Source organism: Lithobates pipiens, unplaced genomic scaffold (genome assembly GCF_037356315.1).
Source record: "Lithobates pipiens isolate NorthernLeopardFrog02 unplaced genomic scaffold, aLitPip1_a1.2 Scaffold_8, whole genome shotgun sequence".
Lineage (NCBI taxonomy): Eukaryota > Metazoa > Chordata > Amphibia > Anura > Ranidae > Lithobates > Lithobates pipiens.
Window position 1 is genome coordinate 497,895,312 of NW_027507903.1, and position 60,948 is coordinate 497,956,259.

The 60,948-nt window shown below is 43.6% G+C and overlaps 1 protein-coding gene across 1 annotated transcript; it reads left to right on the forward strand.

Annotated features, from left to right (window-relative positions):
• The first annotated feature begins 17,198 nt into the window (after positions 1-17,198).
• ISX (intestine specific homeobox) lies at positions 17,199-60,737 on the forward strand. The gene is made up of 5 exons (XM_077469174.1): positions 17,199-18,506; positions 25,035-25,244; positions 32,552-32,703; positions 55,374-55,490; positions 57,665-60,737. The coding sequence occupies exons 1-5, from the start codon at positions 18,314-18,316 to the stop codon at positions 57,902-57,904; spliced, it is 912 nt and encodes a 303-aa protein (XP_077325300.1). The 5' UTR covers positions 17,199-18,313; the 3' UTR covers positions 57,905-60,737.
• Positions 60,738-60,948: the final 211 nt, after the last annotated feature.

Consider the following 60,948-nt stretch of genomic DNA (forward strand, 5'->3'; position numbering starts at 1 on the left):
TTCGAAATTAAGATGGAAACTCCCTTAGACTTCGATATTTGATTGTGTACATGGTATGCACAGGGGAAGAATCTATTCTGGAGATACGGAAGGTCGCTCTTTTTAAAGTGTGTTTCTTGTATGAACGCCACGTCCGTACTGGATCGTTTTAATTCATTAAGGAGTATTTTCCGTTTCTCCGGTATATTCAATCCTTTTGCATTTATGGAGGTTACCCTTATCCCCTCCATCTTTCAGAGGGCTATAAAAAGGCAGTAGTGGGCAGAAAAAAAAGAGAGAAGAAGAAAAAAAAAAAACACCCCAATCTTTTCTAATCTAAATCTAACCCCCCTCCTATCCTATCAACCCCTAAGAGAGGCACCCCGCTCTGAACCTCCAACTATACGGTTCACGTGGGTGCAGACCTATTTAGGGGGTTGGCTTGAATCGGCTAGAGTGCTCTACTCTGCTCTACTATACCCTCCCTCCAGTCTCCCCCTTTCTCAATCTTTACTTTCTTCAACTACACAACACATTTTATTTCCATATTGGGGGTAAATCCCATAATTTACTATCGTAGTCCCCCTCTCTCTCTTCTCCATCTTTCCTCCTCCTCTCTCTTCTATTCCGCTAATCTTTTTCCCCCTTTTTTCCCCCCCTCCCTTCCCCTTCCTTCCCCCTCCTTCTCATTCCCGGGCCTCCCTCTATCCTCTCATACTCTTTTATCTTTTATCCTTTCCCCTGTCCCTTCTATATCTTCTCTTCCCTTGGCTTCCATCTCCTCTCTCTCTACCGCCCCTCCTTCCCCCCCCCCAAAACCCCCCTCCAACCTTTCCTTCTTCTTTTTTTCTTCTTTCCTTTCCCTTTCCCTCCCTCCTTTTTTTTCCCCTAGGATTTTACTTCTTTCTTACTGCATCCCTTTCTTTAACTTCACTCCTCTTATTACCTCTGACTTTTATTCCTTCTATTCAATTACTCCGCAGGTCCTCCCCCTCGTGTGAACCTACCAAACCTACCAAACCCACCCTTACAGTGACAACGTGAATTAGAGTGCCCTTACCCCCCCCCCCTTCCCCCCTTCACTATCTTCTACATTACTTCTCCCCCCCCCCTCCTCTTTACCCCACCTCCCACTATTTCTCTTACTCACCGCGATCCTCCTACTTTACTAAGTGCCCGTGTTATTTCTTTTTTTTCCTTTTCCTCTTCCCTCCCCCCTCTTTCCCCTTACTTCTTCCCTTCCCCCTCCCTCCTTCTCCTATCCTATTTGTGTTGTTACCTTATCCTTTCTTGTGTTTCATTTTCACTTTCATAATTTCATAGACAATAGAGTGACTAAATACCCAAACCCCCGGAAAAAAAAAAAAAAAAAAGGGGAGGGAGTTTTTAGATCCCTCTGCGGTATGATGGAATTTAGTGGTGAAGTTTTCTGAAGGGGTTTATCTCATTCATCAATCAACTTATTGCCTATTTCCAGTTTTTGAAGTCTATTGAAGAAGAGCTTTTTTCTCTTTTTTTTTTTCCTTTTTTTTCTTTTTTGGGGCCAACTGGGGAGGGGAAGGACCCTCATTCCCTACTTCACTAATTTACCAAGGGATTTAAACCCTTTTCCCTATTTCCTTATTACCTTACACATATTAATATTATATTTCCTTCCCCCCTTTTCTTCCCTTTCCCTCCCCCCCTTATAAACTTTTATACATTTAGTTAGTGCCAATATTCCCATTGTTACCCCCAAAACTACCCAGATGTACTCTCGTGTATTCTCATAAAAAAACCGTGACAGAAAAAAGAGAAAAAAAAAAGTAAATAATTAAGTGAGATTATATATTATATATTTTCCCCCCTCCTATTGACTCCCTTAGAGAGGAGTGGGCGGAGAGCACCCCAAATTTTCTTTTTTTTTTTTTGGGGCGTTCCCGCCGAACTTCTCTTTCTTCTCTACACACCAAAAAAAAAAAAAAAAAAAAAATTTTTTAAGTTAATCAAATAGAAAAACATTTTCCCTTTCTTTACCCCTGCGTACCAAAATCAAAACCAAATGTGCAACTACACCACACAATAATCTCCGTGTTTCTAAAAAAAAAAAAAAAAAAGATTAAATCTCAACCACTATCTTCCCATCATCCCCCAACCCTCCCCCCTCCCCCCCCTCCCCCCTCCCCCCCTGGGAAGGGAAAAAAAAAACCCAGGAAAAAAAAAAAAAAACCCTCTACTGGTTTTCATTTAAGGGACAAGGGGGCGACCCGAAAAAAAAAAGGGAGGGGTGGAAATCAAAACATTTCTTCAATGGAAACAAAAAAAAAAAAAGGGGGGGGCCAAAACAGGGGTAAATATTTTTCAAGAGAGTCCAGAAAAGATGGTCCCTAACAGAGTCTCACCCCTCCTCCCCCCCATTAATCCACTGGAATTACTGTCTAATTTCTCCTCTTCTCTGGGGTTTTAGTCCATCCCCCCTCGGGAGGTCTTTACTATTCAGGGGTCCTGTTATTGATTGGAGCCAGTTCGGTACCTCTAAGGCTTCTGTTCCTAGAAAGGAAAACAAATCCGGGAGTTCTGTCGGGTGTCGCAGATTAAAAGTCATCGCATCTTTTCTTACAGTCAACGCTATAGGGTATCCCCACTTATAGGCCCCTCCTATATGTTTAATTCTGTCCAAGAGTGGGCGCATCATTGCCCTTCGCCGCAAAGTAGCCCGGGATAAGTCAGGCAGTACTTTCACCTTTACTCCATCATATTCTATGTCACCTGCCTCCCATGCTTTGCGACTTATTAACTCTTTCTGGGAAAAACGATAAAATCTGCATATAACGTCTCTGGGTCTATTTACATTTATTGACGGGGGCCCTAGGGCTCTATGCACTCTCTCAAACTCCCATTCCTGGGGGAGAGCAAGAGCTTGCAATTGTTGGCAGATAGTTTGTACCGTAAGCTGCAATGCGTCCCGTCCTACTGTCTCAGGGATCCCCCTGAATCTCAGATTCTGACGGCGGCTGCGGTCTTCCATTTCTTCTATTTGCAACTGCATATTAGAAACATATAAAGCTTGTAAAGTCTGTACCTGTTCCAGCTGATGAACACGCTTCTCCAGGGATACCCTTTGATCTTCCTCTCTTAGGAGCCTTTCTGATAAATGCTGCACTTCAGTTTGAACCAACTTCATCTCCCGTCTAAGTGTATCCTCAAACCTAGTCACCATTGTGTCAATATCTGCACGTGTGGGGAGCGCTTGGAACAGTGCTCTCAATTCTGGATTTCCCATAGATAGCTGCACATTTCCCTGATATTCCTGGGGATTTTCACTCTCCTCCATTACCTCCTCTCTCTGTAGTCCCCGCATCTTACCCATCTGAAGCTGGGGCGTAGATCTTCTTCGTTCCTGCATCTCACTTGTCTCTCTTCCGGCAGGTTTCGATGCACACTCACTCGGCTTGTCTCCACCTCCCGCTGGGTCACGTGGTCCCGCCGATTGTTTCCTGGATACCGCCGCTCTCGTATGGGGGAAGAAGCGCTCTATCTCCGGCTGTTTCCCCGGTTTTTGTGCCCCCTTCTCCTTCTTCCTCATCCTCAGGTAGGCGCTTACTCTGTATCTCGTTGCTTGGGGAGGGGAGGACAGTAGCCTATGTCCGTAGCATCGCACTACACACTCTGTATCGTGCTGCTTAGAGAGAGTAGAGAGGACTTAACATGCTGTGTCCGTTACATCGCTGAGAGACCGGGTGGAGGGCCGGAGCTTGTTCGAGCGTGTGTCTCCTACTCCGCCATCATCAAGCCACACCCCTCCGGGGACTGTTTACCCGAAAAACCCTCCTTCTATCAAGATGGCCACTTCCATACAAAGACACAGCTAAGAACAAGACATGGTAAGTCAGTAATGGGGGAAGATAAGCTGCAAGGAGACCACTGGTGACTTGTCCTTTGCTCTCTGCCTGCCTTTTTTGAGCACAGCTTTCAGAGTCTAGTTACTCTTTAATGTGGAACAGTGGCCTAACATGAAAATTGTGAGCCGAAAGGTATTTTATTACAGAAGAGACATATTATGCCTGATGTAGATTACAGACAATAAACAGACAGGTCATAGAGTTCAGCCAGTGCCTCAAACAGAGAGGAGACACAGGTCAGGGCCTCTTTTCCTGGCTCCATAAGCAGAAAGGCCCAAGCTTGAGCCCCCCTTGTAAAAGAGAAATACTGGTTCCCACTTTAGTCTGCTCATCAGAGTAGGTCCTTGGGTGCAAAGAAAAGTACAGGAGGCAAGCACTACACTAGCACCCTAAACTAGGGGTGCAATGGATCAAAAAACTCACAGATCGTATCGTTCCTCGAATCAGAGTCACGGATCAGATCATATTTCGGATCAGCAAAAAAAAAAAAAAAAGACAAGACAAATCTTGTTACCCCCATCGGAGTTTTAGATTTCACAGTTATTTTCAACACAAAACTGAGCTTATATGCTTAAATACAGTAATTGTAAATCCGACGGACTGTTTAGCGGTTAAATTTTAAAAGCAGCAGCAAACCTGCTGACCTTACATGGTTGCTAATGTGACAGAACACCTCTGATTTTCACATTTAATTAAATGTTAAATGTGAAAATCAGAGGTGTTCTGTCACATTAGCAACCATGTAAGGTCAGCAGGTTTGCTGCTGCTTTTAAAATGTAACATCTAAACAGTCTGTTGGATTTACAAATACTGTATTTAAGCATATAATCTCCGTTTTGTGTTGAAAATAACTGTGAAATCGAAAACTCCGGTGGGTGTAACAAGATGTCCGCTTGCCTCCTTTTCACTATATCATTACTGTGCAGGAGTGTGGGGTGTAGCAAGATGGTGGCGAAGGAAACATCACTTCCTGACGAGACAGTGGCTGCCACTGGGTGTACCAAGATGGCTGCCGCTCCGGAGCTAAGCCAAAGCCGCGGCCTTTTGAAAGCCACGCAATCAGCAGAGCGCTCCGCGGATCACATGGTGGGCCGATCCGAACAGGGTGACCCATTCGGATCACAGATCGGTGACGATCTGTTGCACCCATACCCTAAACTAACTGTGGCCCACTGGGATGTGATTAGAAAGGGGTACCTTGGGTTCTGATGTAGGTGGCATAGGAGCTGCTGTACAACTGATTGCAGAAGCAGGCAGACTGACGAGGGATTGGATACAGGCCTCAAGATAAAAGTAGCTCCACTGAATTTCTTGCACAAAGATTCTCAGTTCAGAAACCTGCGTGCAGAGTTTGTTGCGTGGTGAACTCCAGTAGCATGCATCTTGCCCATGTCTTACTGTTATAGCATCCCCTGATAGGTGACACAGGCACACCCGAGGCTAAGAACCAGACGGTTTTCACCAAAACTTCTGGAGGCGGAGATGGATTTTGTTGCATGCTTGTTCCAGGTAGTGTCTCTAAGGATCGCCCCACAAGGGATAAGCAAGAACAGGAAGACTACCGTCTGGAGACATTAGACTAAGCATTAGGTAAAAGAGTAGTCAGATCCAGGCAGAGGTCATGGGCAGGCAGTAGGAAAAAGAGTGGCCAGGTCCTGGCAAAGGTTGTGGGCAAGCAGCAGGCAAGAGAGTGATAAGGTTCAGGTAGATGTTGTGGTAAGGGGGCAAGAAAATAGTCAGTTCAGTCTGAGTTAGTAACAAAACAAGCAATCAGAAAAATATAGCTCTTTTGCACATTTTGGGTAGTTGGCAAGAAGTCACAGCAGCAGCAGCCCCTTCCAAAGATTATACCTATATAATGTTCTGAATCAGAGGACATACACAGCATTGTTTCTGAAATACTTAAAATCCCTTCAAGGATTCTCGCAAACACCATTGGAAATACTGGTGAAGAAGATGATGATGTGAACACCTTTAGAAATGCTTGCAATAATTCAGTGAGTGCCATTAGAAGTACTGTTAGCCCATGTACACACAGTCGGAGATTCAGACGGAATGTGTCCTATCGGACCGTTTTGTCAGATATTCCGACTGTGTGTGGTCTCCATCGGACTGGTTCCGTCGGAATATCCGACGGACCAACTTTTCCAACTTGCTGGTAAAATTTTCCAACAAAATGCTCCGATCGGACATACTCCGATCATGTGTAGCCTACTCCGACGGACAAAGTGCCACGCATGCTCAGATCAAATTCCTAGACCAAAGCTATTGGCTACTAGCCTGAACGTAGTCCCGTCGTAACAAAATAACGTCATCACGTTATGTACAATCGGATTTTCCGACAACTTTGTCCGACCGTGTGTATGCAACATCACTTCCGGACCTCTTCCGGAATTAATCTGTCGGGAATTACTCCGACGGATTTGGTTGTCGGAATCTGCGACCGTGTGTACAAGGGCTTAGGGGTACTGGAAATCCTAGCAGGGATTCTGCAAGTACCATTGAAAGTAGTGGTAATGATTCTGTAAGCGCCATTGGAAGGACCAGCGGGGATACTAGAAATCCTAGCAGGGATTCTGAAAGTAGGAGTTCTGAAGGTCCTGGCAGAAATCCTGGTGGTCCTGAAGGTACTGTTATAGTGGCAAAGTTGGTTGAGGTCCAGAAAGAAGTGGTAAGGTGAAAAGAACCTGGGGATACAGTAATTCAGACTTGGTGACTTTCTTTGATGGGAATCATTCATTTTTCATCCCATTGAGAACACCAGTAGAGAAGTGATAACCCACAGCCTAATGAAGTCCTGTCCATGACAGCGGAAGCATTCTGAGTTGGATGCACTGTCTGGCATGTGGCCTTGAAATCTGTGATACCCATCAAGACTGAGCTGCTTTTAAAGAATGTTAGTAAGGTGAATCTAGAATATTTTGGCACTAACTTTCTCATTACACTCATTTTGGTGTCTTTACTACTAAAAGGAAAGCTCACTCTCTGGTACCGCCATCTCCTGAGCCCCCTTTCATTTAAATGCTGCTGTGACAATCTGGTCAGTGCAGTTACTGGCAGGGTGCTCTTTTTTTTGATCAGATAGTGTAGTATTATATTTTATTTGCTGTATGTACAGAGTGCTTGCTTCACAGAGATCCAGCTCCTTGCTGTAAAATTTTGTGATGGACATTTATTCTATTGGTGCACATCTCGTTGTTTATTTTATGCATAAACCCTGCAGTGAAAGAGAAACACATCAGCAGCCATTTTAAAGAAGTCTTTTAGAAAGTTTTCCGTCTCTCCTTTTGCTTCTTTTACCATCTTGTGGCACTTGATGATAAAATGTGGTTAATATGAGACAGTCACAGCAAAAAAAGGTTATTTGCTAAGCAACAAAAGGCTGCTTTCTTTTTGAGTCGCAATGTTTTATGAAAGGGACGAGCTTTCAGCCTATGTTCAAAGGGGATCTCTTCTCTAGCAGTCAAAGCATTCAGCGGGACATCTTGAAAAGAAGATACTGAGAGAAAAACAATGGTTGGAAAATGTTTATGATCTAGCCTTATCTTACAAGTCCAAACTTTGCTGAGCAAAATGCATGCTAATCCCAGCTCCCATGAGCCTTTGCTGCATTCTGTAGACCACGCAAGATTGTCTTGATTTCGAAGTAGCCTTGGTCTTCTTCAAACACAATTACAAATCTGAAAAAAAAGACATTCCGTATTAAATCAGCTGATTCAGGGTTGCTTGCTCGGCCAGGCTCTTCCACACGTTATGTTATGTGAAGTGTGATTAATAAGCTCGGTTAATTAAGGAGTTTATATAGTGATTAATTGCGGAATTAAGAAATTACATTGCATGCCAAGCTTCTGCTCTGATATCCGTCTGTTTATTTTGTTCTATGGTGCCCGTGTTAATAGACCGATCAGTAGTTCAAAGCGATGCTTAAAGGAATGTATAGTCTTTTAAGGATTTTCTAAATATTTAAGTACATGTGTTCAGCTAAAGATAACCTTATCAATGTAGGGTTTTTTTCAAATATAGATTTGTGTTTATAGAAAATAAAAAATTAAAGGCCAGTTTTTATGGTGTTATATGGTTTATTTGAAACTGGAGGTTTTATTTTTAATCTAAACTCCAGGAAACCAGATAACTAACAGTTAAAACACATATTTCTCCACTGCATTTAAAGTGTTACTAAACTGACAACAGTAAAATCATATATGGGTCCTCCTATGGTTCCTACATCAGTCCTCCTGGCAACGATGCCATAGGGGTATCCCAGAACAAAAAAAGTTTCCACATAACGTAAAATCCTTATCACTTTATTGTAAAAGTCATTAAAGTTTGCACTTACATTATATCAGTGTTTAAATTGCCTTCAAATAGAAGTGCCGGCCTGCACATACACAGTAACCTGTCCTTCCGAAATTCCATGATCGCAGTGATGTCAGCACTTCCCTCACTCTATGCGTTTTTGGCATACGCTGAAGTCTTCCGGAAGTCGGCACTTTATGATGAAATGTATAGGGTGAGCAACGTGCTGACATCATCGTAATCATGGAATCCCAACACTGGAAGACGTGAACATGTGATTAAAAGTGCAGGGTGAGCGGCATGATGACGTCACCGTGATTGTGGAATTGTCAGGAACCATGAAATCAGACTGAGACAGAAGTACAATTAAATCACACTTGTTTAATAATAAAAATAAAAAGAACAAACGTAGTCAAAACATAGCCAAAATTCAGTAACCAGAACAGATAGTCAGCCAAGCAGAAGTCAGGGATTAAAGTAGTGGAACAGCAAGCAGGGTCTGGAGCCAGAAGGGATGTCAGCAAAGCCAGTGTTTAAACAGGAACGCAGGAGACAGTTTCTTGTGATGTGACCAAGGCGAAGTCAGAGCTCCTCTGGACTGGATGGCTTAAGGGGGCAGGACTGATGAGCAGGATCATCAACAGCTGGGTAACTGTGGAGAGAGAAGGGAGCTGTCAATTAGCCAACAGCTGAGAGCTGCCAGCTCAGAGAAGGAAGAGCTGAGCCTGACCTTGACAGTATCTCCTCCTTAATGACCCCTCCCCCTCGGAGGACCACCAGGCTTGAAGGGAAACCATCTATGGAAATCACGGAGGAGGACAGGGGCATGTACATCCGAGGATGAGACCCAAGAGCGTTCCTCCAGACCGTACCCTTTCCAATGCACCAGGTACTGTATGCGCCCATGGAACCTATGGAAGTCAACAATAGACTGTACTTCATTCTCCTCATGGTTCTCAACCTTTACAGGGTGAGGATGTGGCACGAGGTGGTAAAGCGGTTGCAGACCAAAGGTTTTAATAAGGAGAAATTAAATACATTTGAAATACGCATATTAGAAGGAAGGTTTAATGTGTAAGCCACTGGGTTAATCCTGCAAAGAATACGGAAAGGCTCAATAAACCGAGGTGCGAACCTCAGAGAGGGAACACAAAGTCAGAGGTTGCGTGATGACAGCCAGACCCTGTTCCCAACCTGGTAGGAAGGGGCAGGCAGGCATCTGTAGTCAGCATGGAGTCTCTACCTATCATTACCATGACGCAAAGCCTCCTGGACTTGTGCCCAAGTGGAACGAAGACCACGTAGATGCTCCTCTAAAGCAGGAATACTCTGCGGAACAAACTAGTCAGGTGACATGGAAGGTTGGAAACCATAATTCGCCATAAATGGAGACAATCGGGAAGCAGAATTCAAGGCACTGTTGTGAGCAAGCTCTGCCCACGGTAATAGGTCTGACCAGTTGTTATGATGGTCAGAAATATAGCAACGTATGACTTGCTCCAAGGACTGATTGGCTCGTTCTGCACCCTCATTAGACTGTGGGTGATACGCTGAGGAGAAAGCAAGCTGAAATCCCAACTGTGCACAAAAGGCTCGGGACACACACTGACTACCCCTGTCCGAGACAATCACCTTGGGTAGCCCATGTAAGCGAAACATCTTCCGAGCAAAAATGGAGGCCAGTTCCTTAGAAGTGGGTAACTTCTTAAGTGGAATACAATGACACATCTTTGAGAACCGGTCAACCACCATAAGGATAACAGTGTTGCCTTGGGAGTTGGCTAACTCCACAATTAAATCCATAGACAGTAGACATGTGCGATTAGTTTCGTACGAATCGAAAGTTCGGACGAATTTACGGAAATTCGTACATTCGTATGAGTCTGAAAAAAAGAATGTTTATGCTTACGAATTTCATATGAAATACAAAATTTCGTTAACGAATTTTGGATCCAAATGAACAGAAACATGACTGGTGTTTTGTTCACCAATCAGAGGAAGTCAGCACAGGGATGGTGGGAACCCCTCATAATGGACACACAGCATGTGTACAGAAGTGGGAAGTGGGAACTCAGCACAGGGACGTAATGATAAATTCATCATAACGAACATTCGTAATTGTTACGAAAAGTTAACAAACCTAAAAGTTAAAAATCCAGGAAGTCAGCACAACACAGGGATGGTGGGAACCCCTCATAATGATAAATTCATCATAAAGAACTTCTGTTAATTTAACAACAAGTTTACGAATCTAACAAAAATTTGTATTTCGTACGAATCCGAATTAAATTTTGTACACGAATTAGTTAATACAATTTTCTTTTTCATACGGAACAAAAGGAACAAAACGAAACTTTTTTTGATGGCGCCCATATCTAATAGACAGGTGGGTCCAGGGCCTCTCTCCATTGGGTATGGGTTGTAGGAGGCCCACTGGAAGGTGTCGCGGAGTCTTACTCTGAGCACACATGTAAGCCCTTGTACACACGATCGGAGATTCCGACAACCAAATCCGTCGGATTTTGTCCGTCGGATTTTGTCCGTCGGATTTTGTCCGTCGGATTTTGTCCGACGGAATTTGTCCGAAACTGTTGTATACACACGGTCGGACGAAGTTGACGGAAAATACGATCGTTCAGAACGTGATGACGTTATTTCGTTACGACGGGACTACGTTCAGGCTAGTAGTCAATAGCTTTGATGTAGGAATTTGATCTGAGCATGCGTGGCACTTTGTACGATCGGAATTCTCTACACATGATCGGAGTATGTCCGATCGGAGCATTTTGTCGGAAAATATTTCCGGCAAGTTGGAAAATTTGGTCCGACGGATATTCCGACGGAAACAGTCCGATGCATACCACACACAGGACTGCCGAAAGTTTCTCTGGATCCATCAAAAACCAGCACTGCAAATGACAATGAATTTAACCTGTTCACAATGGAACTCGCACTTCTCCAGTTTACAGTAGAGATTGTTCTCTCTTAGTTTCTGAAACACATGACAGACATCTGTGTGGTGGTTCTCCAGGGACTTGGAAAATATGAGGATATCATTGAGATAAACCACCACATATAACTGCAACAAATCTTGGAGGGCATCGTTAATAAATTCCTGGAAAACTGCCAGGGCATTACAAAGGCCAAAAGGTATTACAAGGTACTCATAATGGCCTGTTCTGGTATTAAATGCAATTTTCCACTTGTCGCCCTCCTTAATCCTCATGAGATTGTATGCCCCTCTCAAATCAAACTTCGTGAAAACCGTTGCTTCTTTGAGGATGTCAAATAACTATGTAATCAACGGAATCGGATAGGCATTCTTAATCGTTGAAATAATTGGGACCAGTATAATGAATTTGAGGTCTCAGTTCACCGCTCTTCTTCTTCACAAAGAAGAAACCAACACCAGCAGGAGACAAGGATTTGCGGCTTAAACCTTAAGAAAATGCATCTGCAACATACTCCTCCATGGCCTTATCCTCCAAGACCAACAAAGGGTAAACCCGGCCACGATGGGGTATGGCACCAAGCTGAAGGTCAATTTCGCAATCATACGGCCGGTGTGGAGGCAAACTACTGGCTTGACCTTTGTCAAAGACATCGCTAAAATCAAGGCACTCCTCCGGCAGGAAGGAGAGTGAAGAGGTGCACTGGACCTTGGCTACCTTCTAGAAGGATGTCTCACTGCATTGTGGTGACCAGGAGACAAACTCAGCAGGGAGCCAATTAAAAGAGGGGTTGTGCCTCTGTAACCAAGGAAAAGCAATAACCAGCGGAAACTTAGGTGAGGAAATACCTTGGAATTGGATTATCTCATGGTGAAGAGCCCTTACAGCCATGGACAATAGAACCGTCTCATGAGTCACATGGGCAGGCTGTAGAGGTCTCCTGTCAAGAGCCTCAATGGCAAGTGGAGTGTTACGCAGCTGCAGAGGAATTGAGTGCTTTAATTTAAAGGCAGCATCAATGAACAGGCCTGCAGCCCGAGAGTCAATTAGAGCCTGTATTTTGATGGACGACTCAGCCCAAGAAAGGGAGACCGAAATCAGGGGCTTATCCTTCTGGATAACTGGGGATGAAACAACACCACCTAAGGTCTGTCCGTGACTGGACCTTAAGGTTTGGGTGTTCCGTGGACAAGAATTCAAAAAGTGACATGCCTGGCCACAATAAAGGCATGATCTCTCCCTCCTCCTAAAGGTTCTCTCATCTGCAGAGAGATGCATGAAGCCCAAGTGCTTGGTTTCATCTTCACTGACCGACTCGGTACCAGGAGGCATGGGAGATGAGGGAGGGAGGGACTGCAAAGCTTGGAGACAAACGTATAGGAGGCTTCCGCAAGCACTCCTTAAAAGAGAGTCTTTCTGTAAATCTGGAGTCAATGATGATGGCAAACATGATCAACTTCTCCAGCTCAATGGGTATATCTCGGGATGCTATCTCATCCATGAGGGCCTCCAAGCGACCTCTGATGCCAGAGTACAGAATTCAATGGCGTAGTCAGCAACAGTTCTCGTACTCTGTTTGATGGACATAAGGCACTTGGCAGCAGAAGTGGAGCATGTGGGAACATCAAATACCCTTTTAAAGGAGGCCACAAACTCAGGTTAACTCAAGACAACATGTTTTTGCTTCCCCATAGATGGTTTGCCCAGGCCAAGGTTCTCTCAGAAAGCAAAGATATCACAAAACCTACTTTGCTTCTGTCTGTGGGAAACACCTGGGGCAACATTTCAAAGTATATTTCAACTTGGGTGAGAAACCCTCTGTGTTGAACTTGATCGCCCCCAAATCGATGGGGAAATAGAGCGGAACCAGACATGGCGCAGCAGCAACTCAGGTTGTACCGGAGCAGCCACAGTGGGAGATTCCAGGTGAGCTGTGCGACTCAGGAGCGTTTGTAATGCTATGGCAAACTGATCCATGCGGTGATCTTGCTCATCCAAAAAATATTACCAACAAGTGGATTGACTGTATCTTCTGAATTCATGGCCTTCGCCTACTGTCAGAAACCATGAAATCAGACCGAGACAGAAATACTGTTTAATCACACTTGTTTAATAATAAAAGTAAAAACAACAAACGTAGTCAAAACATAGCTAAAATTCAGTAACCGGAACAGATAGTCAGCCAAGCAGAAGTCAGGAATCAAAGTAGTGGAACAGCAAGCAGGATCTGGAGCCAGAAGGGATGTCAGCAAAGCCAGTCTTTAAACAGAAACGCAGGCGATAGTTTCTTATGATGTGACCAAGGCGAAGGCAGAGCTCCTCTGGACTGGACGGCTTACGTAGGCAGGACTGACAAGCAGGATCATCAACAGCTGGGTAACTGTGGAGAGAGATGGGACCTGGCAATTAGCCGACAGCTGAGCAGCCAGCTCAGAGAAGGAAGGGCTGAGCCCAGTCCTGACAGGACAGGTTGCTGTGTATGTGCTGGCTGGTGCTTCTGTTTTAAGGTGTTTTAGATACTGATATAATGTAAGTGCTACCTTTAATGACTTTTACAATAAAGTGATAACGATTTTACATTTACATGTAGAGCCTTTTTTGTTCTGGGATACACCATAAAATCATTGCCAGAAGGACTGATGTAGGAACCATATATGATATAAAGGCCCCAACTGGGTATTAAGTAATAGGTAATAGGTGCGTTTGACCTCCTGTAATACAACGTCAATATGACCTAGTAAGCAAGCATTTCTGCTTTTGGTGGTGGTAATATCACAGAGGATTATGATTTTACGGTGGTGGATGTTGATGGCTTTCAATCAAGGACTTTTCTATTTCATCACATGTGGATTTTATTCTATTTTCTTTTGTTTATCTCATTTTTGATATTTTACTTGATTCACTATGGACATTAACTATTGTTAGCTTGACTCAGTAAAAACTACAAGATTTGACCTATGTATATCTTGCAGAAGAGTTGCGTATCTCCACTTTCATTGAGGAAAAAAAAACATCCCCCTCTGGGTGATCTATCTACATTGCAAAGATTATAACAAACTTTGTTACAGATTCCTACCCTTTGTTAATCTGAAAAAAAATCAGTTTGTTCTTCTGTGCCTCATCAGTGAGCCAATCAAACAAGCAGGAAATTATGTTTTTGGGGAGTGGTCAGTACACATTCTCTGTACAAAACAATTTCAGGTAGCCATATTGCATTGCATTTATAGAAAATTACAGCGGCTGCAGATTGAAAAGGAAAGGTAAGTTTTAATAACATTCAATTACAATGTGACTTGTATCGCAATTGTAAACGTGATATTATTTTTTCTTTTTTTTATATTTTTTCTCCCCACACGAAAGTGGAGGTACCCTTTAAGGGAATATTTTTATTGCATTATACATTAGCGCATTTTTTTATTTTCTTTCTAACAGTAAAATCAGTCTGTATATGCAGTAAAGCATGCTTGTTACATTCACGGTGAAACCTAAGTAATTGATCCTCTGCATTGTTCAAAAAATCTGTTTGATCCTGTCTTCTCTGATCCCCCTTTTATTTTACTGTCCCCAATCTATCTGCTGATAGTACAAAGCTTTGGAGGCACTCCGCACATGCTCACTTTGGTGTGTATTGCTATTTGTTTGTGGGGTGGAGGGTACATGTAATCAGCACAGGACCAATCAACACTATCCAGACAGAAAGTCAGGCGTCATGCAGCCTCATAGGACAGCCAGGGGAAAAAGGAAACTCCTCTTACAAGCTGTAACCAGTGCTTGACCAGAAACTGATAGAAGTCACAATACTGCTTCAGCTTGTTCAATTAAACTTTGGCAACAAAACCTGGAAGCTGGTTTCTATGCAGATTTGCACCAGATTTAAATAACCCCCAGTGTGTAAATAACAGTTTAGGGGAAACCTCAAGACTCATGGGTTTCAGTAACATTTCGACTGCTGAAGCCAGATTGAAAAATAAATTACAAGCCTGTATATTTCGCTATAGGCAGGGAGAGCAGCACAATCACAGTACATGTTAATTTAAAAAAAATACTCTGCCTCAGGGGCGGACTGACAACTCATGGGGCCCCCGAGCAATATGAGATTATGGGCCCCCCAGGCAATAGATTATGTGGCGCCACAGTATACACACACACACACATACAGTATAGACACACAGACACACAATATACACACAATATACACATACTCATACACACACTGAAAAGGTACTGGAGAGGCGGGGCAGCTATAATCTTGGGATTCTTAAAAAAACACAGATTTTTACATACTGTCCCTGGTTTTATTGAGGCTGGCAACCCTGAGGGGGCCCTTTAGTAGCAGTGCCCGAGTGCCCGAATGGTCAGTCCGCCCCTGCTCTGCCTAGCTAGGGCCTTGTAATACAATTTATATGTTTTTACCAAAAGGTGGAAACTAGCTAGCTAAAGGTTCTTTGAAGTCAAATCTTGACTGAAATGAAAAATACTTGGTTCACATAGACATGCCACTTTTAGTAGTTCTCTGAGAAAAGGCAGAGATAGCAATCTTTGCAAATGAAGGTGTAAATAGCACTTGAACACAACAGCTGTTACACAATATGACTTGTAACAATTTGCATCAAATATATCTGCTCAATCAAAAATACATGTTTTGATCATGAAAAATAAATGTTTGATAAAACAAATGGCTATTCCATTCACCCTATCAAAAGCTACAAGAAAAAAAGCATGGGTCTGCTGGCTAGATGGCTTTTACAGGAGGTGGGAGGTATATATTTATATAGTCTTAGACCTCCACCAGGTGCTTCCGGTAAAATGAAGCACTTAAGCAGTGGTGGCTAAGGACGCTATGAACAACACTATACTCGCGGGATGGCCTCACCACTGCGACTCCCCCTATACGCGTTACATCAAATGGATGTGACTTCTTCAGTTAAGCCCCATACACACTATCAGATTATCTGCTGAGTTTTTCCTTCAGATTTACCAAAACCATATAATATGAGGACAAACCTTAGGAGTTTCAATGTGTATGCAATCAGGCAGGCCCTTCTACTACATGGTTTTGGTAAATCTGAAGGAAAAACTCAGCAGATAATCTGATAGTGTGTATGGGGCTTAAGGGTACCCCTGTGTTGTCCCCCTGTCACCCAGGCTTCCAAGAAGATTACCACTAGCCATTTCTACACATGTTACACAGGCATGGGCAACTGTTGTCACCATAAGAAAACCCACCCTGAGAAATAACTGTTTTCATTATCTGTTCTAGAAATTAAATTGGCATAAGCGCCCTTTCGCACTGATCAGTTTTTTATGTGCTTTTGGTGTTAAGAAAGCAGAACATCCTAAGGAACTCTTTACACCAGTGCACTGTGGTGTGGGTATGGTACATTTTTAAAAGTTCCTCATGCTGCATTTTTGGTGCATGTTTAAAAATGCACCTGCCTATTGAAATGAATGGAAAACCCATCAAATACGCACCTGTGGTGTGTTTTTTGAGTCACATGTCCAAGCCTCACATGTGCTTGCTAGGAGTCAGGAATCCAGAAAATGCATCCAAAATGGAATAAAAAAGCAACAAAAATGCATGAAACCCACATTTCCATCTTTACTGCATTTTTTTCAGTGGAGTAGTGTGAAAGGGCCCTAACTGCTTGTGTAGACAGGAAGTGGCTGCAAAGAGACTGTAGATCAGGAGCACTACAATGGATAAAAACAAGTATTCCATTAATAGTGTAAAATAATGATTCTTTTTAAATAATTTGTAATCAATTTATGTGTTTTAGCAATGCCACTCGGTTTGCATCTATTGGAAAAAATGTTTTATTTTATTTTATGTTTTAATACATGCATTACTGCTTTCTTTTTTTCCACCTGCCTTTTCAGCTTTAATAATAAAGGACTGCTTCCAAAATGGAGTTTTGCACTGATATCTTTCAAGAGCAGACAGGGTTAATGATATAATGCATATAAACATTCTAGTTACAAGGCAATCTCTACACATTCTAGTTACAAAGTAATCTCTGGCTGTAGTAAGGATTATAACTGCACAAGATAGTCCTAGCAATAAGAAAATAAGGAGGGGTTTGTCAATAAAATTGTAGGAGATAAGGAAACACAAAGCAATACATTGGCACAGCTGGAGGAGACAGAGTATGGAGGAATCAGACAAAGACTAATGAATAAAGGACCAGCTACAGGTACAAGGACTGAAGAAATTAGAAAATTAGGAGTGTAGAGAGGGCAAAAAACAGAATGAAGAAACCCCATATAACTTAACGGAGAAATAGAGACAGGCTGGAGAGAAGAGCCAATAGGCATAGCAGGCATAATCACAGACGCAAGTACAGAAAGAGAAAAAGTAACTGCTAAAGAGAGAATTTAAAATCATTTCACAAAAGGGACCTATCTAGGGCTACAGACAAGAGAAACTGACCTAAAACAACATAAAACACAAGCATATAAATATGATAAAAGTATAAACTTAGCAGCAGAACATAAAACAAAACCATTGCATGAGTGAAGCACAATAAAAATAGGCAACAAGGAGAGAGAAAGGATTGATAAGCCGTATAAATAGATTTAAAAAATAAAATAAAATAAAAGGAAAAAACATTGTTTTTAGGGAACAAGAAAATGATTGGCTACATGAAATATGCATTTCAGCATAAGCAATGAGAAAAAAAGGATTGAAACTTAGGACCAACTAAGAATGTTTTTTTTTTTCATAAAGATTTCAAATCTTTCAAAAACATTACAAAAATATTTGAGTGGCTAGTTTGGAACTGAAAGAAAATCTGCAAGATCCCAAAGAATTGGTCTTCAAAGGCTCATTCAACCCAACTTCCAGACTTTCTCTATTGTTGCTGTGATAGTCATTTCTAGAACAGTAAAGAAGACGACGACTTCTCTTTTATCACCCAGAAATTAAAAAATAATATAAACAAAATATCTGCTAAGACAGATCTTTCACTTGGGCGTTATCTGGAATAAACTTGATTTGATTTGAATCAACAGATTTCTTTTAAAAACTTCCAAATTGGATTTGAAGCTTTTTTGAAAAAAAAGTGTTGTTTGAAGAACATCTTCACCTTACTGCCGAAAATCTTTGGTGCAGATAGACTGGGCTTTTTTGGAGTCTTCTGTATTGGACAACTCTTTACTCAACTTTCTCTCAAGTTTTTGTTTTTTGGTTCTTATTTTTGTGGAACACAAATGATGGATCTTAGTGCCTTCTCAGACTGCAAGAAGAGGTCAAAACCATTTTTGTCTCATTCAATTGAGGAAATACTGAAGCCTTGGTGTCAGCATACGTCTGAAGAAAATGGTAGCATGGAACACAGGAATCACTTTTGTCAAGATTTGCAAGATGTGACCGCAAACTCTTTGCCCTGTATATGGACTGTTGGTAAGTAAGTACGCACAAGTTTATGTAACCGAGGTAAATCATTGCATAGTTATTGACAAAGGTATAACTTTTACTCAGTGGGCAAATTAATTCCTTTATTCCAATGTCCATGAAATCAGAAGGACCAGTTTGCAACAAAACAGCCTCACTTATCAGCTGCATTCAATATGTTGCAAGTTTTCGTTTTCATCTTTAGTTCTGTTACTTTCTGTATGAGATTAAAATTGTCTTTTACCACCATTTACATAATTTCCTTTAAACATAAAGTATTGTCTTTTTTTTCTAGCCCTTAACAGAAAACATCAAAAATGTTTGAATTCGATATAAGACAGCTTCCGAACTGAACTGGCAATAGGGACTGTTATGTTTTTACATAGGAAGGTCTAATTGGCTTCATGCTAGGAATTTCTTAATACTTTGTGGTCATTTAATAAGAGACTGAAGTTCGTATTTTAGTACTAACCACACTTATTGCAGTCTAACTGTACAATTGCTTTACCAACTAATATGTAGTACAATGACCTACCTAACTAGACATAAAGGGGTTGATTTAGCAAAACTGGAGAGTGCAAAAACCTTGTGCAACTCTGCATAGAAATCAGCTTCCATTTTTTTTTTGTCAAAGCTTAACTGAACAAGCTGAAGTTAGAAATCAACCCCACACCAACTGATTGTTTAAGGTAATTAAGTAAAGTGGAAAATACCACTGGCCCCAATAGTTTATCTTATTGGTTTTACTATGCAATCTTAATATAATGCTGTCAATGTAGGTGATCTGTTTCTCAGCCAAACAGCTTCTACACCCAAGAGGATCTCTGCAGTTTTATTGGCTTGCAGTGTAATATTTAAAAAAGTTTTAAACAAAATGCCAACCCAGCTGCTAACAGGGCCTGGGCATAGAATCCATTATTGGTCCAGTTAACATCTAGTCTATATACATTGTCTACTATCTCAAGCACTGAGGGGGGTGTTTTCTTTTAGGACACCTGAAACATGTTTACTGTGTGGATTGCACCCCTGACCCTTACTGGAATAAAGTTGTATCTGGAACTTTTAGCAGTGATACGGAGCTTCAGTTTTCATTTTTTGATTGTATAGGTAGGCAACGGCACTGCACAGTTGTTGGTAAATCTAAACAAGATTGTACATTGGTTGTACAGTTCGATTGTAACATGTGTATCTAGCTTTACAGGTGCTCTCACTGCAATCTGCCCTGCAATTTGACCTATTCCTTAAAAATACAGCTTGATTTTATACAATGTACGTCAGGTAAAAGTTAAAGACAGGCAACCCAGTTATAGCAATTTTCATAATATTCAGGGGAAAACAGTATATTAATTTCATGCAAAATTTGAAATATTTGCACATTATTAGAACTCTTTGCTGGTATAAACGTATCCCCCTGTATGTTAGCTTTCATGAAAATTTGTCAATTTGCAAAGGCCTTTTTTTTTTTTTTTAACAAAACTAAATTTTATGGGCTTGTATACACTGCCTTTACATTGACACCTGAAGCGGTTCGCAGAGAGCAGTGTAAACTGCCTGTGGGTGAGATGCGATGTGGGAGCCCGCACTGGAATGGGGCTGATTGCCGCATCGCACAAGTGTGAACCTGGGATGAAAACTTTGTTAACGTTTTTTTAGGACATACCTCTTGGGTTCAAAATCCATGAGTAGTTAAAGACTATGTAAAGCCAAAGCTTTCTTTTAGCTTTGTATAGGATTTAAGTGTTATACTCACTGTCCGATTTTTTTTATTTTTTTGCTGTCCCCACTAGGGAGATTCCCCCTCTTTACTTGCCCTGGTAACCATTGTCTCCAGTACAGTGAAGGGAATTCCAAAATTTTAGAGTTGTCACAGGAACAGAAGGTGAGGACGATGACAACTCTTCCAAAAGGAACAACTGCTCTATCACCAATTGTCTGAGAGGGAATTTCCTCACTTTGGAGAGATTACCCCTTCCTCCCGCTGTGTCTGTGGGACGAAAAAAAAAGAAGAGAAAGCTTCACAGCAGCAAAAAAAAAACAAAAAAAAAACATAAGCTTAAAATGGAAGTAAACCCTTCCAAACAACTTTGACCTACAGGTAAGCCTAGATTAAGGCTTACCTGTAGGTCCAAGTAATATCTCCTAAACCTATATGGTTTAGGAGATATTTGCCCGAAAATGGGCACCGCTGTCTACGGCGCATGCGCCGTAGACAGCGGCGCGCATGCGCACTAAATGCGGCAAGTCCAAGAATGGATTTGCCAAATTTGTCGACTCCCGTGCGCATGCGCGGGAGTGACGTCATCGCGGCCTCGCCGTATGACAGCGGCGGAGCTGCGAGGCGCGACTCCCGTGCGCATGCGCGGGAGTGACGTCATCGCGGCTTCGCCGCTGTCATTGGTCGGAGCTGCGAGACGCCACCAGCAAGATGGACGCGGCGGACTACAGGGATCAGCGGCGACTTCGCTGGCTCCTGTGTCAGGTAAGTGACACATAATGAGCTACTATGCGATGCATAGTAGTCCATTATGCTTTACCTTTGCAGGGAAAAAAAGAGGAAGTAAACCCATCAGGGTTTACTTCCTCTTTAAAGATCCTTAAAGGTCCTTACAGATGAATTTGGGGTGAAATATATAGTTACATTGGTTCAGCTTGGACCAATGTAATTATGTACCATGTTTCCCCAAAAATAAGACTGGTTCTTATAATAATTTTGGCAACAAAAGACACAGTAGGGCTTATTTTTTGGGTAGGTCTTATTATGTAATGTGTATTTGCCCATTCCTGTGCCCCCTTGTCTTCTCTCCCCCTCTCTCTCCCTGTCTATCAGCTCAGGAGTCATTAGCATTTAGCATTATGCGTTAAAGTGGTTGTAAAATCCTATAATGCACTCTATTACAGTATTACATAATGTACAATGTGTTTGTTTCTGTAATATGATTGTGCCAAATAACTTTGTTACATGACCCGCCGGAGCTCTCTTCCCTGCTCTGAGCACTGCAGATGGAGGGGCCGAGATCCCCCGCTGACAGCCGGGAGAAGAGTAGGAGAGCAGCGGGTGGTCAGTTGAGTGCCAAGTGGCGCTGTAATGAAGGCATTTGACGAAATAATAGGGCTTATATTGCAGCCCTCCTGAAAAATCACAATAGTTCTTATTTTGGGGGAAACACCCAAACGCCCCGTGAAGCTGGAAATGACCTAGTAATATACACCGCTATTCCAGTGATCTCCTCTAGCTTGCAGGTCCCATACTGAGTGGCCGGTGTTCTGTCGAAAACTCCAAATCGACAAAATCTCCAAGCACGTCACTTCTGGTGAATCTCCAGCAGAAATAATTGGAGATTTCGGCAAGTTGGCTGTTTTCACAGAACACTGGCAGTGTATACACTACGGTACACATTATAATGAGTGGACATTGTTAGTCAACTTTATTTCCTCCTTACCCAGTGTTCTGTCAAAACAGCCAACTCATCATGAACCGTAGTGTATACACTGCCAGTGTTCTATTAAAACAGCCAACTCTTCTAAATCTTCAATTATTGCTGCTGGAGAGTCACCGGAAGTTCACACACAGTTCAAACACAGCATGGGTGCCATTCATAGAATGCTGTGCATTTTCTGAATTATTGCAAAATAGTCTCTGACTGGACAAGGTGAAGAGGTAGGACAGTGATGTCATACTCTCAATCCTTGTCCAATCAGAAAACACTTTGTATTTATTCAGAAAATGCAAAGCGTTCTCTAAATTGTGCCAGTGCTCAGTGGCTGACCTTCTGTGTTTAGAATGCATCAGGTGGGCTGCTCAGCACAAGACCCAGATGTAAGTATAGACCACTGTCTGCTACACTGATTTCCATCTATTAGAGGCATCGGACAGGTAAGGTATTTATATAGTTACATTCATTCAAACTGGACCAACGTAACTGTATATAAAATATCCATACCCAGATATCCCTCTTTAACCATTTGGCTGGCCAAAGACTACTTTTTGCAATTCGGCACTGCGTAACTTTAACTGACAATTGCGCGGTTGTGCAACGTGGCTCCGAAACAAAATGACGTCCTTTTTTTCACAAATAGAGCTTTCTTTTGGTGATATTTGATCACCTCTGTGTTTTAATTTTTTTTCTCTATAAACAAAAAAATTGCGTCAATTTTGAAAAAAACGCATTATTTTTTACTTTCTGCTATAATAAATATCCCCAAAAAATATATAGATTTTATTTTTTTCCTCAGTTTAGGCCGATACGTATTCTTCTACATATTTTTGGTAAAAATAAATCTCAATAAGCGTGTATTGATTGGTTTGCTCAAAAGTTATAGCGTTTACAAAATAGGGGATAGTATTTTTATTAATAATTATTTTTTATTAGTAATAGCGGCAATCAGAGATTGTTTTCCTGACTGCAACATTATGGTGGACAGATCGGACGCTTTTGGTGTAATTTTGGGACCATTCACATTTATACAGCGATCAGTGCAATTAAAAATACATTGATTACTGTGTAAATGTGACTGGTAATGAAGGGGTTAACCACTAGGTGGCGCTGTAGGGGTTAAGTGTGTCCTAGGGAGTGATTCTAACTGTGGGGGGGCCTGTGTGTGACACAACACTGATCACCGCTCCCGATTACAGGGAGCTATGATCAGTGACAGTGTCACTAGGCAGAATGGAGAAATGCTTGTTTACATTAGCATTTCCCCGCTCTCCCTCTCCGTGAGACGATCGTGGGTATTCCCACTGACATCGAGTCCACGGTACCCATGGTCACGCTCACGAAGCTCACGGCAGGCGCGTGCATGCCGGCAACCCACCTCTTACAGGGCAACGTACAGGTACCTAATTCTGCCTGTACATGTCCTTCAGCCGTAATATATCTGCGTGAGGCGGTCGGGAAGCGGTTAAACATAACACACATTTTCACCTATGATAACACATTTTAGCAATCTACTACCAGAGGTTCTTCTCTATTTTCTCCCTGGAATCATGTTTCTCTTCTCAAACCGCCAGACAATGCTCTCATCCTCTCCACTTCAAAAAAGAAAATGTCAGCCTTTTGGAATCATTGCAACAACATTTAGCTCCCGGAAGCCTCCAGATTGTATTGTGCAATGTCATTTGTCATACTAGTTGCCCTTTAACAAACTTTTATGCCGACTCCATTTAAAACTTCGGAGGGCAAACATCAGATTTTCATCTCCACTCGGCAAGTCACTTAAACTGGCGTTAAATTCCATCCGTAATGTAGTGTAGTCTTTATTACGTCTTATTAAATGATTCATTTGTCTGGCAATATCCTTATGAATTTTTTCAGGCAAAAAAAAACCTACAAAGCTGTACTTTACATAAGTGCATCCAGTTGCAAATATTAACATTAATGTATAATTCATTAAAGAGTCTGTATTACGGAAAGGGTAATGTTTCCAGGCATAGTACAGAATAATGGTGAGGATGAGAATGGAGAGTTAGTGTCCCTAAAAGTTTGTATTAAAGCCTAACTACAGCCAAAAAGTTTTGAATGGAATAGGGAAAGGTATAAAGATTTATCCAGTTTTTATTTCTTTCTGTGACCCCATTGAGGAGATTTTCCTTCATATCCTGTCCTTGTGCACCCAAATGGAAAATGGTGGGAGCAGCTGTCACCGACAAAACTCTGCCTCTGCTTTGCATTTGTTTTATTTTCTTTGCACGTGATTGGGTACTCTTTGCAAAGTGAAGCCTTACCTAATTTACTAAGCTCTGGAGCAGCTGCACTCACAGAAGAAAATTGCACTTTGCAAAGTGCACAGTCTATTTGCCTTTAGTAAATCAAGCCCATTGTGTTGTCAGCTAAAACAGGAAGTTAGGAGCATGCTGGATTTCTGGGAGATCAATAGTGTTTTCTCTACTTTTGTGCATTTATTTATTGGTTTATTACTTGACTTACATTTCAGGTAGATTTACTAAAGGAAAATAGACTATGCACTTTGCAAAGTGCAGTTGCTCTAGAGCTTGGTAAATAAGCAGAAGCTCTGCTGACTTCCATCATCCAAGCATGTGCAAGCAAAAATTCAGTTTTTTTAATTTTCCTTGCACGTCATTGGTTATTCTTTGCAAAGTGAAGGTTTACCTCATTTAAGTCCTGGAGCAACTGCACTTGCAAAGTCTATTTGCCTTTAGTAAATCAACCCCTTCATGTTAATCAGCTTCAATGTCAACAATGGGAGAGTGTTGGCCAGAATCAAGAGAAGTAACCTGTATCTGTCAGGTCTTATTCCCTACTATAGGCAGTAGAAAGTACATATACAACCTACACCTGATAAACAGACATCTTAGAGGTTTATTTATCAATGTTTTATTCCAAAATTCACACAACTTTTACCTAAGATTCGCCATTTTTTTTCAAATAAGATTCAGTTCGATAAATTGGTGAATCTTTGGTGAAAACAAGGTGAATTCTGGATAAAGACATTAATGAATAGAAGTTATAAGATACTGGACATGTAATTGTTAAGTCCATTTTGACACCAAAAATGCCTGAACGCATTGTCCCATTTTAGGCCGCATTTTAAGTGCGCTACCCCAACAGGATTCAAATGCAGATAACGGCATGGGTCTGAAGAATGAAAATTGCCCAAGGTCATGGTCAAGATGCTTGGAAAGTGATGTAAAGCCTCTGAAGTCAGACTTGGATAAATCAGGCAGTGATTCTGTATCAGACTCACATGAGGAAGGGGAGATCAGCGATACCGAAGGAAACAGCCCCCCCTGTAAGTATTACTACGCTTTCTTTAACTGCAAAAAATACAATAATATTAATTAAATAAAAATAGCATTTTTCAATTTTAGCATTTTCATATTTCATTTGTTATCATAATAAATGCTATAAATATAATAATAATATTTGTTATTATTATAATATAATTTTGCAATGTTTTCTAAAATCACTTTCAAGGCACACAAGTGTTTTAATTTCCGTTTTAATAAATTCAATTTTCCTGATACGTCACCTGTAACAGCTTCTTATACTATTTTGTGTTCACCGGCAAACAGTTTGGTACGGTTTTAATTAGAAACGGCTTAAACTGCAACATTGAGCTTCAGTTGTAGCTTTTTCTGCTTGTGTTACGCATTCCGTCAATACGTTTGAAAAGAACATTTAATTTTTTTGCGAGCCGGGTAAATATTACATCGACGCTTATGCAAGAAGTGGCGTTATTAAAATGTCATATTCGAAGTTTACGCTTACGATTTCCTGCTTGGAAAAATAATGTCTTCAAATTTTCTTTCAATTATTGGCTTCAGTGCACGAATTCCCACTGAGATTTTGCGTGATATGTCTCACGTTCATGCAATGCAACCTGTGTCAATGCAACTTTACAGTAGAGGATAGGACTCTGGATCGTTTATACAATATTCCATACAGCTACTACACAATATAATGTCATTTGGAAAGCTTGGAGTCAGAGATGGCAAATTTTGCTGATGTGAAGAGAGAAGAACTCAGGAGACTTCAGCTTTTAGAAGAAACGTAGAGAGATTTATTAAAAATACACTCTCATATAATTTCAGTAAGTGCTCTGGTGGTTTTCAACCTTTTTAAGTGGCGACACATAAAATTTAAGGTAGATGTAAACCTTAACTGAATGACATTTAGTTTGCTAAAGCACTGTGTATCATTAAGGCCTCATAAACAAGAACATTAGGAGGAGCAGGCAGGGTCTGGCATTAAATCCTAGCATTTTCCTGCAGCCCAGAGAGCTGCAGGTGGTGTATACAGCCACTTAAAAAGAAGATTGGCTGTTCATGCTTGTAAACTGATACTTACCCGCGTGTAGGTGGGTGTAAGTTTATCTCCAACCTATAGGTGTCACTGTGCCATTATCACAGATGGAGAGGAGTCTGATAAGGGATCCTATTATGGATTCCATCAGTGTCTCAAAGAAGATAGCTGTCTGATTGGACGCTGCAGTCTCTCAAGATCTCAGGGACCATCTTGATTAAGGGCCCTATAAATAGGACAGTGATGACGAACCTTGGCACCCCAGATGTTTTGGAACTACATTTCCCATGATGCTCATTGACTCTGCAGTGTAGATGAGCATCATGGGAAATGTAGTTCCAAAACATCTGGGGTGCCAAGGTTGGCCATCACTGAAATAGGGTCTCCTGCGTTATTTGGGCACGCCCATAGTGAGTGGTAGGTCAGGGTCAGATAGCCGCTGGCTATGAAAAGAGATTAGCGCAGGGAAGGGTTCCTGGCAAGAAGGGTCAGGATAGGGACTACGCCTGCAGCAAGGGGACTACCCAGTAAACAAAATAGGAATGTGGGCTCTCCATGACAGCATTTCATTGCCATCCTAATGCAGTTAATCCTCTCCAGTGGAAGCTATCCTCATACAGGCCAAAGCCTGATAACACTTACAGTATATTGCCTTATATCAATGCCTTCAAGAATTGTCAACACTTATTACCACAGACCTGTAAATAATAATACAAGACAATTCAAAATGATCAAACACAGTGTGTGATCGTCCCCTGACTGGGTACTTTGGGCCTAGGGCTCGCCTACAGAAGTTTTGCATTTGGGGAATATGTCATACGCACATGCACAGGTAAACTTTGATGAATAAAAAGCATTGATGTTTATAGAAGTACAAGCTTGTACAATCATTCGCCTCAGTGGGCAGCTGTCCATGCTACCTGAGGATTCCTGGCAATTGGAAAATGTCAAGATTCGTATGCCTGGCTCTGCCTGTGCCTCAAAATGTCCATATGCAAAAGGCCTGGAGAAGAGATCTCACCACACATGTTTTTCTTTCTTCTGCCCCCAAGGCAAAAAGTGCATGTAGCCCCTTGTTTCATTTTATTTGGTGTAGTATTACTGAAGCCAGTGTGGTGGACGATGCACCCCCCAGTATTGTCCTAACATTCTGCTCCGTGTAAGACGAATAATTAATTAGCACTGATTGACAGAGTTGGTCTACGGCAGTAATGGCAAACCTTGGTTACCCAGATGTCCCTGATACAATAAGAAGTCTGTTGTCTGATGTAAAGCTCACAGTCATCCACTCCCTTAAATCACCTCATTATAACAAATAATGATCTGCTTAGCTCAACAGCCACTCTAAGAGCCCTTGTATCCTGCCACTGATCCTCACTATTCTTAAGGATCTTAATTTTCATTATTGTACTTGTCAAGACATTTATAATTCTATGTGAATAATATTAAAATCTTCCCATTATATGTGTATCTCTGGAACATGATCTAATGAAACTGCCGTGTATATCCCAATTTAGCGCAATTCTATTTTTTTCTATTTAAAGCGGAGTTACGGCCACATTTATTTTTTCAGGTATCCGAGCATAATGCATTATTAACATAAAGAACGATATTATATGTTTGCTAGTGGATGTTGATAATATATTTATTTTATACTCACAACTTATTAAATCCTCTTCTGGCAGTTGCCATGATGATTGTGGGCATGTGAAGCCCAATCGCAATCTCTTCCTGGTTTACCGATGGAGAGGTGCATGCTGGTTATCGGTCTTGCGCATGCGCAATGTTTTTGGCAGCTGTAGCGCCAATTGTTTTGAAAGTTGCCATAACAATGGGCCCCGTTGTTATGGTAATCGCCTTAATTAGCGTTATTTCTTGACAGGAAATTGTTTGCTCACAGTACTGCCCACAGACTCCTGGGAAATGATGACTCACATTTCCCAGGAGCACAGACGAGGGAGGAAGTAACGAGGAGCTCCGCTGACCAGGAAGTGGCAGATTAGGAGCAATACATAGCAACAGGGCTCTTCTGGTAAGTATATAAAAAAAAAAATTCCCCCAAATGTTTCTTTATAGGATTAAAAGTCTGTGATTTACAAAAAAAAATAATTCAGGGTGGAACTCAGCTTTAAGAGTTTTCTTGTTTACCAGGCTATTCTTAACAGTGCTCCTGAAAAAATTCTGTTATACCCAGAGGTCAATAGCTGAAGCTGAAATCTTCACACAAATGAATAAGTCAGAGCAGCGACTCCTCTCCCTTCCAACCCTCTGCTCTATTCAGATGACTTCATTCTCTTTCAGAGGTGTGGCAGCTGCTACTAATTGTTAGTTCTGAAAGTGTTGTCTGGTCTCTTTGCTGTGCTTTGTGGTTTTACCTACAGGCTGCTACATCCATACTGTGTCCTATAGTGATGGGTTTCTGGTGGGTGAAAGAACAACTTGCTGTGAGTGATTAGGTGTCCGACACACCCAGAAAATTGTCAGATGCTTAACCCACCTGACGGTATTCCCGAGTCTGGCTCGGGGTGGAATTGTTAGGCCAAAAGCGGTAACCCGGAGCCAGACTCGGGACCGCATCGCTGGATCCAGGAGGACGCTTACTTACCTTCTCCCCTGGATCCAGCGATGTCCCCCCGTGTCTGGCTCGATTCATCACATCGCCGATCTCCGTTCCCTGCGAGCGTTGCGACGCACGGGGATGGAGATCGGCGCCAAATTCAAAAAGTGAAACACACAGTATACATACAGTATAATGTAATCTTACAGATTACATTGCTGTATGTAATTATTTCACATCCTCTTTGTCCCTAGTGGTCTGCCCAGTGTCCTGCATGTAGTTTTATAATATAAAAACTGTTCTTTATGCCTGGAAACTGGAGATTGTCCATAGCAACCAAAAATGATTTTAGACCAGCTAGAAAACAGCGATAATAAATTGGAATCACTCGCAGAATTGATCGATAGCAATTTGTGGGGAGATCCGTCATCAAACACTGAAAAGTAATGACAGTGACAATTCTGCAACTGAGCAAATTTCAGTGTTTTTGTTTTGATTACATTATTGAATATTTTTTATTATTGTTATATTATTATTTGGTACAATTATTTATAATTATTTATTATATTATAATTTATGATTTCCTTTTTCAAACGTTATCATACCCGGGATGTCTACTAGACTCTGGTTTGGACAGATTTAAGTGAGTTATTGCTAAGAATTGCAGGACTACAATATAAAACGCCAAATTTTCATGCAAAATAATGGTACCACTTTCAGCACCTAAAATCCAAAATAATCGTACCGCCAGGGAGGTTAAGAGATGATCCAAAGCACAGTTCTGGGGTAGATAAATGTTACAGTTTTGGTATGTAGCAACAGAGTTGCTCTAAAGCGACCTTGTCAAGTTTTAACAAAGAATGAGAATAAGGTTTCCTGCAAAAGAGCACATATACTGCTAAAAATTAAATTGGCCTATTTGATGCCTCAGGCGCACTGCAGGGGTGAGAGAAGTTGGTCTATTTGATGCCTCAGTCGCGCTGTGGCGGTGAGAGCAGTTGGCCTATTTGATGCCTCAGGTGCTCTGCGGCGGTGAGAGCAGTTGGCCTATTCGAAGCTTCAGGTGCGCTGCGGGGGTGTGAGCAGTTGGTCTATTTGATGCCTCAGGCACGCTGCGGTGGTGAGAGCAGTTGGTCTATTTGATGCCTTAGGCGCGCTGCGGCGGTGAGAGCAGTTGGTCTATTTGATGCCTCAGGCACGCTGCGGCAGTGAGAGCAGTTGGTCTATTTGATGCCTCAGGCGCGTTGCGGCAGTGAGAGCAGTTGGTCTGTTTGATACCTTAGGCGCGTTGCGGTGGTTAGAGCAGTTGGTCTATTTGATGGCTCAGGCACGCTGCGGCGGTGAGAGCAGTTGGTCTATTTGATGCCTCAGGTGCGCTCTGGCGGTGAGAGCAGTTGGTCTATTTGATGCCTTTTACATGACAATTTTACGTTCAGATTGCGCGGAAAGACTCACATCACCTGAAATGGCAAGATAATGTACAGAGCAATGTGTGTATAGTATGTGTGAACATAGTTCTGAAAATACATTTTCCCGTACATTATCTTCCCAGTTCATCATGTTGATTGCTTTGAATCTCGTATGTATTTTTGCTTAACTGTCCATGTATTTCCTTGGATTAATGTGTGAGACGGTCGGGAGCTGTGACAGGGGATGTTAGTGTTATGCGCACTGCTGCCATAACAGTTGGAGAATTTGATGGAATGATTTCCACGTGTTACGCAGGCGCAGTGTGGGGCAAGAGGAGTTGTGTAGTTGATGGCTTTTATGTCGCAATGCGACGTGCAGAAGAAAGCCCTTCTCGTGCCCATGCTTGCGCATGTGCAATACAAGCAGTTGGAGTTTTTGATAGGTTGGAGTTTATGAAAGAACACTAGCATTGGACCAGTGTGACGTTCATCATAGGAGACGGTTCAGGAGGTAGGTCATTGCATGTCACTCAGTCGTGCTGTCAAAATAACCAATTCATCAAGATCTCCAATTACGTCCCTTCCAGTTACAGTAAACCATCAGTAATTGGAGATTTCGAAGACTTGCTGTAACTGTACACAGTATTATGAGTGGATACTGTTAGTCCTCTACGATACTAACCAACAAAATGGCCGCCTCCGCAGCGACAACTTTTTCCTCGTTACCCACTGTTGTGTCAAAATGGCAGATCATTGATGGTTTACAGTAACTGGAAGTGACGTGATTGGAGATCTTGATGAATTGGCTATTTTGACAGAACACCAGGTAAGAGATAGATGACCTACCCCCTTACCTTCAGACTGGTAGCCCGCCCAGCATGCACCCGTCCCGGATCGGCCGAAAGCGTCCCCAGGGCAGGCGGCCAATAGACCCAAGTTCCCTGCCAACCCCAGGCCTTGGGACACAGGGCTAATAACTGTGTCACTGTTACTGAGACCTGGACTTTTGGGAGGCCCACTTGGGACTAAAGCCCCGGTCAGCCCCCTCTCCCCATGCCACTGCTTTTGGGCCACAGTTTTACAGCTTTTTGCCCACCCACCTGATCAAGAGCATTCAAACACTCAGGGCTGTACACATGCCCCAACAAGAATTTAATGATTGTTGCTTTCAGTCAGTGGTGCCGTCAACAAATGCGACCCATTAAATTGTAAATAGCGACGACACAACCGCCCTGGAACTGTATAAATTGCACCCGGTTGTGGCATCATTGTGCGACATTTTGAGGTTTGAAACAAGTTGTTAGGAGGCAACATATCACCTCCTGACTGCCTGTCAAATGCCCTCTGAAAAGCAATTAATTGTGGATCACTTTTTAGAGGAGCAGCTATGTTAGTCACATGTATGAACAAGCTCTAAGCCCTTGTACACACGGTCGGAGATTCCGACAACCAAATCCGTCGGAGTAATTCCGACGGATTAATTCCAGAAGAGGTCCAGAAGTGATGTTGCATACACACGGTCGGACTAAGTTGTCGGAAAATCCGATTGTACGTAACGTGATGACGTTATTTCGTTAGGACGGGACTACGTTCAGGCTAGTAGCCAATAGCTTTGGTCTAGGAATTTGATCTGAGCATGCATGGCACTTTGTCCCTCAGAGTAGGCTACACATGATCGGAGTATGTCCGATAGGAGCATTTTGTTGGAAAATTTTACCGGCAGAGTTGGAAAACTTGGTCCGTCGGATATTCAGACGGAAACAGTCCGATGCAGACCACACACAGTCGGAATATCCGACAAATTGGTCCGATAGGACACATTCCGTCGGAATATCCGACCCTGTGTACAAGGGCTTAGACTTTTCATCATTCAACAATTCGGCAAGTGTTGGGTGGTTGTGTTGACAGGAGATGCAACCATGGCAATTGGTGGAGGACACAGCCACCTGACCCTTCCGGATATGTTGAATACCATATAGCCTCATAGGGGCTGTAACGCTTGAATGGAGGGAAGGTAGACAACACAGGCCACTGGAGAGATGAATATAAACACCCTATTGTAGCAACCTTTGTTCATGATCTTTATAAAATCGAAAGGGTCCCTTTCATCTAAAATAAATTAATACGCACACATTAAGGAGCAAGTAAATGCATGCATTAAAATCAAAACTTACAATTTAGGGTATATATCAACACAATGACAAACAACATAAGATCAAAGCAAAAAATGTGACTGAACACATTATATGAGTAAAAAAAAAAAAAAGTGTCATTATAGGATGTATCAGCAACAATATACATATTAATTATGTGCATCTTTTCTTGCAGATAGCTGTAAGAACAAAAAACGGGTCAGAACCACTTTCAGCATAGAGCAAGTGCAAGAACTGGAGAGGATCTTCCATGTGACACATTATCCTGATGTCCAGATGAGGGACAAGCTGGCTGCAAAGATTAAACTTCCAGAAACCAGAGTGCAGGTACGGTCAAGGGATACAAATACTTTATTTATATTTTTGCAAGCAGTAGATATACTAGGAACTTTGGAGTTAATATGGAGACTCCAATGATAATGTACAAGGCTGTATTTACACCTTAGCACGTTTTTTTTATATGTTCACTTTGAATGTGCACTTAATAAATCGAAATGCACTTGCACTGCGATGCGTGAAGGGCAGGTGCATTTCTTTCCCTGTAAATTTGCATTAGGATGCCATTCAGAATGAACAGCAATGCACCAGAAAGTACATATACCGCACAAGCTCTCCATTTTGCTTTTACAATATAGGCAGTCATTGTATTCTTATTATTATTGATGTGACATGTGAACTAGTGGTGACAGCTAAATGCATACAGTTGAAATACGTACAGATAGGGCCAGCGCTTCGATAATCCAATAGCAATCTTCTTTTTTTCACCAACATGTAATGCCACGAACACACGATCTGAGTTTTCGTCTGAAAAATCTTGGATGCTTTTTCCCATGGAATTCCGCTCAAGCTTGGCTTGCATACACACGGTCACACAAAACTTCTCTGAAATTTCGACCGTCAAGAACGCGGTGACGTACAGCACTACGACGAGCCCAGAAAATGAAGTTCAATGCTTCCGAGCATGCGTTGAATTGTTTCCAAGCATACGTAGGAATTTTGCACGTCAGAATTGGTACAGATAATCGGAATTTCCGATCGAAATTTTTTCCGTTGGAAAAATAGAGAACCTGCTTTCAATCTTTTGCTGGCGGGAATTCCGCCAGCAAAAATCCGATGGAGCATACACATGGTCGGAATTTCCGACCAAAACCTTACATCCAACTTTTGCTGGCGGAATTTCCAATCCTGTGTACGGGGCATTACACTCTTGTAGTTATTTTAGACTCTCACTGGAAGATTTGACCCAGCACCAGTCAGGGTTAAATAAATCTCATATGTTCCAAGGCAAATGTGTATGGTGTGTTCTCTTTAATATGTCCACATACACCATGCAATCAATATCTCTTATAGTAAAGTGCTCACATATATGTGCCAATATCCATTGTACATCACCCAATGTAAAGCACTTCCCAGATCCATATGCCAAAATACCCTTACCAAACTAGTACATTGCAGTATGCATTCATCCATCAATTATTCTCCTTCTTCCCCCTCTCCAGCCAGATGTGCTCTTAATTGCTTCAATCCTTATGAGGTATCAATCAAAAACAAAATATATAATATAGTTTAATCTTGTTTCACAAATGGGCAAATATATAAAATAAATGTGCTCATAAATGCTAAAATATGCTCAAACTTGTTAAATGAAATCACCACGTGCACTGGCGTCTGCATGCATCAATCCACATGCCAATATACATTTACTTGAGTCTATGCCCACGTGTCACCAGACTTGCTCTCATTAATATTAAACTTCTTCTTTGCTTTGGTTTGCTTTGGCTTAATATCCCCAGAAAAGATGTTCTCCTCATTAGAATGCAGAATGACCATGTAAAAAAACATAAACACTAATCATAGCACTATACATACAGCAAAACCTTTTTATTGCGTGCTACCACATACAGCAAAAACACTTTTTGGGAACTAAAGTATCTGTGTTTCTGTTCATCCAATCCTGAGATTCATACAGCTCTGCCACATAGCATAGGACAGGAAACTTTTCTCCACCGCAGTTAAGCATTCACCCAGGCTGTGAATGGAATTTGATTAAAAAAATAGCAATAAATATTCAGTGCAGATATGAAGTGAAAATAAAAATGATAATTGCCAGATGAACACTACAAGGATAAGCCAAAAAAGCATTGAAAGTAATAAATAAGAAAATTAGTGCAGCGCAACATGAACAATAAGTAAAAGTCCAAAAGAAAGCACAGTCCCAATGTGAGAGATGATCCTCATCTGTGTACACAGTGCCCGATGACAGACGAGACAGTGATAAGGGTGAATGAAGCCCGTCCACCACAGACAATCCTAGCCTCTCACCTCAAACATTCGACCTGAAAAGGTCATACAGCATGTATCGACCACCATGGGGCATCAACTTCCAAGCAGTCCAGCAATGATATGGATCGATCATGCCACGGGGTACATATATAAACATAAAAAGAGATCTAGTGGTCTCCTTTTCATACGTTTATTGTGACAAAGAATGGAGTGCAGGTGTAATGGCATTTAGAATGTTTGAAACTAGAGAGATGGCCGCGGGTGACATCATATGTGACTCCTCCCCCTGTATGCGTTACGTTGTGTTGGCAGGACTTCATCAGAGGGTTTAGAGTAGGGATGCACCAATACCATTTTTTTTTTACAATGAGTAGAAGTACCGATACTTTTTTATAAGTACTCGTCTATACCAATTACCGATACCTACCGCAACAGTTTTGTTTTAACTTCATTACAAATTAAATAAATCGATTTTCTTTTTAATTTAGCACTTTTTCAATGTGAAATGTCTAAATATATGTAAAAATATTCACTAATAAAGCAAACAAAAAAAAGTTTTAATTGTTTACCGTTTATAAAATAGGCGTGAAAAAAAGAAAAAAGCAGGAAAACAATAATTAAATGGAGGAGAATAGGGAGTTAATTAAGGCTGATTAGAGTAAATTAAGGGTTATTAAGGGGTTAAACAGAGGAACAGTTGTTCATCCCTTTGATCTGCAGATGAAGAAACAGAAATATACAAAAAAAAACAATGTTTCTTTTTATTTTAGTGTTTCATGGCTGCAGCTTTTTTTTTTTTTTTGACAGCTCCAATTACCAGACTTCTTTAACACAGGGGAGACCCAATGATTGGTTTTGGGTATCAGTGAATTTGCACGAGTACCGATACTTGTGCAAATACTCGGTATCGGTACTGATACCGATACTAGTATTGGTTCAACCCTAGTTTAGAGTGAGGCAGACTACCCGCTCTATTAGAGTAAATGCCATAGTAACCTAATGCCAATTAAATTGGTCTCACTGGACTGCACAATATATCCTGCCTCACATCAAAGCTATGAGAGAACCAGCAAATATGTAACAAAAATGTTACAAACTTAAAAATGTAAAAAAAAAGATTCTATCCAGTTTGTTAAACCTTACTAATGACTCCTCAAAAATATGTAGAAAATGGGAACATACATTGCCTCGCAAAAGTATAAAAGTATTCGCCCCCCACCTGTATTTAGCATCATCCATCTTTCTCTCAACTCTGACCAATTTCCCAGTCCCGACTGCTGAAAAACATCCCCACAGCATGATGCTGCCACCACCATGTTTCACTGTGGGGATGGTGTTCTTTGGGTGATGTGATGTGTTGGGTTTGCGCCAGACATAGCGTTTTCTTTGATGTCCAAAAAGTTAAATTTTAGTCTCATCAGACCAGAGCACCTTCCTCCATACATGCCTTTTTGCAAACTCAAAACGTGCCATTTTGTTCTTTGCTGGAAGTACTAGCTTTCTTCTTGCCATTCTGCCATACAGCCCAACTCTATTGAGTGTATGGCTTATTGTCATCCTATGTCTCTTTTCGGGGCTGTGTACACTGCTTCTAAAGTAAAAAGTAAAAAGCGCCTGCAGCTTTGCGGGCACTTTTACCCCTTTTTCAGCCGCTAGCGGGGGTTAAAAGCTGCTGACGCCCCCAATGCACCGTTGGGAAAGTGCCCTAAATGTGTTCAGTGAATTTCACGTGAGTGTGCAGGGATGTTAACATTAATCCTTTGATAAATAGGATAAATGTAACAGAGGGCTTTTTTTGCATGCACCAACAGATGTTGCCGAATGTCATTGAGTATACTTTTAACAAGGTGAATGCACACAAATCTTTGCTCAATCAATAGCGGGCTTTTGGGGCAAACGTAAGTGCCCTCAACTGCGGCTTCTGACAATACCAAAGGGTTTCACATAATGGTATATGTAATGTTAGAAAGGAGTATCAAGACTGTGAACAAACTAGCAGAAACAATGATCGGAGACTGGGGAGATGTTACAGGTGCACGCACATGGGCATTGGTGTGCCCTTACTCATTTTGATGCACATATGCACGCGTGTTGATGCGCATTGGCACGTAATTTCCTTCTAGTGGTTAGAATATTGATTTTTTATTGCCAGTAGACTGAAATTGAGCACGTGTTTATGCGTGTTTCTGTGCGCATGTGTATAGATTATGCCAGTGCACTTCTCTCTGAATGCACGTTTGGGGCATTTTGTTTATGCCTTTAAACAGTGCTCTGTAATATACATCTAAATGCCACCATGCACATGGACACCTTGGCCAAAAAAAAAATGTATACTTCTAAAAGTATTATTTTTTTTCTGCCCATGTGGCCCTTGGCGAGAGACTGAAGGCTTGCTGCAAAAGAAAATAAGAGACATTGGATCAGGAACTATGGACTTTCTAGGGTCCCAAGGGCCACATGAAAAGTATCAAAATGTGACATGTGGCCTTCAGGAAACAGGCCCTAAATAGGGGCTCAAGATCAGATTTCCTGATCTTTCCTATTCCACTCCTGACAATATTATATAAAAGAACGATATCCTTTGTATGCTTCCCTCTCGATTATTGCTTTATCAAAATGGCACGGCACCAGAACTCTCCAATGAAAGTCACAGTGCCGCTGCGTAAATATTTCACTGAAGTCCAGACATGAAGGCTATAAATTCATTTCAACATCCACCAAATCTAATAAAAACATGTATAAATGATATGAGGCAATATTAATCATTCATTATATTGATTTATATGAAATTTCAGGGCTAATTCCTGTGTAAATCTCTCAATTATTTTCCATGTCTCGTGGTCTTAAAAAAAAAAAAAAAAATCAATTTTTTTTCTTTTGCACACTTAAGGGCATTTATTATTGCCATGATAAATCGCATGAATGGTGTGAGGATTTTGAAGCTGTTGTAAGACTAAATTCAGGGAAACAATTAAAGCAGCCACAGCTTAAATAGAAAAACCTGTGCCCTGCCAGCATGCTGTTGAGAGAGACCCTCTTTCTGTTGTGGAAGCAGTGATCTCTCTGCAGAGATCTGATAATACCTTAAAGTCAGACCTTAAAGTGGCCATAGTCTGAGGACATGAAAAATAAGGAAAGTAGCAAACTTTAGATGAGACTTTTTATGGATATCTTTGAGAAATGGCTTTCTTCTTGCCACTCTTCCATAAAGGTCAGATTTGTGCAGTGTATGACTGATTGTTGTCCTATGGACAGACTCTCCCACCTCAGCTGTAGTTCTCTGCAGTTCATCCAGAGTGATCATGGGCCTCTTGGCTGCATCTCTGATCAGTCTTCTCCTTGTCTGAGCTGAAAGTTTAGAGGGACGGCCAGGTCTTGGTAGATTTGCAGTGGTCTGATACTCCTTCCATTTCAAAAAGATCGCTTGCACAGTGCTCCTTGGGATGTTTAAAGCTTGGGAAATCTTTTTGTATCCAAATCCAGCTTTAAACTTCTCCACAACAGTATTACCTGCCTGGTGTGTTCCTTGGTCTTCATGATGCTCTCTGCGCTTTCAACAGAACCCTGAGACTATCACAGAGCAGGTGCATTTATACAGAGACTTGATTACACACAGGTGGATTCTATTTATCACCATCAGTCATTTAGGACAACATTGGATCATTCAGAGATCCTCGCTGAACTTCTGGAGTGAGTTTGCTGCACTGAAAGTAAAGGGGCCGAATAATTTTGCACGCACCACTTTTCAGTTTTTTATATTTTTTAAAATATCCAATAGATTTCGTTCCACATCACAATTGTGTCCCACTTGTTGGTAAATCTTCACAAAAAATTAAAATTTTATATCTTTATGTTTGAAGCCTGAAATGTGGCAAAAAGTTGAAAGGTTCAAGGGGGCCGAATACTTTCGCAAGGCACTGTATATCCTTCTATAAATAAGAAATAAACCTTGCGCTAATCAACACATATGTGTATAAAAAAAATGAATAAACTGTGCGAGAGTGTTATACTCAAGTAAATAGTACAATCTTAAAGAGGAAGTAAACCCTGATGGGTTTACTTCCTTTTTTTTTCCCTGCAAAGGTAAAGCATAATGGACTACTATGCATCGCATAGTAGCTCATTATGTGTCACTTACCTGACACAGGAGCCAGCGAAGTCGCCGCTGTCCCCTGTAGTCCGCCGCATCCATCTTGCTGGTGGCGTCTCGCAGCTCCGACGAATGACAGCGGCGAAGCCGCGATGACGTCACTCCCGCGCAAGCGCACGGGAGTCGTGTCTCGCAGCTCCGCCGCTGCCATTCGGCGAAGCCGCGATGACGTCACTCCCGCGCATGCGCACGGGAGTCGACAAATTAGGCAAATCCATTCTTGGACTTGCCGCATTTAGTGCGCCTGCGCGCCGCAGTCTACGGCGCATGCGCCGTAGACAGCGGTGCCCATTTTCGGGCAAATATCTCCTAAACCATATAGGTTTAGGAGATATTGCTTGGACCTACAGGTAAGCCTTAATCTAGGCTTACCTGTAGGTCAAAGTGGTTTGAAAGGGTTTACTTCCTCTTTAAGTGAACTAAACTGTGATGTTCAATAAATATTTTGTAACGTACAAAATCAATAAACACATTAATCAAAGTGCATAAAAACATAAAGTGCATCAAATGGTCAAAGTACCTCAAATAAAGTTTGGACAGTGTGTCTTTATATTCTTGACTTTTCAATGTGCTGCTTACATAAATGATGCCCGCTTCAGCACTGGAAATGCCCACCTATTACAATAATGGGGATTGACGCCGCTCCACTCAAACCACGGAGCTGGCGTGCGTTCCAGCTACCAGAAGATTTTGATGCACTTTATGCTTTTATGCACTTTGATTAATGTGTTTATTGATTTTGTATGTTACAAAATATTTTTTGAATGTCGAATGTTGTGTGTTGAATGCTGTGCAAAGTGTGACATCACATCCCCGCCCCCTGCCGCTAGAAGAAGACCGTAAATCCTGGACTTTAAATGGATGTAGAATATAGATGGCTGCAGATAAATAAATACAGCTGAGGTTAGTCCTTTCACTGAGTATATTTAACCACTTCAGCACTGCGTCACTGTAACTGACAATTACGAAGTCATGCGATGCTGCACCTAAACAAAATTTACATCCTTTTTTTCCCATATATATAGCTTTCCTTTGGTGGTATTTGATCACCTCTGCGGTTTTTATTTTTTTCACTATAAACAAAAAAATAGCGACAATTTTGGAAAAAAAAGCAACTTTTTTTTACTTTTTGCTATAATAAATATTCCCATTTTTTTTTTTAAAAAGCAAATTTTTTTTCAGTTTAGGCTGATATGTATTCTTATACATATTTTTGGTAAAAAAAAATTGCAATAAGCGTATATTGATTGGTTTGCACAAAAGTTATAGCATCTACAAAATAGGGGATAGATTTATAGCATTTATTATATTTTTATTATTATTTTTTTTACACTAGTAATGACGGCTATCTGCGATTTTTATCGGGACTGTGACATTATGGCAGACACTTTTGACACATTTTTGGGAGCATTGGAATTTATACAGCGATCAATGCTATAAAAATGCACTGGTTACTGTAAAAATGGCACTGGCAGGGAAGGGGTTAACACTAGATGGCGATAAAGGCGATAAAGGGGTTAACTGTGTTCCCTATGTTTGTTTCTAACTGTAGGGGGAGGGGACTGACCTAGAGGAAGTGACGGTCCTAGATAATAAGAACTCACGATCTGTCATGCCTCACAGAACAGGGATTTGTGTGTTTACACACACACGATCCTGTTCTGCCTCTCCCGTGCCCGCGTTTGCTCGTGGCCGGCGGTCATTGTGAACGTCGGCCACGAGCATCGGCACCCCCGCAATGCAGCAGGCACGTGCGCGCTCTTGCTATCACAATCCCGCAAGCCGATGTATAGCTACAACAGTTTGTGGGATCGTGCCAACCTTTACAGTAAAATGACGGCGGCTGGTCGGAAAGCAGTTAAAGTGATTGTAAAGTCTTGTTTTTTCTTAGTTAAACATAACAAACATGTTATACTTACCTTCCCTGTGCAGTGGATTTGCACAGAGCCGCCCAGATCCTCCTTTTCTCCGGTCTTTCTTTGGTGCTCCTGCCCCCTCCCTCCTGTTGAGTGCCCCCACAGCAAGCAGCTTGCCATGGGGGCACCCGAGCTGAGCCACAGCTCCCTGTGTCCATTCAGACATGGAGCTAGCCCCGCCCTGACCCTCCCCACTTTCTCACATTGTCTGACTGACTGATTGACAGCAGCGGGAGCCAATGGCGCCCTGCTGCTGTCTCAGACAATGAGGAGGGGAGTCCCGGGCAAACGAGACACTGCTGCAACATTGCTGGATAGAGATGATCTCAAGTAACTATTAGGGGGGGCTGAAAGGGGCTGCTGCACACAGAAGGCTTTTTATCTTAATGCAAAGAGTGCATTAAGATAAAAAAAGTTTTCCTTAAAGTGGAGGTCCACCCTAAATTGGAACCCTCCCCCCCTCCGGCGCCACAATTGGCACCTTTTTTAGGGGGGAGGGGGGTGCAGGTACCTGTACAGTACAGGTATCTGCACCCACTTCCGGCGTAGATTCTGCAGAAGGTACGCCCCTTTCCGCAGAATCTACGCCCCTTTCCGAAGGTCCCCCGCTGCCTGCTGGGAAACACACGGATCCCAGAGACAGCGGGGACCATCCTTATTGCGCAGCGCGACTCGCGCAATGCACAGTAGGGAACCGGGAAATTAAGCCGAAAGGCTCCACTTCCTGATTCCCATACCCAAGATGGCGGGGGCAGCACCTGAGAGACGATCGAGAGATCGGCTTCGGGTGCCGACATCGCGGGCGCGCTGGGTGGATAAGTGTCATTATTTTAAATGTCAGCAGCTCAAGTATTTGTAGCTGCTGGCTTTTAAAAAAAAAAACGGCGGACTCCCGATTTAACAACCACTTTAACCACTTGCCGACCGCCTCACGCCGATGTACGTCATCAGAATGGCACGGGCAGGCATAAGCACATATATGTACGTCCTTTGCCTCCCGCGGGTCGGGGGCCCGATCGGGCCCCCGCCCGGTGCCTGCGGCGGTCGGTTTTCGTTCGGGAGCGATCCCGGACGAGGGGACGGCCATTCATTCATGGCCACCCCCTCGCGATCGCTCCCGACGAATGGAAATCCCCGGTGACATCACTTCCTCTCCTGTAATGTAAACACAGGAGAGGAAGTGATGTATTCTCTCCTCCGTGTCGGTATTTTTCGTTCCGACACGGAGGAGAGCGGATCAGTGAGTTGCACCAACACATCCCACACACAGTAGAACATGCCAGGCACACTCACACCCCCCCTTTACCCCCCGATCACCCCCCCAATTACCCCTGCCCCCCAGTCACAGTGACACCAATGTCATTTTTTTTTTTTTTTTTTTTTTTTTTGCATTGGTGTCATTTGTGACTGTAATAACTGTTAGGGCAGTTAGGGTTAGCCCCCTTTAGTTCTAATGTACCCCCCTAACCCCCCCAATAAAGGTTTAACCCCGTGATCACCCCCCGTCGCCAGTGTCACTAAGGCTGGGTTCACATTGCAGCGGTTTATGAGAACGAATGTGATTCGCACCGCACTGCAGTGCAAATCACATCCGATCTCTGTGCGATTCGAGTTCAGCCATTCGCCGCACCCGCCGCACCCGCCACACCCGCCGCACCCGCCGCAAATTCGCACGGGACCCTTTTTTTGGCCCGCAGCAGAATCGGATCGCATGGGTGTTCACACCATGCGATCCGAGTTTGCAGATCGCACTGCGATATGCGAACTGATCTGGGGGTGTCAGTAACATTTCACTGACACTCCCAGCAGTTCGCATAGGGCAGTGTGAACTGCCGCCGGGAGGCATGCGATGCGGGAACCCGCCGCGGATTCGCGGCGTTTCCGCATCGCTCCAGTGTGAACCCAGCCTAATAAGCGATCATTTTTCTGATCGCCGTATTAGTGTCACAGGTGACGCTAGTTAGGCAGGTAGGTATTTAGGTTCGCCGCAGCTTTTTATAGCGCTAGGGACCCCCATATACTACCGCATAAAGCCCCCTGATTGCCCCCTAGTTAACCCTTTCACCAGTGATCACCATATAACTGTTACAGGTGACGCTGGTTGGTTAGTTATTTTTTTATAGTTTCAGGGCACCCGCCATTTATTACCTAATAAAGGTTTAACCCCCTGATCACCCGGCAGGTGTCATTTGTGACTAATAACTGTTAGGGCAGTTAGGGTTAGCCCCCTTTAGTTCTAAGGTACCCCCCTAACCCCCCCAATAAAGGTTTAACCCCGTGATCACCCCCCGTCGCCAGTGTCACTAAGGCTGGGTTCACATTGCAGCGGTTTATGAGAACGGATGTGATTCGCACCGCACTGCAGTGCAAATCACATCCGATCTCTGTGCGATTCGAGTTCAGCTATACAGATAGTATGGCTGAATTCGTGTCGCACCCGCCGCAAACTCGCACGGGACCCTTTTTTTGGTCCGCAGCAGAATCGGATCGCATGGGTGTTCACACCATGCGATCCAAGTTTGCAGATCGCACTGCGATATGCGAACTGATCTGGGGGTGTCATTAACATTTCACTGACACTCCCAGCAGTTCGCATAGGGCAGTGTGAACTGCCGCCGGGAGGCATGCGATGCGGGAACCCGCCGCGCATTCGTGGCGTTCCCGCATCGCTCCAGTGTGAACCCAGCCTAATAAGCGATCGTTTTTCTGATCGCTGTATTAGTGTCACAGGTGACGCTAGTTAGGCAGGTAGGTATTTAGGTTCGCCGCAGCTTTTTATAGCGCCAGGGACCCCCATATACTACCGCATAAAGCCCCCTGATTGCCCCCTAGTTAACCCTTTCACCAGTGATCACCATATAACTGTTACAGGTGACGCTGGTTGGTTAGTTATTTTTTTATAGTTTCAGGGCACCCGCCATTTATTACCTAGTCTCACTAGTGTACCCCTAAATTTAGGGGTGTCTACTTTCTAAAATGGGGTCATTTGGGGGGGGGGGGGGTTTGTGCCATCTTGGCATTTTATGGCCTTCAAAACTGTAACGCCCTTAGAAAGCCTGAAGGCGGTGCTTGGTTTTTGGGGCCCCGTACGCGGCTAGGCTCCCAAAAAGTCCCACATATGTGGTATCCCCGTACTCAGGAGAAGCAGCAGAATTTATTTTGGGGTGTCATTTCACATATGCCCATGGCATGCGTGAGCAATATATCATTTAGTGACAACTTTGTGAAAAAAAAAAAAAGTTTGTAATTTTCCCGCAACTTGTGGCAAAATATAAAATATTCCATGGACTCAACATGCCTCTCAGCAAATAGCTTGGGGTGTCTACTTTCTAAAATGGGGTCATTTGTGGGGGTTTTGTGCCATCTTGGCATTTTATGGCCTTCAAAACTGTAATAGGTAGTGAGAAGTGAACTCAAAAAATTACGCCCTTAGAAAGCCTGAAGGCGGTGCTTGGTTTTCGGGGCCCCGTACGCGGCTAGGCTCCCAAAAAGTCCCACATATGTGGTATCCCCGTACTCAGGAGAAGCAGCAGAATTTATTTTGGGGTGTCATTTCACATATGCCCATGGCATGCATGAGCAATATATCATTTAGTGACAACTTTGTGAAAAAAAAAAAAAAAAAAAAAAAGTTTGTAATTTTCCCGCAACTTGTGGCAAAATATAAAATATTCCATGGACTCAACATGCCTCTCAGCAAATAGCTTGGGGTGTCTACTTTCTAAAATGGGGTCATTTGTGGGGGTTTTGTGCCATCTTGGCATTTTATGGCCTTCAAAACTGTAATAGGTAGTGAGGCGTGAAATCAAAAATTGACGCCCTTAGAAAGCCTGAAGGCGGTGCTTGGTTTTCGGGGCCCTGTACGCGGCTAGGCTCCCAAAAAGTCCCACATATGTGGTATCCCCGTACTCAGGAGAAGCAGCAGAATTTATTTTGGGGTGTCATTTCACATACGCCCATAGCATGTGTGAGCAATATATCATTTAGTGACAACTTTGTGTAAAAAAAAAAAAAAAATTTTTTTTTTGTCATTATTCAATCGCTTGAGGCAAAAAAATAAAATATTCAATGGGCTCAACATGCCTCTTATCAATTTCCTTAGGGGGTCTACTTTCCAAAATGGGGTCATTTGGGGGGGTTTTGTACTGCCCTGTCATTTTAGCACCTCAAGAAATGAGATAGGCAGTCGTAAACTAAAAGCTGCGTAAATTCCAGAAAACGTACCTTAGTTTGTAGATGTGACAACTTTTGCGCAAACCAATAAATATACAATTATTGACTTTTTTTTTACCAAAGACATGTGGCTGAATACATTTTGTCCTAAATGTATGACTAAAATTGAGTTTATTGGATTTTTCTAATAACAAAAAGTAGAAAATATCATTTTTTTTCAAAATTTGCGGTCTTTTTACGTTTATATCGCAAAAAATAAAAATCGCAGAGGCAATCAAATACCATCAAAAGAAAGCTCTATTTGTGGGAAGAAAAGGACGCAAATTTTGTTTGGGTACAACATTGCATGACCGCGCAATTACCAGTTAAAGCAGCGCAGTGCCAAAGTGTAAAAAGACCTCTGGTCATTTACCAGCAAAATGGTCCGGTCTGAAAGTGGTTAAGGGTTTTTAACCACTTTAAGCATTGCTAAGTTGATGTTCTCTGTTAATTAAAGAGCTCTAGCGCTGAGTCAGCAGAGGGAGTGTCAAACCTAGGCAGAGAGACTACTGCTTCCATAAAAAAAGCGAGGGTCCTCTCTATAGCATGCTGGCAGGGGACAGGATGTGGCTGCTTGTTGAAAGAAACCAACTGTAATAATTTGAACACCATTTGTTTTGATGCATATGGGATGTATTTAGCTATTTATACTATGTAGGCTCCCATACATACACTGTACATTATACAGTATATATGAATAGTATTATCTGCCATAGCATTTTCAGTTCTGTTTAGCCAGTATTATGATTAACATGTTGCTGTCACACTGCATAGAAAGAATCTGACCTCTTAGTTCTCCGCCGCAGTAAAGAACTTCATTGTGGTCCCTGATTCACCCTAGCTTGCTGACTGGACAATAAAGGAACAGCAGCACAATAATAAGGTCCTTACACTACTTACTTTGTTCTCTCCTCCTGTCAGCCAGCTCCCACCATTAGATTAACAGCATTGAACACTGCAGAAGAGTGTGATTAGCTCCCCATTGCTGCAACTCCGCCAGTCCCAAGTATTGTATGGAATTGTCTGGAAGAAGAGGATTATAGGCAAAACACTGCAGAGCTGGCATGCCTAAATGAAACAAATTATGATTTAAATACTATAATGATATCTATAATATAGCAATACGAAATTAATAACAAATTAGTCTAGTCAACACTGTTACATTGTTACGTAGTTAAATAGGCTGTGTGTAGTATTTTGCTGTCCTTATTCAATCACATGACTACACTTCAGGAGTAGTGATGGACGAACTTCCGACGGGACGTTTCGCGAACGCGAAACGCGAACGGACACAAACGTTCGCGAAAACGACCGTTCGCCGCGGGCTCCATTGACTTCAATGGGAGGCGAATTTCGCAAACCTTTAGGTCGAATTTGCGGCCACGGGGTAATTATTAGGGGGTAGCACGTAGTCCCACCACCTGGACAATAGCATAATACATGTATGAGGTGAATTTGGGATCGATAACTACAAGCATTTTTTTTTTATTTGGGAAATTGTTCTGACAATTCAGGACTATGGAGCTAATGAAGGCAATGGAGGAGAGGGAAGGTCAGGGACCAGGGTAGGCAAACAAGAGGGTGCAGGAGATACAGAGCACTGACAGCAGCACCGTAATACAGAGCACTGACATCAGCACCGTGACATACAGCGCTGACAGCAGCTCCGTGACATACAGCGCTGACAGCAGCTCCGTGACATACAGCGCTGACAGCATCTCCGTGACATACAGCGCTGACAGCAGCTCCGTGACATACAGCGCTGACAGCAGCTCCGTGACATACAGCGCTGACAGCAGCACCGTGACATACAGCGCTGACAGCAGCTCCGTGACATACAGCGCTGACAGCAGCTCCGTGACATACAGCGCTGACAGCAGCTCCGTGACATACAGCACTGACAGCAGCTCCGTGACATACAGCGCTGACAGCAGCTCCGTGACATACAGCGCTGACAGCAGCACCGTGACATACAGCGCTGACAGCAGCTCCGTGACATACAGCGCTGACAGCAGCTCCGTGACATACAGCGCTGACAGCAGCTCCGTGACATACAGCGCTGACAGCAGCTCCGTGACATACAGCGCTGACAGCAGCTCCGTGACATACAGCGCTGACAGCAGCACCGTGACATACAGCGCTGACAGCAGCTCCGTGACATACAGCGCTGACAGCAGCTCCGTGACATACAGCGCTGACAGCAGCTCCGTGACATACAGCACTGACAGCAGCTCCGTGACATACAGCGCTGACAGCAGCTCCGTGACATACAGCGCTGACAGCAGCACCGTGACATACAGCGCTGACAGCAGCTCCGTGACATACAGCGCTGACAGCAGCTCCGTGACATACAGCGCTGACAGCAGCTCCGTGACATACAGCGCTGACAGCAGCTCCGTGACATACAGCGCTGACAGCAGCTCCGTGACATACAGCGCTGACAGCAGCTCCGTGACATACAGCGCTGACAGCAGCTCCGTGACATACAGCGCTGACAGCAGCACCGTGACATACAGCGCTGACAGCAGCTCCGTGACATACAGCGCTGACAGCAGCTCCGTGACATACAGCGCTGACAGCAGCACCGTGACATACAGCGCTGACAGCAGCTCCGTGACATACAGCGCTGACAGCAGCTCCGTGACATACAGCGCTGACAGCAGCTCCGTGACATACAGCGCTGACAGCAGCTCCGTGACATACAGCGCTGACAGCAGCTCCGTGACATACAGCGCTGACAGCAGCTCCGTGACATACAGCGCTGACAGCAGCTCCGTGACATACAGCGCTGACAGCAGCTCCGTGACATACAGCGCTGACAGCAGCTCCGTGACATACAGCGCTGACAGCAGCTCCGTGACATACAGCGCTGACAGCAGCTCCGTGACATACAGCGCTGACAGCAGCTCCGTGACATACAGCGCTGACAGCAGCTCCGTGACATACAGCGCTGACAGCAGCACCGTAAGCAGCCCCAGGAGGAAGTCAGCACAGCACAGGGATGGTGTGATCCCCTCATAATAAGAACCCCCAGGAGGAAGTCAGCACAGCACAGGGATGGTGGGAGCCCCTCATAATAAGAACACCCAGGAGGAAGTCAGCACAGCACAGGGATGGTGGGAACCCCTCATAATAAGCAGCCCCAGTAGAAATATGACACCGCTCAACCTCTTCAAAGAGGAGGGTAGGGGCATATAGTACGGTGTGCTTTTTTGGGTCAGGGAAGTGAGCCAAATGAATTAAGAAGGTCTGTGTGCTTGATTCCAAAAATTGTTTATAGACATATACATGGTCTACTGATCACATGTGTTGAATTCCTCCGAGATCCATGCCTCATTCATTTTTAGAAATGTGAGGTAGTTAACACTGTGGTGAGCTAGGCGAGTACGCTTATCGGTCACAATCCCCCCTGCTGCGCTGAACGTCCTTTCGGACAGGACACTGGATGAGGGGCAAGCCAACAGTTCGATTGCAAATTGGGCAAGCTCTGGCCAGAGGTCAAGCCTGCCCACCCAGTAGTCTAGGGGTTCATCACTCCTCAGAGCGTCCACATCGGCCGTTAACCCAATGTAGTCGGACACCTGACGGTCTAGGCGTTCCCTGATGCTGGATCCGGATGACACCTGTCGATGGGTCGGCTGAAAGAATGACCTCATATCCGAAGTCACCAACACATCTTCAAACCGGCCTCTTCTTGCAGGCGCTGTTGGATTGGTACCCGCAAATCCTTCTCTGGGAGTGGGAATTGCTCCTCTGCCAGCGCACGCAAAAGCAGAATGCAGCATTTCTCGAAGCAAGGCCTGGAAGTGCTGCATTCTGACAGCCCTCTGCGACGGCGGTAACATTTCCGCCATTTTGTGTTTGTACCGGGGGTCTAAGTACGTTGCCACCCAGTACTGGTCCTTGACCCTCATGCTTTTTATACGGGGGTCCCTATTAAAACACTGGAGCATGAAGGCCCCCATTTGCACTAAAGTGGAAGCGGTGTGGTGGCCTGGCTCCTGCTCATCATCCAGGATAATGTCGTCCTCTTCATTCTCCTCTCCCCATCCTCGCACAACAGGGATCCCAGAAAGGTTTAAAGCATGCTCTTCTTGCTCCTGCTCATCCGCCCCGGCACCATCCTCCTCTGACTCCTCATCAGACTCCTGTTGTTGACTTGTCTCAGATAGAGTAGCCCCCCCTGGGAATTCATCCAGCATTGCGACTTCCTCATCTTCCCGCTCCTGCTCCTCCACAGCCTGATCAATGACACGACGCAATGCACGCTCCAGAAAGAAGGCATAAGGTACCATGTCACTGATGGCGCCATGGCTGCGACTGACCAGTTTGGTGATCTCCTCAAATGGCCGCAGAAGTCTGCATGTGTCGCGCATGAGCAGCCACTGGCGCGGTGAAAAAAAACCCAGCTCCCCAGAACCGTTTCTTTCGCAGAGTTCATACAGGTAGACGTTAACTGCACGTTTCTGCTGGAGCAGCCTATCAAGCATATAGAAGGTTGAGTTCCATCGCGTCGGGCAATCGCAAATAAGACGTCTGACCGGCAGATGGTGTCGCCGCTGAATGTCAGCAAGGCGAGCCATGGCCGTGTAAGATCTTCTGAAATGGGCCGAGATTTTCCTTGCCTGCCGCAAGATGTCCTGGACCCCAGGGTATTTGACAAGGAATCGCTGCACGACCAAGTTTAAGACGTGTGCCATGCACGGCACGTGCGTGATTTTGCCCTGTTTCAATGCGCTAAGCAGATTGGCACCGTTGTCACACACCACTTTACCAACTGTCAAATTGAGCGGTGTTAGCCACTCATCTGCCTGTGAACGCAAAGCTGAAAGGAGTGCCGGGCCAGTGTGGCTCTTTGCTTCCAGGCACAACAGACGCAGCACGGCATGGCAACGTCTCACCTGGCATGTGGAATAGGTTCTGGGGAGCTTGGGCGGTGCAGTGGAAGAGACGCTAGCAGCGGAAAAGGAGGAGGCAGCTGAGGAGGAGAGGGAGGAGGATGGAGTAGGAGGAGGAGAAGAAGAGTCAGGCCTGCATGCAATCCGTGGCGGTAAAACCAAATCTACACGGGTGCCACGGGTTACATGCTTGACGGCCGTCAGAAGGTTCACCCAGTGGGCAGTAAAACTGATATACCTTCCCTGCCCGTGTTTGCTAGACCACGTGTCTGTGGTCAGATGTATCTTGGCACCGACACTGTGTGCCAGAGATACATTCACTTGCCGCTGAACATGGCCATATAGCTCTGGGATGCCCTTCTCTGAGAAATACTTCCTTCCTGGGACCTTCCATTGTGGTGTTCCAATGGCCACAAATTTGCGAAAGGCCTCCGAGTCCACCAGTTTATATGGCAGTAGTTGGCGGGCTATGAGTTCTGACAAGCCAGCCGCCAACCGTTGGGCAAGAGGGTTATCCGGCGTCATCATTTTTTTACGCTCAAACATTAGGCCCACGGAAGCCTGCCTTTTTGCAGAAAAATGTGAGCTTGGCGTGATGGAAGGTGGAGTGGAGGACAATTGTGAGGAGAGAGGAGAAGGAGAAGTAGAAGACGAGGCTGGACGGTGAGAGCCTGCAGTGTGGCTTTGTGTGTTCCGTTGCTCCCACTGGGCTCGGTGATGGCTGCTCATGTGCCTTCTTAAGGCGGTCGTCCCTAGGTGAGTATTGGGCTTACCGCGACTAACGCGTTGACTGCAAAGATTGCAGATGGCAACGCTATTGTCAGCAGCGGACACGTTAAAAAAAGCCCACACTGCGGAGCCATGTGCCGGTGTCCTGGGAGCGCCAGATGTGACCGTACATGGTCGATGACTCGCTCCTGATACATTTGCAGTCTGCTTTGTCCCTGCTGTGCAATGTAAGTCATTGCTGCTTCTCCTCCCTATCTGCTGGTCCATATCTCCCTCTGAACTCCCCTCCTCTTCCTCTCTTGTGGGCACCCACGTGACATCACTAGACACGTCATCATCAACGTCACCTTCCCCACCGCTATAAGTAGAGTAGGCAGCAACACCGGGGACCAACCTCCTCCTTGGGCTGATCTGGGTACTGGCGTCAGACTGCTGAGTAGCGCTTGTTGCTACCTCCTCTTCCTGATCCAATACCAAGAGTGGCTGCGCATCAGAAATGTCCTCTTGATATGGATCGGAAAATAATTCCAGTGACTCAAGCGGAAGGTATGTGGTGGTGGTGGTGGTGGTCGTGTTGTTGGTGGTAGTGTCTTTGGGGGTGCACATAGCAGAGAGTGAAGAAGAGGGTGCAGATCGAGAGGATGAGGAGGGTGCAGAAGAGTAAGGCTGAGCGAGCCACTCAACCAAGTCTGGTGCATCCTTTAAAGTAATTGAACGCACCTTCTGCAACTTCCCACTTTGGCTCAAGCCTGTTGCTCCTGCCCTACCCCTACCACCCCTGCGGAAGGGCCTGCCTCTTCCTCTGCATGTCATTTTTTAAATGACCCTGTGACAAAACTCTTAGTCCCTATACCGCTGAAGGACTGCTGCAGTATAGGTGAGCGGTCAGCAGTGGTGCACGTCAACCCTATCTATTGTGGACCTATAGCGGTCCTTACAGAACAGCAGACTGTACCGCACTCAAGCCTATGTACCGTAGCACCCTATACCAAGTTACCAGTCCTTATAAGAACTTTTGTGGACCAAGCAGGTTGTGTATTAGTGTTTAGCAGACTGTACGTCAGTCCCTATACCGCTGAAGGACTGCTGCAGTATAGGGCAGCGGTCAGCAGTGGTGCACGTCAACCCTATCTATTGTGGACCGATAGCGGTCCTTACAGAACAGCAGACTGTACCGCACTCAAGCCTATGTACCGTAGCACCCTATACCAAGTTACCAGTCCTTATAAGAACTTTTGTGGACCAAGCAGGTTGTGTATTAGTGTTTAGCAGACTGTACGTCAGTCCCTATACCGCTGAAGGACTGCTGCAGTATAGGGCAGCGGTCAGCAGTGGTGCACGTCAACCCTATCTATTGTGGACCGATAGCGGTCCTTACAGAACAGCAGACTGTACCGCACTCAAGCCTATGTACCGTAGCACCCTATACCAAGTTACCAGTCCTTATAAGAACTTTTGTGGAACAAGCAGGTTGTGTGTTAGTGATTAGCAGACTGTACGTCAGTCCCTATACCAATGAAGGACTGCTGCAGTATAGGGCAGCGGTCAGCAGTAGTGCACGGCAACCCTATGTATTGTGGACCGATAGCGGTCCTTACAGAACAGCAGACTGTACCGCACTCAAGCCTATGTACCGTAGCACCCTATACCAAGTTACCAGTCCTTATAAGAACTTTTGTGGACCAAGCAGGTTGTGTATTAGTGTTTAGCAGACTGTACGTCAGTCCCTATACCGCTGAAGGACTGCTGCAGTATAGGGCAGCGGTCAGCAGTGGTGCACGTCAACCCTATGTATTGTGGACCGATAGCGGTCCTTACAGAACAGCAGACTGTAACGCACTCAGGCCTATGTACCGTAGCACCCTATACCAAGTTACCAGTCCTTATAAGAACTTTTGTGGACCAAGCAGGTTGTGTGTTAGTGATTAGCAGACTGTACGTCAGTCCCTATACCAATGAAGGACTGCTGCAGTATAGGGCAGCGGTCAGCAGTAGTGCACGGCAACCCTATGTATTGTGGACCGATAGCGGTCCTTACAGAACAGCAGACTGTAACGCACTCAGGCCTATGTACCGTAGCACCCTATACCAAGTTACCAGTCCTTATAAAAACTTTTGTGGACCAAGCAGGTTGTGTGTTAGTGTTTAGCAGACTGTGCGTCAGTCCCTATACCGCTGAAGGACTGCTGCAGTATAGGTGAGCGGTCAGCAGTGGTGCACGTCAACCCTATCTATTGTGGACCTATAGCGGTCCTTACAGAACAGCAGACTGTACCGCACTCAAGCCTATGTACCGTAGCACCCTATACCAAGTTACCAGTCCTTATAAGAACTTTTGTGGACCAAGCAGGTTGTGTATTAGTGTTTAGCAGACTGTACGTCAGTCCCTATACCGCTGAAGGACTGCTGCAGTATAGGGCAGCGGTCAGCAGTGGTGCACGTCAACCCTATCTATTGTGGACCGATAGCGGTCCTTACAGAACAGCAGACTGTACCGCACTCAAGCCTATGTACCGTAGCACCCTATACCAAGTTACCAGTCCTTATAAGAACTTTTGTGGACCAAGCAGGTTGTGTATTAGTGTTTAGCAGACTGTACGTCAGTCCCTATACCGCTGAAGGACTGCTGCAGTATAGGGCAGCGGTCAGCAGTGGTGCACGTCAACCCTATCTATTGTGGACCGATAGCGGTCCTTACAGAACAGCAGACTGTACCGCACTCAAGCCTATGTACCGTAGCACCCTATACCAAGTTACCAGTCCTTATAAGAACTTTTGTGGAACAAGCAGGTTGTGTGTTAGTGATTAGCAGACTGTACGTCAGTCCCTATACCAATGAAGGACTGCTGCAGTATAGGGCAGCGGTCAGCAGTAGTGCACGGCAACCCTATGTATTGTGGACCGATAGCGGTCCTTACAGAACAGCAGACTGTACCGCACTCAAGCCTATGTACCGTAGCACCCTATACCAAGTTACCAGTCCTTATAAGAACTTTTGTGGACCAAGCAGGTTGTGTATTAGTGTTTAGCAGACTGTACGTCAGTCCCTATACCGCTGAAGGACTGCTGCAGTATAGGGCAGCGGTCAGCAGTGGTGCACGTCAACCCTATGTATTGTGGACCGATAGCGGTCCTTACAGAACAGCAGACTGTAACGCACTCAGGCCTATGTACCGTAGCACCCTATACCAAGTTACCAGTCCTTATAAGAACTTTTGTGGACCAAGCAGGTTGTGTGTTAGTGATTAGCAGACTGTACGTCAGTCCCTATACCAATGAAGGACTGCTGCAGTATAGGGCAGCGGTCAGCAGTAGTGCACGGCAACCCTATGTATTGTGGACCGATAGCGGTCCTTACAGAACAGCAGACTGTACTGCACTCAGGCCTATGTACCGTAGCACCCTATACCAAGTTACCAGTCCTTATAAAAACTTTTGTGGACCAAGCAGGTTGTGTGTTAGTGTTTAGCAGACTGTGCGTCAGTCCCTATACCGCTGAAGGACTGCTGCAGTATAGGGCAGCGGTCAGCAGTAGTGCACGGCAACCCTATGTATTGTGGACCGATAGCGGTCCTTACAGAACAGCAGACTGTAACGCACTCAGGCCTATGTACCGTAGCACCCTATACCAAGTTACCAGTCCTTATAAGAACTTTTGTGGACCAAGCAGGTTGTGTGTTAGTGATTAGCAGACTGTACGTCAGTCCCTATACCAATGAAGGACTGCTGCAGTATAGGGCAGCGGTCAGCAGTAGTGCACGGCAACCCTATGTATTGTGGACCGATAGCGGTCCTTACAGAACAGCAGACTGTACCGCACCCAAGCCTATGTACCGTAGCACCCTAGACAGACCAAGTTACCAGTCCTGATAAAGAGCTTTGTGGAACAAGTGAGTTGTGAATGATTAGCAGACTGCAGCAGAAGGGCAGCAGTCAAGTATAATATTCTTTCTATATTTGGAAGAAAGAATATTATACGTGTACAAGCCTATTACCGTACCACTGATACCAGTCCTGAAAAGAACCTTTGTGGAACTAATAGTAACAGCAAGTCTTTAAAATTATCCTCACTGCCTGACACACTGCTTCCTGCCTGTCCCTATACAAATTGGCAAAAAAGAGTAGGCTGGAACGATTAGCTGGAACAGCTCTTTTGTGGACCTGATAGTAACAGCTAATGATGATGATGATGATGATGATGAAGAAAGACTAATCTGGCTGAGCTGTCCCTAAAATAGCAGCATACAGCGCTCTGTCCCTTTATCTAAACTGACAAAAGAAACTCAGGCTGCTGACCTAACACCTATACCAGTCCTGAAAAGAACTTTTGTGTACCAAATAGCTAGCGTTTTCTCTGTCCCTACTCCACACAGGATCCTTTCCCTACAGTGACAGAAGAAAGAATGTAAAATGGCCACCGGATCGGGTGTATTTATAGGTTAGGGGGAATGTCCAAGTGTCCATGAGCTGTCATGTCTCAATTGGTTGTCCTGTAACACATGATAAACGTGTCACGAAAGGTTAAAGTTCTTGTATACATTAAACACGTAAGTCCGCCGGGGCGAACGACGGAAAAAGGCGTTCGAACCCGCGGACGGCGAAAGTCGGAAATTCGCCGCGAAACGACCGCCGGGCGAACCGTTCGGCCATCACTATTCAGGAGCACAAACATACAGAACCATCTCGGTTGCTATTGTAAAAGCCTCTAAAAGAGACTCCTCCTTTAAAAAGGATGACTTTCTGATATACAGTAATATTTTGTAATCAAGTTGACTAATTGTGTTTTGTTCTATTATCTTTAAATTCAAGATTTGGTTTCAAAATCGTAGAGCGAAGTGGAGAAAATATGAAAAACTAGGTAATTTTGGAGGCCTCCAGCACCTAACCACAGCAGACATGATTCCTGCACCAACTACAGGCATAATGGTAAGCAGTTATGGGGCAGAGCACACAGATGGATAGTTTGGGAGCTGTAATGATTGGGTAGTAATGAAGCCAAGACAATAAACTGCATTTTTTTTTGGTACAGTAAAACCTTGGATTGCGAGCATAACTCGATTCGGAAACATGCTTGTAATCCAAAGCACTTGTATATCAAAGTAAATTTACCTATAAGAAATAATGGAGACTTAGATGATTCGTTCCACAACCATTTATTCATAGGTTTTTCAGTTTATAGTCCATATAAAAATATTATAGCAATGTGATAGGTTGTGTAACCATAAAAATGTCCATAAACAAATGGAAGCCTCCACAAGGGGGTTAGAAGCAAAATCCAGCAGGAGCTACAGAGTATTAAAGAGAAGAGAGGCGCCTCTAAGTGTAGCACTATGGTTACATTTAATAAAGGTACAAAATTCAGCAACTCACATGGTTGATGATTAAAACTGGCACATCTAAGTATGCAGGCATTTGGGGTAAAGCTGTCCACAGAGATCATCCTCCGCACCGCCGGCTCTCACCGCTGTCAGTCTGCAATTGTGACTGGGAAGACTACCCTGCAGTAGAGCGATCTGAAAGCGAAGGCTTGAACAGTTTGTGGAGCGCAGAGTGAAAGGGATGACATTGCTGAGGATAATGAGTTAGGGGGAGGATGTGAGTTGCTAAATGTTGTACCATCATTAAATGCAGTTTATTGTCTTGGCTTAACCATATTGCTACACTTAGAGGTGCCTCTCTTGTCTTTCATACTCAGTTGTGACTTGACGCTACTTGTATATCAAGACATCGCTTGTATATCAAGTCAAAATTTATGAAAACATTTTGTTTGTCTTGCAAAATGCTCTCAAAACAGGTTTTACTGTATAGGGAAACCAGCAATGAATAATATAAAGTATAACTAAAGGTTAGTTTTAGATCAGAGAGGAATTAGAACACCTGACAGGTTCTTATTGCTGCCTGTGCCCCCGCTAGGCCAACCATACATGGTTTGAATCTTGGCCGGTGCCCTGTCAAATACTGTCCCCTGTCGGATAGTGTTCGCTGTGTACTGCGCATGAGCAGTACACATGACAAGCAGATTCCGAAAATATCCGAACATCAACGGCGCCATGAGTCCAGGTTCAAGCCCCACCATCCAAGTGGACATAGAGTTAGAATAAAAAAGAGCAGAGTGAAGCGAGGCCGTGCCCGAAGCGTGGCAAGCAAAGCGTGGCAAGCGAAGCGTTGCTAGCGAAGCGAGCCTACGAGGGGCCCTCTATGTGCAGCCCTATGTCCACTTGGGTGGTGGGACTTGCACCTGGACTCATGGCGCAGGCGCCCTTCATCTTTGGAGATTTTCCGAATCTCCTTGTGCTCCATACTGCGCAAGCGCTGCGCCTGTGCAGTACGGGGCGGACACTATTCGATAGGCGGACATTTTTGGACAGAACACCTGTTCAGCAGGAACCAGCTGAGATTTGAACTGTTAATGGGCAGGCTGAATGTACCAAGTTGATCAATCGATCAACTTGGGTACAACCTGAATGCCGGATTCTCTTGCGATTTTCATGGTTACTATAGCCACTGGCGATAATCGCTTCTCCCAGCGGACATAGCTTCACCGCAACCCCCCTGCCCCCCGCCAGGAGAAGACAATGGCCTGGCAGGAGGGATTCTCTCATCAACACAGACACTTTGGAATCGAGCAAATTTCTTTTCTGCAACCACAGAAAAAAATTCACTCCGTGTACGGTTGGCAGATTTATACTCCCTATTTGTCTTGTTTACTTCTATCACCTAAAGTGAAAGTCCCAATCCTAAATTTTGGGTTGCCACCAGACAAGAAATGGAGGGGAAATCTTTTAAAGGAGGCACTAGTTCAGGTGACAGAAATTTCCTCATCTTGGAGGGATTTCTTCAGGATTCCTGTTTTGACTATAGGACAGGAAGTAATGGGAAATTTACCAAGTGGGGACACTGATGACAAATAAAAAAAAAAATTGTGGTTATAAGCCTCCCTTACAAAATGAAAAAAATAAGTTTTGCATTTAGTTCTACTTTCATGCAAAACTCTTAGGCCAAAAAAGTTATAATATATTTTGGCAAATGGATTAAAAATAGTATTTACCTTCAAAAATATAATCTCATGATTTCATGAAACGATTCCTTTTAACCCACAGGACTACAGCCTGCAGCGGACACCAGGTATGGAGTTGCAGCCAACATACTACCTACCTTTTCACAGGTATCCAACCTCGATTATGATCCCTGGTTTGATGACCTTGACTTCACACCAGGCCTTTACGAGTCAAGATAAAACCTTATCCTTGCTACACTCTATTTCCCCAGAGACTCGACTAGAACATCAACTTGGCCACTCCAATATAAATCAGGAACATTACTACTACCATAAAAGTTGATTGTCCACCAGGTTGTCGTATCAGCATCTCATCCACATTCCTATTACAGGAGAAAGCTACAATCCTAGATTGAGCAGATGGGACCGGCGCTTTGCTTGGTGGAAGAATATATCTGTAACTAACAGCAAGCCTTTAATTGCTCCCCTCTAGAGGACAACAAGCCCGACTCCGGCACAGAAAGCCATTCATCTGTTGTTTAAAAATTTCTGAGAAGCAAACAGTGCCGTAACCAAGAACATACACAATTAAATTATCTTATAATTTATTTATAGGCAAGCGGGCAATTTGTAGATGAAAATGGAGAGAGTGAGCAGATGTTTCGGAAGTCCGTTTAACTCTGAGACTTGGGACCACTTTGGAAGAGTAGTCGAGCGCTTGGCTCTAAGGATTGATGTGGATGGGAGATGGAAAATGGGACGGGGGGCCATGCAGTAGAAGGTCCATTGGTTGGATAGCTTAACAAAAAGCTTTCTAGAGAGAAATTTTCAAGACGAACGCGAGGCAAAACCTTCATTATCCCATCTGCTGGTGGGCTACAAATTTTAACGCTGTACGCACAATGCTTGAATATATTCTTTTTTTCCTTTAATGAGTTTCCGTTTTAATCCTCGGTTAGAGAACAATGACAATGACCAAGAATTTTTCTGAGTCTCAAATAATTAAAATTCAACTAGTAAAAACTGAAATACACCAACTGCTAAATGTTGCTTTCCCCACTACTGTGTGATACCAATTTTTTATTTTTTTTTTATTATTATTTTACTTCCACCAAAAGGCCTTTTTATGGAAAATGCAGCACTTTGATACTTAACAAGATTTGCCGTAACACTTGGTGTTAAGAAAAGAGTCCGGACTCCCAATCTGATATTTCAGCTTTTAATGTGGTTCATCAAGGTGCAACAGCTTATAAGACTTGTAAGGCCCCATTCACACTTGCAAATGGGGCCCGTTTATGGTTACCAGCAGGAGATACAACAGGATTCCCATTGAAAGCCCCCATTGAAAGCAGACAGTCTGCATTTGGGGCCGATCATCTGCAGGTAATCACAGAATGAGCAAATACATGTGAACAGCCACGAATAGCTGCGGGTGCTGCCAGGTTCACATTGCTTTCAATGGGGCTTCCCACCTACAGTTAAGGCAGGCCATAGCTTATGCAATTTTCTTAACTTCCACCACAGGTGGAAGGAAAGAAAATTGCTCCGCTGACTCATCAACACAGTCAGTGTTAATGGGGGAATCTCTCCTGCAGTGCTATTGTGTTTTGCTGGTGGGAAGCATGGGAAGCCTTCCCTGCCAGCAGAACACAATGATTAGTGTTGCTATAGCTGGCAGCATTAATCATGCCGGAAAAAACAGACAGGCTGGTTGTACACAAGTCAAGTGATACAGCCAGGGTGCCCATGCATGGTTTAAAATCGGCTAAACCAGACAAATTTCGATCCATGCATGGCCGGCTTAATAGCAGGGAACCATGCTGTGTATCCCATGGGTAACCACAAATAGTCCTATTCTCAAGTGTCAATGAGACCTTAAAGTACACTTAAGGCATGTTAGAATAGCCTTTCAACCATTGTTTTCATATGTAATTTTAAACTAGGATTCCAGGAAAAGGCCTTTCTAATCTTAAAACGCTCTCTTCCCCCTCCTAACACCTATTCTGACTAACCTATGTAAGAAAGTGCTCAAGAAGGACTAGCAATGCCTGGGAGCAATGACTTTGCCCACAGGCTTACTATGGCCTATCCATTGTTGGTGCTCCCTCCTCTCCCCTGCAGCCACCAATGACTGAAATAGGGGAGCCAGCTCATGTGAAAATAGATAAGCATACAGATCTTTCTTACACATGTTAGAATGGGTATTAGGAGGGGGTGTTGTTATTTTTAAGAGTGGTTAGCTTTATCCTGAAATTCTACTTTAATTTCTGCTAAATTTGCCTCTAATTAATTCCAGTACACTTCACCATACATACAAGTAGCAAAATTTCTCACTCCTAGGTGGGGGTGACCAAAATGGAAATCTTTACTTACATAAAATTTCTGAAAAATGCATTGGGATCAATTGGAGATGACATTTCAGAACATTTTTACTGCTTATGCCTTAGTCTTAAGCACTATTTAGCACTTTGTATGTGATATTGCAATTTGATTAATTACAGCCTTTGTGCTGCTGGTAGGCTAAAAGCCTATTTCCAGCCAAAACGTATTTAGTATTTGATAGAGTAGGTAGCCGTGAGAACTTTTTCAATTTTGTCTTGCTTTATCCACTTTGGACACATCTCATATCCTGTTCTATTGACATCAAAACAAGGAATGAGAGGGGGTGGTGGGTGTCATGGGGAAAATAAGTCACACAGCAATAAAAACCCGACAGGTGTTCTAACTCCCCTCACAGTTCAGCCCTGCCTACAGACTCTTACTTGGGAGAGGAGACTGAGAAAATGCTTTCCCCTGCCTGCAGCAGACTGGTGACATCTCAGTTTATACAAAGTGACTGAACTGGAGTTCAAGGACATGTTATTAATTATAAAATTTGGATTGAAAAAAACCCAAAAATTATTACTTCATATTGTGACATGCCAAAAATGTATTCAATAAAATGGGTAAAGTCCATTTTAGTATAATGGTTTTAGGGAAATCCCGCTTACTATAGTGTTACAATCTCCATTCCGCTCTCATAAATATTTTTCTGCATGATGGACAAGTGGGATTGACACCCCCGCCAGTCCTGGTGGCACCTAATGTTTTAAAATTGTAATAACTTATTTTAACAGTTATATTGGCAATTTTTATGTTTTCACCTTTTATTATAATAAAAAATAATAGAACAAGCAGTAAGTCAGTCAAATAACTTTTGTACTGCGGGGAAGAGGAATGTTTCATTGTTTCTGGAAAATTGCCCTCACTTCATTGGACAAGGTTGAATGTTTCACTGCAAAAAAATGTACTGACTGCACCAGTGATCAACAGCTAAAGGAGTTGACAGAACTGTTTGGTTCAAAGTATAATGTCCCAGAGAAAGTTCACTTTAAGCAACCAGTGCAA

Excerpts from the sequence above, each read along its gene's own strand:
- ISX (XM_077469174.1), top strand. The coding sequence starts at position 18,314 with ATGATGGATCTTAGTGCCTTCTCAGACTGCAAGAAGAGGTCAAAACCA. Across the intron at positions 18,507-25,034 it reads GCCCTGTATATGGACTGTTG|GCCGCATTTTAAGTGCGCTA; the intron begins GTAAGTAAGTAC and ends GTCCCATTTTAG. Across the intron at positions 55,491-57,664 it reads CACCAACTACAGGCATAATG|GACTACAGCCTGCAGCGGAC; the intron begins GTAAGCAGTTAT and ends TTTAACCCACAG.